The sequence below is a fragment of the Petromyzon marinus genome, chromosome 78, assembly GCF_048934315.1.
Source record: "Petromyzon marinus isolate PM22_M1 ecotype Great Lakes invasive population chromosome 78, UKy_Petmar_22M1.pri1.0, whole genome shotgun sequence".
NCBI lineage: Eukaryota > Metazoa > Chordata > Hyperoartia > Petromyzontiformes > Petromyzontidae > Petromyzon > Petromyzon marinus.
Genome location: NC_133744.1, coordinates 2,149,006 through 2,221,094, shown reverse-complemented (window position 1 = coordinate 2,221,094; position 72,089 = coordinate 2,149,006). Strand labels below are relative to the sequence as shown.

General features: G+C 45.6%; 2 protein-coding genes across 6 annotated transcripts in view; both read left to right on the top strand.

Annotated features, from left to right (window-relative positions):
* The window catches only part of LOC142907363 (uncharacterized), a 21,738-nt gene extending 18,300 nt beyond the window's left edge, over positions 1-3,438 (top strand). For both annotated transcript variants that reach the window (XR_012930984.1, XM_076056803.1), the window contains exon 6: positions 1,381-3,438. Coding sequence is in view for 1 of the 2 variants with exons in the window: in XM_076056803.1 (XP_075912918.1) it covers positions 1,381-1,517 (137 nt within the window). In the remaining variant the exon portion in view is untranslated. The remainder of the gene's footprint in view (positions 1-1,380) is intronic.
* Positions 3,439-26,334: 22,896 nt separating this feature from the next.
* Positions 26,335-53,467, top strand: LOC142905356 (uncharacterized). Of its 4 annotated transcripts, none has more exons than XM_076056800.1 (7): positions 26,335-26,406; positions 32,255-32,438; positions 35,277-35,473; positions 36,174-36,372; positions 37,266-37,414; positions 44,272-44,491; positions 51,318-53,467. In XM_076056800.1, exons 2-7 carry the CDS (start codon positions 32,372-32,374, stop codon positions 51,452-51,454), a joined length of 969 nt encoding a protein of 322 aa, XP_075912915.1. In that variant the 5' UTR covers positions 26,335-26,406; positions 32,255-32,371; the 3' UTR covers positions 51,455-53,467. The 4 variants fall into 4 exon arrangements, 3 of the variants coding, with proteins under 3 accessions (XP_075912915.1, XP_075912914.1, XP_075912913.1); XM_076056799.1 differs by having other exon boundaries at positions 26,342-26,406; positions 32,252-32,438; XM_076056798.1 differs by lacking the exon at positions 26,335-26,406 and having other exon boundaries at positions 31,780-32,438.
* Positions 53,468-72,089: the final 18,622 nt, after the last annotated feature.

Here is a 72,089-nt window from a genome sequence, read left to right as displayed (position 1 = left end):
TACATGAATATCTGTGCAAGGACAAATAAAACATTATCTGAGATATATATCTGATTGAGCAAAGCTATGTCGTACTGCAGAGAAGTGTTGATATGCTGAGTTAGGAAAGGATGCAGGACTGAGGAGTAACGTCATGAAGACAGGCAATGGTGTTCGAAACGGAGGACATTAAGAATGAAGTAATAATAGAAATCAGAAAGATTGTGAATGTCAAGGAATTTCTATACTTGGGCAGTCTACTGACAAAGGACAACCATTGCATGAAAGATAAAAAGCGAGGATCGCAAAGGCAAACCGAGTAATCGCTGGATTAAATAACATCTGGAGAAGCAAATCACTTCCAAGACTTACCTGATCATCTTAAGAACACAGGTGTTCAGTGCAGCTTTGTATGCCTGCAAGACTTGGATATTGCAAAGACTGACTGAGATAAGATACTGGTATTCAAAATGTAGTATAGAAGGATACTGCATCTAAAGTAGACCCAAAGAGTGACCAACGTAGACATAAGAAAAAGGTTGCTCATAGAAGACCTGATGGAGGCAGTGATGAGAAGGAACCTGGCACCATTTGGACACATATGAAGGATCGACAATAACAGGAAAATTAAAAGTGTGTTCAGAAAAATGGAAGGAACCTGAAAAAGAGTTAATAGAGAATGTAATGATGACATAACAGATTAGTGCCAGAAACATGTGCCACTACCTGAATATATTGGCACAAGCCTGAGGAAAGTGGAAATAAATGGCGAAATGTGCAGTGGAAAACGATGGACTAACTGCCCATCGATGATGATGGTGTCTAAGGTAATATTTGTTAGTAATTGATCTCACATGGAGTGTATGGAAGACATCAAGAATGTATCCCAGTGGAACTTCATAATTCAGAGTCATTTGTCTAAAATTAATACGGATACAGATTGGCATTGATGTGATGGATAATAGCTTAACCATTCCAAACCTCTTTTCCACTGTACAACTGAGCCAAACTTGGGCCATGCTGAGGCAGCCTGGCACAGCTCAGGAGGCACCAGGTCTTTTCAACTGCAGAATCTTGAGCCGTGTTACCAACATCGCATGCAATCATCTCGATGACCTCATGAAGCTGTTTGACTAAAACTGACTCGTATCATATGCAAGGAACACATCAATAACTTGCCAGTGGCCATGCGTGCCAGATTCGTATCTTCTTAAGGCCAGTGTAAGAATTGTTTGATATCAGCTCGGTACACGAAATAGCCAGAGGACAAACAATCAAAATTGAAGGGCCCTGCACTGAATGTCTCAGATGTCTGAGTCGGAAGGTGGTAACAGTGTAGTTGTTGGTGGGTTCCACAAGTGACCTCTAACCCTGATCCTTGATCCTCCCCTCCCTATGCAGGACTTCCAGGCTGCATCGTGTCTGCTGTGGCCTTGCTCTGTGTTTCTTTGTTCACTCTTGGTGCCTCCATCCTGGGGACATGGTGGTTTTTACGGCAGCAGCCGAATAAAGTGAAGGCCCAGGATTGTGTTGAGTGAACGGGGACAGCAACAAAGAGACACCAAGGAGTCTCGACACTCGGCTGTTGGAGACCACTGGCGCAAATCAAGAAAGATGAATCTGACATCATATCACCTTTAGGAAACATGATGGCCACGTACGTGAAAAAATGGCTGAGTTTAACTGAGAATAAATGCATTGCAAATGTTCATGAATCTTCTTTGGTTCTTTCGGTAAAGTCACGTAGAATGAGAATAAAATAATAAAATAATTATTCTCATTCTACGTGACTTTACCGAAAGAACCAAAGAAGATGAATCCTTGCAGTCACGAAAGCTTTAAATCGAAACGTTCCCTTATATGTTAGATCAATCAGTCTACGACGGATGCTGTGCTTGCACTTCACTGACTTGCAAAACTGCATCGAGTTCTATCACCTACCACATGTCGCTTACATTGATTTAAAGGCGGCTTTTGACTTTGAACCATTCACACTACAGTCCTCCAACATGTCCCCAACAATGCAAGAAAAATTGGACACTGATTCATGGCAGAAAACAAAAGTCTGGAACTTGGGCTTCGGACCTCCAGAAGTACCCTGCATAATGAACGGCAATGCCGCCAAAGCAGTGAAGGAATTTCTCCACCTATCATCTGCACATTAAAAGGCGATAGACGATGTGTACCTGATGTCATGCGCCGGATCGGACTGGCCTTAAGAATAATGAATGGTCTGAACCGCATCTGGTCCTAGAAATGTTTAAATCTCTGCAACAAATAGAGAGTTTACTAGTGCTGTGTTTTGTCGGTTTTGTTGTATGGTGCCCAGCCCTGGACAATGCTTCAAGCTCATTGGATCAGCTGCAGTCATTCCACATGCAATTCCAAAGACACTTTCTTGGCATCCGATGGTTCCACTTCGTCAGAGATGTCACCATTGTGTCTGCGACCAGTCTAATGACCTCATTGTGCACAAAGCCTGACACAAGCGCCATGGTGACGTCACCACCACTTAGTGGCGAATGGCGTTTGTTGTTGTTGGTGATTTAGATCTTTGTTTGAGGGAGACGGTTGTCACTTTTGATGCGCACTCCAGCAAATTGCGGATTTCAGTTGGCGGTTGACGTTCGAAGTGGACTGCGACCCTCAAAGGAATGGCATCGCCCTTGTGATAAGTGGCAGCATCCCCATGTGGTGAGGTTTAATAATGTGCCTGAAATAATACAGCATCTCGTACTCGCATGCTTTCTGGGTTGAACTGCCTGTTGCTGGATATGGTGTCCAATATTTCACTAATTTTCTGCAGAAGCTCCGACCACTTGGAGAGAAACGTGGATATCATGCCCAACAAAACAATGTACAGCTCAAAAACACATCACACATCTATACAGTACAATCGCGAAAACCTACCCAGTCATGTATAATTTATTTTAAATTTGAATATTCCTTCTACCAGTTTGGTTGTTGAATGACAAGATTCATCATTTGCACAGTTATGGAGGTAAATACTTTCGACCATTACCTTTGTTGATGACGGTTGCTGAGCACTATTAAAGGTGCAATAGTTATTACGTTTATTTAATTAAGAAAGGTTAATGTAAACATTTGGGAAAGGGTCAATGGGATGGCATTCCAAATTCGAGCAGTGCGTGGGGAGACGCAGAGAGGGAGATAAGTGTTGTGAACCTGCAGCGTGAGTGGAACAGATATGTGCTGTTTTCACAGGGATCATTAAATTTGTGAATCAAGCTTGGAGCTGGCCAGAGATAGCCACAATGGTGAATCTTTTCAGAAAAAAAAAACTTAGCCACTTGAAAATCCAAGTTGACAGCCATTTTTAAAGATGGCCATAAATTATGTATTTATTTGCGTAAAAGTGACCGAGTTGTCCAGTATTGGATGATTTAAGAGTCGATTTCTATGTTCATGATCATGCAATAAAATATTTCACAGTTTTTACCACTCACGACCAACGTAATGTACTCAAAGGGGGTACAACCAAAGCTGCGTCTGACCGCCTTTGTCTCTCCAGTGGCTATCATTGCATGCTCCAGCAGGTATTCACTTTAAGGCCGAGTCGACTTTAAGGCTGAGAAGACCTACATGCACGTGCTACACACACGCACCACCACCACATCAAGGGGCCCACCTCCATGAGTCGATTGACATTCCAAGGGGCAATCAAACAGGTTTGTCTCCACTCAAGGATGACCTCCGCAGGAAGGGAGTTTGATAGGGGTAAGTGACATCACGTGCCACGATATCTACAGAGCCAAGAAGCAAAGATGACCGAAGTCGGACCCGATGAATGCTCGAGGGGCATGAACGTGGAATGAGCTTTTGACGTCTCAGGTAAATAATTGAATAAGCTATCAATTCCTGTGAAACAGCGTACAAACATCGTGTTCGTCAGTCATGCATTGGCGACTGGGGAGAGCACTCCTAATTCGGCTAAGAGTGAGATTTGCAGAGGCAAAGGCTCTGAGTAGTTGAGAGTTGAGTTCTTGCTAAGGCAGACTAAGTATTGCTGAAATTTTCATTTTACGTTTTTTTTTCATATTTTGAGTCACTTGTGGAGTCAGGGACTTCGAGAAGTTGTATTGTAATAAGCTAGGAGTTGGAATTTTCATACAATACTGTGATGAGCTAAGACGCGTGAGAAGTGAAGTGGAGACGAGTTATTCACCACTATCAAGTATGCATGAAATATTGTCCAAGCTATCGGATGTAAAAGTTCTGTTGGTCGAGCCCAGTAACTGACATTGGATGAGGTCAAGAGGCTGAGAGCATGTTAGAGTGTGTGGACACGTGCAAGCCGCTGCACGTCGTGGGATCTCTTGAGGGTGAGCGACCAAAGGTGCTCGCGAACCAAGCCACTCCCAAGGCTGCTGAGAGGCAGCATGCTGGGCCAGCGTGGCCGCTGCATACTCCAGCTGCAGATCGAGCCTTGCGTGCAGACAATCTGTGAGCGTGCAGCGCAGCAGCTAACGGCTGACTGGCAGCGTGCTGACTCCAGAGTCGGGAGCGCACTCCAGCTGTGAACCACGCCTGACGTTCTACACATCTTTGTGGGACTGGAGGTATTTTCGGTAAGAGAGAAGACAGAAGATGGAACATTCACTTTACATTCACTTCGCATTTTTCAACTGTACCTTGTACAGGTTGTGGACCAAGAAGAATCTCAGCTTGCATGCATCACAAACCATAACAAACGAATTTTTGCGTTACCATGATTAATTAGCCGGGTTGTTTTTTCTTTATCACGTGATCGTGAGATCTGATCGTTGATACTTTCTAACCATTTGATACGCATTTGAGCATTAATTCCATACGAATATTGCCATCTTGAGGTGTTTGCCTATTGTTCTCTTTTAATAACGTGATCGTGAGATTTGACCGTGAATGCTTTTATAATCATTCAGTACGGATTTACGTATATTTTCATGTTTACTGTTGTTGCTGTTCTGATGATAAGTGTTTTTGGATATTAGAGTAAGTTTATATTAAAGTTCGTCAGACAAAGCAGGGTCCGCGTGCTCCTTTCCTCAGTCACGCATTGTCTCAATTGCGAAAATGTTATCCTGCGGTGAGATCTGAATCCTGAGTTCTGACATAATTACGTATAATTGATGAAGCGAGAATCAGTAAATGCGAAAGCGATAATCATTGAAATGATCACAATTGATAACACACACCCCTAGATAACGAGAGCCAATAATAATAACTTGTGATAACGTTATGCATAATCGCGTCCCAATTATATACATCAATATTAATCACTCATTCTTTTTTTTATAATTACAATCATTATTCATTACACTTAACAACACGCACACATTTTTAATAACACTCAACCACACACAACCACATTAATATTATACAATTAAACGAAAATGTAAACATATTTTTCATAATTTTAATTATTAAAAAAATATGTATTTTTTTTAATTTCACATATTTAACAGCACCACCCGATACACTGCAAATATCAGTGCTTTGCAACTCGGCGTGGAGTTTAGTGTCAGATAAGGTATTGTTTCTCAGCATGCAGTTACCGTCCCAAATGCTCCAGAATAAGCCGCCACAATAAGTAGTCGTCCCTGGATTTACAGGATGTGCCAGCAAGGCAAAGCCAAACCAAGGATGATGGGACGTCTTTTATCTGTATGGTGTGCAGTCAGTCAGTAGTGCACCAACCAGTAACCCAGTACCCCTCTAACTGGGGATGGTTACAGGAAGGTGAAATGTGGAGGATTGTCTGGGCTGTGCTTCCATCGAGTTCAAACAGTTTCCAAAAACTGACTTATCGATGCTCTAAGACAGAGTCATGGAAGATGCAAATGTTACCACTTGGGTCTGAGATGCACAGAACTATGCAGATGTGCCAGGGTGAGCTGGATTATAGTAAATCTGTTAAATTCACCAAAGTGGTGTATACATACGAGTAAAAACACAATTACATGGCTCGATTGATCTGTATTTAAAAATAGTATTTTCATGACGCTAAATTGAGGCCATGTTGGACTTTGTTAATTATTTAATAGTTAGCATTTTTTATTCATCAATTATATCACAAGCAGATATATAGACACTAAGATCAAAGTGATGAGATATCTGCCCAAAATGTATACAAAATTGACAGTTTGTAAAAAATATGGTAGCCATCTTGAAAAGACGGTGGCCATCTTTGGTTTTTAAGTGTCTTTTTTTAATGATCCCAGGAGAAAATACCATTTGAGTGAATGTTCATGTTATCTGCTCCACTATATGGTGGTTGAACACAATATATAAAGCGAATGAGACGATGTGTTAGACCAAGATATCAACATGTGTAGAGGGATCAATTAGTGAAGGTCATGGGAACAGTAACCATTGTAGTCAAGAGGCACGCCAGCACATGTGGGTTTGCGTTTATTACGCACACCATTTTTGAAAGAGACTCAATAAATGGTCCCTCACTCCTTTTTCCCCAACCCCGCCATTGAAATTATAATACCCTCCCCTTCCACTGTCATTCAGCACTTGGCCAATCGGGAGCTCTTGCCGCAAGATTTGAATTCCTCAAATCTCATTGCACTCAAATCTCATTGCAAACAATGTTATAAACCCCAGAGCACTTTTTGCTAAGATTGATCGGATGTTAAAGCCACCATCTCAGCCATCATCCTCCCAATCCAAAGATGAATGCGAGAAATTTCAGATTTTTTTTGGATAAAATGTACAACATCCAACTCCGACTTACCTCGTATTTTTCCCCTGCCCCTGTGCCAAAAAATTTCCCCGTCATTCCTGGTGATTTCGTTATCGGAATTTTCCGTGGTTGCCCCAACAACCATTTCTTATTTGGTCTCTCGGTCCCGACCCACCTTTTGCTCACTCGATCCCGTCCCTACCATATTAATCCAAGAACATTTACTCAGGCCATTTGGTTCCAACGTATTAATCAATCTCCGAGCTCTGGTGTGGTCACTTCCAAATTTCAAACTTGCAGCTATCACTCCTCCCCTGAAAAAATTGGAATTTACTCAGAGGTTCCGAATAATTAACGCCCAATCGCTAATCGACCCTTCATACTGTAGACACGATGGGTGAACATATCAACGGCGATGTCCCGACTATATACATATGTATTGCGGCCACTATACCTCGACAATGTCGACTTGGCCCTGCCATGCCCGCTGCAATTGCCCAGGGAAGTGTATGAACCCATCGCATTGTATATCGCTCCTTAGTGGCCCTACCTTTCGAGTTGTTCGCCATTGCCACTGTCTGCGCTTTGTGAAGTCGGTCGAATGGGATCTGTAAGGATGCCGGCCAATTGGACACTCCTGTTAGAGTCTAACCCAGCTGTGTTTCTATGGGAGGTTCAAGTTCCCTGCCATGCATGAGGTAGAAGGGAGAAAATGCCGTGGAGGCTTGTGGGGTCAGCCTATATGCTGCCATGGGATGGCATTTTTTTCGTCAAAAAATGTCATCCCATTTTGGTGAGGAGCTGCTCAGGAGGGCCTTTGTCAATCACATACCCGTGAAGGAACACATCAGTAATTGATGCTGCCGAATAGGGAGCGAATTGCCCGTGTCAATGTGTCATGCTGCCAAGGACGTGCGGCCTAATTCATACTGTCTCCTGGTGAATGCATCCGAGAATTTCAGGAGTAATTCTCTTAGTTTGTTATTTTGTGTTTCTGCCAACTCCTCATTTTCATCACACAGCCTGTCTCACCAATTTTCCTCAGCTGATGGAACATCGTTAGCGACTCCAGCTACCACCGTTTCCATTGGGTCCTCCGTTTTGAGAGCTATAGGCATCACTCATGTGCTAGCACCGTCCCCGTCTGAACAGCGATTGGATGCTCCCCAATATTCAATACTCGTCGGAACGGTTTTTGGTCCATTCTCTGAACCGTTTGCGCCCCTGCTAATGTCAACCTGTGGGTCGTTACATTTGTCGGAGGAATCACAAGTGGCAAAACGGCCTGCGTTGTGACTATTTGTTTTCGGTACTGCAACGTTAGCAACATTTGCACGCCTGAAGGTACACTCACGGACTCATTGACCAGCGCATTTACTGGCACCTCCTTCTCAGTACATTTTTCCACTCACTGACCCTCGTCCGTGAGTATTTGAGAGAAGGCAATTTTTTTTAAGAAATAGGTTCTCAACAGGGCATGGAACTAATATGGGTCCCGTCAAGGTGAGCTCCCCAATTATTTTCTTGTCTCGATTTGGACTATGATTTCCATGTTAACCCCATTCGCCACTACACAGAGCACCATTAGAGCACTGTGGTAGGCGAGGGGCAACTCGGCTTCCTCTCGCCTGCACTGCTGACATTTTCTCTTGGCGTTTGATGGCAGATCGAAGACCTCACCCATCTCGCAACAGGCCATTTGCAGCGAGGTCCTCCACTCTGCCAGTATCACCTTGAAGATGGCGAAGCCTCATCGTTCAAGGCCATTGGCAATACTTTAAGTGCTTCAGCCTCGGACCAGGCCTGATAAACAGCCTCAACCGTCGGATGAAGGCCCCCCCACACCTCCCACCATGAACTCCGTCACAGGCTCCAGCCGGCAAAGTCAGACAGCCATTCTCTCTCTCGCCACCAGTGCTGTCTCCAGCGATGGTGCCTTTGTCGTTGCCGCTGCTTCGGGTGTCCCTGTGTCCACAGTCCCCACAGCAGTCAGTCGGATGGCTCCAAACGCCGGTTCTCCCATCGGCATCACCGCCGCTCCTGCCCTCTTCATGCACCCCCCTTGTTGAGCGCATCGGGTTTGTACACCGTCATCCCTCATCGTGTTACGGCACGGGTGCGACAGACTTCGGCGTTGAACAGATGGCTGCGGTTCGCGGGGCAGTGGAACGTGTTGGCGCACCGTGTCGTGGCCCTGGCGGTGGGATCATCTGCGGTAGTTGGCCATGTTCAGGGGATAGAGTTCCGGGTGCTGATTGACACAGGAGCATCGGCTAGTATGATTCATGAGCTTATTTTTAAGTCTTTGCCGCTGATGGTCCTGTTGTCTTAGCCCGGTCAATAGTGTGTGTGTCACCGCGAATGGCGGGAGTTTGGGCATTATAGGCCAAATATTGGTGAAAGTCCGCGTTGGGGACATTGAGTTGACAGGGCTGGTGTTGGTTTCTAGGACATTGGCTGTGTCCCGGTCTTTTGGGCACCGATTTTCTTGGGAGGAGTCCCCTTAAGATTGCTGACGATAGGGGGAAAGGTCATAAATTGGGACAGCTGGGAAATCCTTGGTCTATAAAGGGTGAAGGACCTATTATCTTTGAAGAGGTGTGAATGAAATATGATATCCCCCACTCTCAGTTCTTCAGATACCTACAAATTATGGATGCAAGAGTGAAATATCCGGATAAGAACCTCGGGATTTTAACTCACTCAATTATTAGGTGGCTAGAGACTCTTAAACATACATAGAGTCTATCCGAGGCCTACTGGCTTCCAATAGAGGGGGACCCAGTCTTGAGACTGGCCACCAAGAAATTGTGGGAAAGATCTCTGCCCCAGGAAATCACACCGCACACTTGGGACAGGATATGGCGATTCTCGAAGGCTAGTCCAAGTGCTCATTCACTCCAAATAAGTAAAGATAAGTTCGTGCATGGGGCATACTTAACCAATGAGAGCAGGGTGAAATTCATGAAGATTTATTCAGACTGCCCCAGATGTCCTCCAGGCTAAGTGCAAAATGATCTCTGCCTTCTGGTATTTCCCGGATGTTGCAAAGCTTTACAGCGAGCCAACAAGGTTATATAATTACAGTTGGGCCACAGATTTGTCCCCAACAATAAAGGAAACCTCATGCGGATTAATGCCTCCCGCAGCCTCAGGACACTACACCTTCAATACCACCAAACCTTCAATACCATAGCTCAAACATATATTTTGACTAACTGGAAGAACCATGAACCATCCACCTAAAAACAATGAAACACCTGAGCCATAAGCTCAAGAGAAAGGAGGGGGGATTCAGGGCCAGATTTTCCTCATCAGACAACACCTGAAATAAGTGATCAGAATGAATGGTCGAGAGATAGGGAGCGAGGTTGAGGGGCATAACCACTACAAATTAGACGGAAAAAAATTCTCGTATAGGTCGCCTCATGTTTTCATTTTCTTTATGTCAAGTGTGTTTCGATTATATCCCTCTCTCCCCTTGTCATCCCTTCCCTTTTAATACTCGGTTTGGCTTATGTTGACGGTGTATATGTGCAACACAACTCGATGTATCGGGCCACACATTGCCTCAATAAAAATAATTATTATAAAAAACCAGAGGTCCAAGTACCAAACAACTTGCGCAAATAAAAAAATTTGCTTTGACCACAATTTTTCGTATTTCCGATAACAGTCATTTCACGGAAATTGTATTAGGCCCACTGAGCTTTGTAGCTATTTATCAAGTACAACGTGGACACAAATGATAGCTCAACGAAGTGGTTTATGACTTGGAAAGCTATATAAACTAAACGCATGTTTATAAATGTGGACGGAAAAACCGGAGGCACCGGAGAGAAATCCACGCGACCACAGAGAGAACATGTAAACCCGCATTTACAGCACGCGTCAGGGTAGGGATCCAATCCACGACCTCCTGTATACCAGGCGAGGTAGTTTAACAGCAGATGGCGCTGGAGTATTTTGCTGAAGCTGCCAAGGCACAGCAGCCGGTAGCCAGCACCACGCCAGGCTGCATTTGTCTCCCCAATTCTGCTGTTTACACCATGCACCAGCAACTCGATTGTGGTTGAGTCGACTTACAAAATGTATACCAATTATTTGGAATTGCGTTGGGAGTGGTTCAAAAGAACTAAGCAACGCAAATTTATACTTGACATGATTTGAGATTTCAGAGGACGTATAGATAACTGCATTATACTCGTCGGCATAATTCATGCTTTGTCTCCTCATTTGAATAAACATTGAAAACATGTTACAGTCAAATTTGATTTAAAGCTTTCGTGACTGCAGTAATTCATATTCTTAGATTTTTCGGTAAAGTCACGTTGAAGAGAAACAACAAAATAATAATATATATACAACAATAAAAAAATAAAAAATTCTCACGACGTTTCGACCATAACTCAAACGGTCATCTTCAGGTGTGTTGGTTTGCATAAATGTATTTTTAAACGGCGCCATCCAGACTGCCACTCTGCGCCCAACCTTATGGAAGAGGTACGTGGATGACACTTTTGTCATCTGGCCACATGGCCGGCCTGCTCTAGACCAATTCTTCGACCACATCAATTCCATACACCCAGCCATCAGATTTACCATGGAAGTCGAAATAGATGGCAAGATACCTTTTTTGGATGTCCTAATTAAAAAGAGACCTGATGGTTCAATGAGCCACTCTGTCTACAGGAAAGCTACCCATACGGATGCTTATCTGAAACCGGATTCCCACCACCATCCATCACAGAAGAATTCTCTCATCAAGACTCTGTATTATAGAGCCCAATGCATATCCGACCAGGAACACATAAGCAGTGAACTCAAGCACGTACACCAAGCTCTTAGGGCTAATGGTTACTCCGACTATACAATCCGCAAAGCTATCACTCAAACCATGAAGAAGAACCCTCTTGAGGAGCCTTTCAAAACCATCACTTTACCCTACATTGCTGGGATCACAAAAAAGATCTCCAAAATCTTGAATAAACACAAGATCCAGGTCCGTTTCAACACATTACATAAAATCCGTGATCTGGTTCCGTCTGTAAAATATGTGATTCCGGACATACAATACCCTGGTGTCTACAAACTAAGTTGCCTCTGTGGTAGTAGTTACATTGGAGAAACCAAACGCCATGTCTCGGACCGCATTCGTGAACACAAAGCAGACCTTAAACACGGTAGGACCAACACCTCGGCCGTAGCAGATCATTGTTCTAATTCAGTAGGCTCACATGCCATTGACTTTTCCAAGACAGAGGTTCTTTGTAAGCCATCTGGCTTCCATGAGAGATTCGTTCATGAGGCTATCCACATATACAAGCACAGAGACAATTTCAACCGAGAAGATGGATTCTATCTTAGCAATCATTGGAAAGATTTGATAAACCATTTCAGTTCTTAATTGATTGTTCACGCTTACAGTGGCTTTCAGACAGCATACATTATAAAAAATTTCGTCTCCCCCCTCCTCTTTTCAGAATATAGATGGACTAGTCCTGGGTAAACTGCCAAATCGTTGCGCGTGGCGCTAACGTTTTTTTTATTTAATAAATAAATAAATGCGCCGTTTACAAATAAATTTATGCAAACCAACACACCTGAAGATGACCGTTTGAGTTATGGTCGAAACGTCGTGAGAATTTTTTATTGTTTTATATATATTTTATTATTTTGTTGTTTCCCTTCAACGTGACTTTACCGAAAAAACTAAGAATATGTTACAGTCAATCAGCCCCTTTACATTTAAAACCAATATTATCGGCCAGCATATACTTAAGCAAACTAACTCCGGCACTGTATCTCTGTAATCCAACACTGCAGGGGCGAGGGTTGGTGGATCACACACAAATGTTGTGAAACTCTCTTCCAGTGGGCGTCGAGGAGGTGCCCGTACCCTGGCTCGTCAGGAGAGGGCAGTACATAAAAACAATTTACTCCACGTTTTCGTTTCTATTAAATGTGTTTCCCCCTCGCATGAGTGGGGTTTCGTCAGGTGCTCCGGTTTTCTACTGCGTACGTGTAAGCACTCAATAATTGGCTGATAGCAACTACACATATAGAGGATCGCAGAGCTTGGGGAATTGTTGGTACCACTTCATTGCGTGGCTGTCTGCTTGTTTGTGGTTACTGGCACCTCTGAATCGTCCTCTCTCTCTTCAAGAGGAGTGAGCGAATGCTGTGCGGCGCGTTACAAGTGGTAATTATTATTGTTACACCAATACTGCTGGATTACGAGATGTTAACAAGTGTACTAGATCGTGAACAAAATCTACACTCATGTGAATATACAGAATCTGCAGTGGTGTAAATATGTCTTAGGTTGGAACGTATTTTAAAAATAGTATCATGATTGGGATTGTTTATTGTTGTTGAATTATTTATGCTTACTGTTAACGTTAAGCCGAATTGAAGGATGTTTATGGGTCACTATCATTGTCGTTATTTTAAAACAGGACCACCCTAACATGTAACTAGATATACAAAAGCTGTGATACCACAGTCATGGGAATGTAATCTACAATCGACTCGTACAGCTGTATGAGATAAACGAGAGGGGTGAGGCCAAGCTTATTTGGGGGTGTCCTTTGAAAACCGAGAGGTTGAAATGCAACATGAGCCAGGCAGCAGGAAGTTTGAATTAATGCTGACCAGCTGGCTGGATGAAGGTGGCATTAATGCTGACCAGGGAGAAACGACGGAAGGAGGCGCTGGTGGGTTGTAGGAAATGGACGATGGAAACGTAAACAGATGACGAAGAACGCAGCTCGGGGGCTGCAGCCCAATGATTTTGCGGAGCCAGGTGAGGATGAGGCCTTTCTTGGGGGTGTGTGCATGCTCCTTTATTAAGGTGAGGTCTGTGTGTGTGCCCTGTTCTACGTTATCAGGTGGTCTACAAGAGAGGAGTGCAGCATGGACTCAACCCATAGGTGGGTCATTCCATGCCCAATCACCCAGATATCCGGATCCTTCTGGCATTACCACCACCAAGGAGGAATTAGTTCTACAATAATAGTCCGCATGCAATATTTCAGCTTAATGGGCCAATTATTTAAGTCAATAATTATCATTTAAACAGCGGAGGCCAATCTATATTCGAAGAATAACAGAAAACTCAACGCATTCGTCTTTAACAGTGTGGGTGTGGCCTTAACAGGAAGTATATAATAGGCGACGTTTCTGGAAATTACCCTTCTTCACAGCACATACATAGGCCAGAGAGACAATGGATAAGAAGAGCCGGAGACTCCACTTTTCACAATGGAGCTTGATGAGAGTTTAGCCAATTTGGTCGTGTATATTATTTCTTCTGGGAAGGGTGGTGGTGGGAGTCAGGTTTAGGCAGGCATCCGAAAGGTTGGCTTTCCCGTAGACAGTGTCCCAATTAGCCATCTGGTCTCCTTTCGATTAAAACATTCAATAATGGTAGCTTGCCATTCTTTTCCACCTCCATGGTGAATTTGATGGCTGGGTGTATGGAATTTATGTGGTTGAAGAATTGGTTCAGAGCTGGTCGGCCATGTGGCTAGATGACAGGACATGTCATCTAAGTACCTCTTCCACAAGGACAGACGTAGAGTGGATGCCTGGATGGTATCTGTATCAAATTTTTCCATGAAAACATTGGCTACAACTGGAGATAAGGGAGAACCCATTGGGGTACCTTCAACTTGTTTGTAGAAAGTTCCATTCCAGGTGAAGTAAGTGTTGGTGAGGCAGTGTCTCGCCAGGGCCGGTACATCAGCCTTCAGTCCTTGTTGTACCAAGTCCTCAATGATTGCAATGGTGTCAGGCGCAGGAACTTTGGTAAACAAAGAGACTACATCGAAACTAACGAGCAAATCACCTGGAGATAGTGAGATGTCCTTCATTAACGATACCAAGTGAGCTGAGTTAAGTACAGCTGAGGTGGTCTTGCTAGTGAATGGTTGTAAGGTCTCAGACAAACCCACTAGCTATCAACAAAGATTCGTTCATGAAGCCATCCACATATATAGACACAGACACAACTCTATTCGAGAAGATGGGTATAAACTGAGCAATCACTGGAAGGACGTTATCAACCAGTTTAATTCATAACTGCCTGTGATGTTCCCATCCTACCACCTTCCGATGTTAGTTGTTATTTTCGGCTCTCTGATTTTACATGAACAGGTTAAATTTCCCACACTAACACTCCCACCTCGCTCGCCGAGCTCGACGTCCTGCTCTGCGATCCGCCATTAACAAGCTAATCTCTTACATTAACATGCTCATCTCTCACATTAACATGCTCATCTCTCACATTAACATGCTCATCTCTCACATTAACATAGCCACCCGTGCAACTCATCGCGGACGCCACTCTCTGATCTTAAAATAACATGCTAATTTCTCACATGAACATCACTAAACCTGCCCACTTCATTTATGACCCTCGGACTACACCCCATAAAAACAGTCTAGCATTCAGCAGCTTTCCTCCTCTTTCCTCCTGATGACGATTGCTTGTGTTGTGATAGAAACTTCGTATTCTTGGATCTTTCGGTAAAGTCACGTAGAAGAGAAACAATAAAATAATAAAAATATGAAACAATAAAATTCTCACAACATTTGGACTGCAACACAAGCAATCATCATCAGGTGTGAAAACCACAACGATAATTTTTTAAAGAACCAAGAATATGAATCCCTGCAGTCACGAAAGCTTTAAATAAAAAAAATAAACTTCGTAGTTTTTTTATATTTTCTTTGAACCTATCGAGGCGACTTTACCAAAAGACCCAAAGAAATGAGTACCATTCTTCCGGTAGCTGGCACTAGATGCCGTAGTGACTCAATATACATCACTACACTAGTAACGAATTGGCATGTTCTGTTTACATGACAAACCTTACTTATTATCTATGTCGGGTGGTGGCGGGTTTAACGACACATTAATGTTTATGCGATCTCACCTAAAAAAACCTATATTATGGATGTCCGATGTTGATAAAATTCGTCGCTAAACACAGCTTAGCAGATCACTTAAAAGTCGGGTTTTGTCTCTACTGCGAGCAATCGGTTGCAGAGACGTTCACATATAAGGGATTTGGCCTCATTAACCCAGCTTTATGCTTGTGGTGAAGGCTGATTTCGTAATGGAAATCATTGTTGGAAATATATGGCTGATTTGCAGGAAAAAAATAGCATTCACAGGAAGGTCATGCTTTCAATAAAATGTATTTTGATACAAACAATTAGAATATAACCATTTCCAAAGTTAGGCCAAGTGGATAATTTAAGTACATTTTTTTTTACATTATCATCAGTTGATTTGGGATGGAATCTAATCAAAGGAATCAAAATATAGGATAACCGATTTGCATGGGGATGTATGCCCCAAAAAGTACATATTTGTATTTTCAGCATATGATAAACTGAAATTTGATTTCAGACTATTTTGACATGTCTTGTAAACATGTTGTTGGGAAGAAGGCATGTGTTTCATGTTGTCTATTAGTGTGTGTTGTGTTAGCAAGGCATGTGTTTCATGTTGTCTATTAGTGTGTGTTGTGTTAGTAAGGTATGTGTTTCATGTTGTGTATTAGTGTGTGATGTTATTAAAGCATGTGTTTCCTCTTGTGAATTAGCGTCTTCTGTGTTAGTAAGGCATACATTTCATGTTGTGTATCAGTGTGTGTTGTCTGTATGCCCGTCATACACATCAAAATCCCTGTAAGGATTTCAGACCCACAGGTTTTCAGAACTGCTGTGCTAGACTAACTCTTGGCAAGGGTTGCCACGTGCAACCCTACGTGTGGCATGTAAGGCCATGTCTCTACACTTCCAATTGCTCAACCTTCCTAAATCTGTTGCCGTGTGTGTACGAATTCAATGGTGTATTAAGTTTACATACACGAGGTTACATATCATTGAGTGTATGTGTAGTGGCATAGAATCAGTAATGTAGCAGCATAGCGCTGGCTGCTGGCGGGGAAGGGGATCTGCAGCTTACAGCAGCTTTGACGTCAGCAGTCCAGGTTATACACCAGAGGGGGATCTCGGGGAAAGGTCACAGAACCCGCTGGTAGGTTCTAGAAAGAGGGCGTGGCCGGGGGCGGAGCCAGTCCATTATGACAGTATAAGAAGGGCCCCTGTGCGGGACCTCAGGGCTGTCGTGGGATCCCCGTTGTGCTGCTGAAGTCTTCACCATTTGTCTCGTAATTATTCTCATCATTATTTTCGTCATCTTCACCATTCCTTCTTGTCATCATCTCCGTCTTCGCCATCTCGGGGCGTCACCAGTCAGGCAGCTTACCAACTGTCCTGACTAACGTCGCTGATCACAGACGGACTTATAAAGTGTTAACCCCGATGGTGCTGGTTAATAAAGAAAGTGCCTCCAACTTTTTTTCGTCTCCGAGTTAATCACTACATTTGGCGCCGGAAGGGTTTAAGTAAAACAATAAATTCGCCATGTCAAAGTCGGCCAAGAGAAAGAACCCACCAATAATGTCTTCTGGAGATGAGGACGACGGGGACGTGATCCCCTCGACAGCACGGAATCTGGGAATCCAGTGATGTGTCCCGAGGCGGAGATTCCTGCAGAGCGGCAAGAGGGACGTCGGCCCCTTGCAGCCACCGGTCGGAGAAGGATGGCGCAACCTCATTGGGCGTCTCGCAGGTCTGCTCTCCGTCGCAGCGGAGCTGGTCGGACAGCCCGGAGATGCTGCAGCACGGGGTCTGCAGCATCTGTGGGGGTGCCATCACTACAGAAGCACCTACCCACTGTCCGTGAATTCGTGTCCATGGAGAACGACCGGACGGCTTTCCAGCGCCGCTTCAACGCATCTTGCACCCAGGTCAGGTGGTCGGACGAGGAGTCGCTGCGAGCTTTGCCCAAAGCGCTGGACGACGACTCCCTGGCGGTGTTCGAGGCCATCCCCAAGGCTGACCGGGCAAAGCTGCCTCGGGCATGCGCTCAGATGGCTGCTATTTTTTACCCGCCGTCCAAAGTGCGTCGAAGGCATGAGGAGGCCGAGACGCCTCTCACCTTCTGCAGCGTGTTTGCTGGCCTTGGGCCACGTGACATACCAGTGGCTGGAGCAGACTGCGCTGGATTCCTTGGCGCTGCTGTCACTGGCCCAGGAGCTGGGGGTGTCTCTTCTTGTCGTCCCTGAAGGTGGCCCGCTGCATCCAGGCCCACGTTAACTTGCAACGGTGACCCAGGATGGCTGCCTGCGCGGAACTTCCGGAGGATGCAGAGGAGCTGGCGCTGCAGGAGCCGGAGTGGGACTTTACATCGTTCGTCCGAGGTCCACGCGGGAGGAAAATCGAGGGGCGACAACCGGAGTGGGAATGGCGAGAGGGGACCCCCCTTCCAGCATGGAGATCCATGTTCATCTGCTTTAAATGTGGCCGGCTGGGCCACATTGCTAGGGGGTGCCGCAACAGAACTGGATCGCTCAGCTCGCCTTCGACATCCTCCTCCCACTGATATCCGCTTCCTCGGGCCCGCAGGCAGGTCGCGATGCATCACACAACCGGTCGCAAATGTCAGTCCATGCATTCCCTTTTTGAGTGTCGGGTTCGCACACCATCATCCCTCATTGTGCTATGGCATGTGAGCAATGGACGTTGGCATTGAACGGGTGGCCTCAGGGCGCGGGTCTTTGAATCCATTGGCGCACAGTGTTGTGGTGGCGGCGATGGGGTTGTTCGCAGTAGTTGTGCATTTTCAGAAGACTGAGTTGAGGGTGCTGATCGACACAGGAGCGTTGGCTAGTATGATTTCTGAGATTATTTTTAAGTCTTTTCTCCCGAGGTCCTGTTGTCTTAGCCCGGTCAATAGTGTATCTGTCACGGCAATGGTGGGAGTTTGGGCATTATAAGTCAGATATTGGCGAAAGTCCGCATTGGGGACATTGAGTTGACAGGGCCAGTGTTGGTTTATATTAGATTGGCTGTGCCCTGCCTTTTGGGTACCGATTTACTCAGAAGGATGCCCCTTAAGATTATAGTTGATCAGGGTTGTATTGAATTTCCGTTGGGATGACGGTTGGCCTTTCTGAAGTCTCTGACTCAGTTAAAAAGGGCCAACACCGTGGATCAGGCCCTGGCGAAGTAAACTGTTCCTCCAGGCGCTCAGATGTTGGTGCCCTTACGTTTGCGAAAGCAACTTGATTGCACACATACCGTTGCAGGGGTCCTTTTAACCCATTCGAACAAGGCGATTTGGTGTCTCACGTTGGTGGGGGCCCAAACTATAGTAAGAGGGGACCAGGAGCCCTTTTTGCAAGTGCTGAACGTTGGGCTGGGGGCTGCGGTGGTCCAAACAGGTACTGTTTTTGCCCAAGCGATGGTCGCACACTGTAAGGAGACCCCCCGAGGGGGCTGCAGAGGTTGTTGTCGTGATGGAGCGTGGAGGCAATTCGGATGTGGCTTGGATGGACACGTTGTGTGGGAAAATTCAAAATTGTTCGAGGAGCAGCGGGACAAGTTGCGTGCCCTACTCCGAGGATACTTTTAGACAAGGGAAATTTGATATTGGCCACACATCACTATAGCAACATTGCATCGACATGGGTAACGCTGCCCTAATACAGCAAAATTCGAACAGGCTTAGTCCCAAGGAGAAGGACCACGTTTGCCAGGCAGTTGACGAAATGTAGGCCGGAGACATTATCTCCCCTTCCACTCGTCCGTGGGGGGAACCCATTGTCGTGGTTAAAAAGCGGGATTGGAGTCTGCGTTTTTGCGTTGACTTGCGTAAATTAAATAAAAATTCTGTGGCGGACGTGTACCTGCTTCCCTGGATGGATGACTCCTTAGACGCCTTCTTCACTCTTGACTGGTTGTCGGGGTTTTGGCAGTTGCCCTTGGATTAAGGGTCCAGACCTAAAACCGTATTCTGAACACCACAAAGGGTTCAATATTTATTTGAAGCTTTCGTGACTGCAGGAATCCATATCGCCCGCAGGATTCCATTACCTAACACCCAGAGACCCACCGCCAGCATCTCCGAAGTACGGAGAGGGGGTGACGGACCAATTGCCATCTTCTTCATCTTCCCGGGAGGGGCTGCGCCTATTAGTCCATTTGAGTATTGTCCCGGGGGTCCCCAGCACGTTAACTCCCATCCCAGCTGGGGGTCCAGCGGCGAGTAACAACTGAAGGTGTTTCGTTTCTATAACTTACCCTCAACAACTTCGATGTTGTTGAGGGTCCTCGCCTAGAATCCGTTATTCCTCTATATTAGCTTGTTTTGTGAGTGCATTTGTACAGTTCCCCTCTACACAGGTGATTGATGTCAGCCGGGATGGCTGTTTTTCACGGGGAGGGGGGGAGGTGGTGATGTAAGCGTTCGTCATCAGGAACAAAAACTCCTTTTTTCTCGTTTTTCTTCCTAATGACAAACGCTTGTGTTGCGATCAAAACGTCGTAGTTTTTGTTCTTTCTTGTTATTTTACCGAAAGACCCAAAAAATATCATCATTGTACAATTTTAACACTTTCCTTGTTAAGGGTCCAGTAAATCTGTATGAGAATCAGCATTTTCTTTGTACAGGATGATTCGGTGCCAGGTCCTTTGGGGAACATTGTCCATTTGAGCAAATGTATTCAAATGAATAAGCAAAGGAAAGGTTATGGGCCCAATTCATTTGGGGACATCTGGACATATAAACGGGTGTGCCAGCAGGGCAGAGGAGCTGGGGCAAAGGTCACGGAAGACCTCATCGCTAGTGGGTTCGAGAAGGGCAGCGAGGCCAGGGCAGAGCCAGGCCATGCCAAGTAGAATAAAAGCAACGGAGAGTGACAGCTCCAAGCTGCTGGTTCTGGGAGTGGACTCGTGTCGCTGTTGTCTTTGCTGCCTTCATCGCAGCCACCTTCATTCGATAATTTCATGGCCGGACACTTGTTGGCTATCTCAGTCGACGCCGTCGGTGCAACCCGGTTAGGGTTGTGTCTAGGCTGGGCTGTATGGCAACGAGAGCGGAGGAGGCGATCCTGTGTTGTGAACGGGCGAAGGGTGTTACACTAAAGAAGGTGCCTTCTGCAACTAACTCGTCTCCGACTTGTGCTACACTACACATACACACGAGTTTACGTATCATTGAGTATGTACAATTGAGTTTAAATACACGAGTTTACGTATAATTGAGTGTATGTAAAATTCAGTGTGCATACACATTCGTTTCTGTATCATTGAGTGTATGTACAATTCAGCTTACGTACACTTGAATTTACACATCATTGAGTGTATTACTATTGAGTTTACATACACATGCGTTTACGTATCATTGAGTGTATGTAGAATTGAGTTTACGAATCATTGAGTGTATGTAGAACTGAGTTTGAGTATCATTGTCTCACTCCCTATACCCCAGGCAGAGGTTTCCTGTTGCCTGCCCTGGATGTGTGAGACCCCCCCCCCTACTGTACGTACAGTGCATACAGTAAGTAGATCACACCTGTTCTGCGTGGTCAGAACCACGAAGCCAGCGGAGCTTTAACGGGAAATTACCGTCTCACGACTAAAATAGTTCCATGCTCATAACCACAGAGCCACTGCACACACACACACATCCAGTTAATTAATTACTGAATGTTCCATGAGTCTTGAGAAGAGTAATATTTGCCTACTTTGAGATATGGTTCAGAGGGCACGGACATTGACTAAGCAAATGTAACAATAAGTTGCTGGGCATTATAGCGAGAAGACAGAAAGAGAAAGACACGGATTCGGGAACATTCGCGTGTCAGAGACGTTGCAATTGACTGTGAAGAAAAGTGGCTGTGCTTGGGCACTGGCCCAAGACTAACGACTGAGTGGTAGCCAGAGGAAGAAAGGTGCCCAAGAGTAAGTCCATCGTTCAGATGGCGTGATGAAGTAAATTAAAACAGATTCATTGTTTTTCATCCGGGAGGATGGGGTGGAGGATGCCCCGTAACATTCATGAACCCCACATTTATCCCAATTTAAAGAGCTACTACCTTAGACGTCTTGATTAGAAGCGTTTGTGACTGCAGCAATCCATTCTCTTTGGTTCTTTCGGTAAAGTCACGTAGGTATAAAATAAATCACGACGTTTTGGGCGCAACACAAGCGTCCATCATCAGGTGGTCTGCTGCTGAGGCAGACTGTTTTAAAGGGTTAGAAATGGGTGTAGCTCAAGGGTTATAAAGAAGTGGCCAGGGCAAGTGATGTTAACGTGGGAAATTAGCGTGTAACTGTAGAAAAGAAGGGGAAGAAGAGCGGACTCGTCGACGAGTGAGTGCAACCCAACGGGTGTAATCCAAAGTGTGCCTGTGAGTATGAGTGTGCAATCCAAAAGACAATTTGAGCATGAGAGTGCAATCCAAAGGCAAGAGAGTGCAATGCAACGGACTGTGAGCATGAGAGATCTATGAGAGAGGCATAGAGAGAGAGACAGACAAAGAGTCGAAATAACAGCTGACATAGGCAGGTAGGATGGAAACATCACAGTCAGTTAAGACTTTACCTGGTTAATAACGTCCTTCCAATGATTATTTATAGCATAGGAATGAGTTCCGACTGATCGACCTTCCAGCATTTACAATCAGCGGGCAAGTGCCACACCCGTGTGGCTGCATCACTGCGTCGTAGCTGCTATTAGAGAAAGGTCGTCATTAATTAGCAATACATGAGACAAACTCAGCGTGCGCTGTGTATGGGGTGTGTAGATAGGGGAACACGTGGATTGCAGGTCATACGCATCATTCAGGACACATAGGGTTATTGTTGTTATACAACAATCATAATGATCACATTCGGGTATTATTGTAAAGGGTGTTCTAAAAGTCAGAAGACATAGCGTTGTTATTATTATACAGGGTGTCCTCAAAGTCAGAAGATTTGAAATAACCGCAACTTTTCTTTTTCAAATTTTCTTTCCGTGGTTTTCACACCTGATGATGATTGCTTGTGTTGCAGTCGAAACGTCGTGATAATGTTATTGTTTTATATTTTTATTATTTTATTGTTTCCCTTCTATGTGACTTTACCGAAAGAACCAAGAATATGAATCCCTGCAGTCACGAAAGCTTTAAATAAAAAAAAATGTTTAAGTGTCGGTCTCTATAAGTATGGGTCTCTATGGGTTTCTCTGGGTCTCTATGCGTGTGAAGTATGTGGCTGCTGCATTACATTCCCAGTTAACGATGCTGACAGGTCACTTCCTTGAGCCGTTATAACTTCTCGCCAGATCACTTCTGAAATTAAAAAAACCTAATAAGTCAGTGGGCTTTACCTGGTAAATAAAATAATTTTTACTACGGGTTTTCTATGGTTTCATATGAGTCGCTGGATCTCTATGGGTATCTTTGAGTCCTTGTGGGTCTCTATTGTACTCTATGAGTCTGTAGAATTTATAAAAAAATGATATTTGCTAAAAATTCCCACAACATAAGCTGTTTCGTTAAGTTGCTATCATTTGTGGCCAGGTCTCTTCTGACACAAAGAGCTCATAACACAGTGGACCTTACACCTGGTAAAATAAAAATAAGTTTATAGTTTTAGTTGCTCCCCTGTCAAAGCAATCCGTCGATACGACAGGCTGCAGGTTTTATCTTAATGAGTGACGTGATTTGTTTTGAAAGCGTAAAGCCGATTGTGTTTTTAGAAGTTAAATTATGGCAGAGCAGTTGGAAAAGGGAGTGTCAAGTTCTTTTAAATAAATATTCCGCACATACTTGCGATGCAAATTTGTGGGTTATAGGAGCGCCACGGCGTGACAACAACATTGGCGCACGCTATGGCAACCATACACCATTCTATAGCTGCCCATACACCATTCTACAGCTGCCCATACACCATTCTACAGCTGCCCATACACCATTCTACAGCTGCCCATACACCATTCTACAGCTGCCCATACACCATTCTACAGCTGCCCATACACCATTCTACAGCTGCCCATACACCATTCTACAGCTGCCCATACACCATTCTACAGCTGCCCATACACCATTCTACAGCTGCCCATACACCATTCTACAGCTGCCCATACACCATTCCACAGCTGCCCATACACCATTCTACAGCTGCCCATACACCATTCCACAGCTGCCCATACACCATTCTACAGCTGCCCATACACCATTCCACAGCTGCCCCTCTGCGTGTGAGTGAGTGCCCATGTGTGAGAGGCATCAACTTACACAAATACCCCTCCACATAACCTTAACCACATTTGGGGCAAATGCTGTCAATGAGTAGCACTCGCTCACGGTCAACACCAGTGATGATGGTCTAAACTGGTCCTGGGTCTCTCCTAGGTCGTCTCAGCCTCAAATGAGTTCCTTGGTGTGAAGTATAAACATCGCCACCAGGGAGACAAAGGCGGTCGGGCGTAGTGCTGTTCACCCCCCCCCCCCCCCCCCCGTGTGCTGTGCCGGCCTTCACAGGCACTGCTACTCGCGAACAACACTTGCCCGAACAGTCTGTTCAGCCTCTACGTGGAACATTTGTATTTGAGAATCTGTGTGAAACCAACAGACTTACACAGATACCCATATACTAACCTAGTGACCCATATACAGTGAGGGAAAAACGTATTTGATCCCCTGCTGATTTTATACGTTTGCCCACTGACAAAGAAATTATCAGTCTATCATTTTAATGGTAGGTTTATTTGAACAGTGAGAGACAGAATAACAACAACAAAATCCAGAAAAAGGCATGTCAAAAATGTTATAAATTGATTTGCATTATAATGAGGGAAATAAGTATTTCACCCCTCTGCAAAACATGACTTAGTACTTGGTGTTAAAACCCTTGTTGGCAATCACAGAGGTCAGACGTTTCTTGTAGTTGGCCACCAGGCTTGCACACATCTCAGGAGGGATTTTGTCCCACTCCTCTTTGCAGATCTTCTCCAAGTCATTAAGGTTTCGAGGCTGACGTTTGGCAACTCGAACCTTCAGCTCCCTCCACAGATTTTTTTATGGGATTAAGGTCTGGAGACTGGCTAGGCCACTCCAGCACCTTAATGTGCTTCTTCTTGAGCCACTCCTTTGTTGCATTGGCCATATGTTTTGGGTCATTGTCATGCTGGAATACCCATCCACGACCCATTTTCAATGCCCTGGCTGAGGGAAGGAGGTTCTCACCCAAGATTTGACGGTACATGGCCCCGTCCATCGTCCCTTTGATGTGGTGAAGTTGTCCTGTCCCCTTAGCAGAAAAACACCCCAAAAGCATAATGTTTCCACCTCCATGTTTGACCGTGGGGATGGTGTTCTTGGGGTCATAGGCAGCATTCCTCCTCCTCAAAACACGGCGAGTTGAGTTGATGCCAAAGAGCTCCATTTTGGTCTCATCTGACCACAACACTTTCACCCAGTTGTCCTCTGAATCATTTAGATGTTTATTGGCAAACTTCAGACGGGCATGTATATGTGCTTTCTTGAGCAGGGGGACCTTGCGGGCGCTGCAGGATTTCAGTCCTTCACGGCGTAGTGTGTTACCAATTTTTTTCTTGGTGACTATGGTCCCAGCTGCCTTGAGATCATTGACAAGATCCTCCCGTGTAGTTCTGGGCTGATTCCTCACCGTTCTCATGATCATTGCAACTCCACGAGGTGGGATCTTGCATGAAGCCCCAGGCCGAGGGAGACTGACAGTTATTTTGTGTTTCTTCCATTTGCGAATAATCGCACCAACTGTTGTCACCTTATCACCAAGCTGCTTGGCAATGGTCTTGTAGCCCATTTCAGCCTTGTGTAGGTCTACAATCTTGTCCCTGACATCCTTGGAGAGCTCTATGGTCTTGGCCATGGTGGAGAGTTTGGAATCTGATTGATTGATTGCTTCTGTGGACAGGTGCCTTTTATACAGGTAACAAGCTCAGATTAGGAGCACTCTCTTTAAGAGTGTGCTCCTAATCTCAGCTCGTTATCTGTTTAAAAGACACCTGGGAGCCATAAATCTTTCTGATTGAGAGGGGGTCAAATACTTATTTCCCTCATTAAAATGCAAATGAATTTATACTTTTTTTGACTTGCTTTTTTCTCGATTTTTGTTGTTGTTATTCTGTCTCTCACTGTTCAAATAAACCTACCATTAAAATTATAGACTGATCATTTCTTTGTCAGTGGACAAACGTACACAATTAGCAGGGGATCAAATACTTTTTTCCCTCACTATATGGACGAACCAGTTAATGTGCACCTGGTCCAAGCACGCCGGTAATTATCGCCGATTGATTACCTCTGACAAATGAAGGGACAAAAGCTTCATGGAGAAATATGGGACCCTAGTAGAGACGCCTTGTGCAATTCGACAAATCGTGTAAGCTAAACATGAATTATACAGTTGGAGACTGCTTCCTTCAGTCTCATCACCACCACTTCGCTATTTCTCTTCTCCTTTTCACAGTGGCTCAAGTTAGCTGACTTAAAGCCATGCTTTTTTTGTTAATGTTTTTAGTACAATAAAATGCAAGCCCGACATACCCCACTGAAAAGTTCCGGCAACAGGTCACAAAATCCGCAGTCTTCCATTCTCGCACGACGGAATCACACGAAATTGGAAGAAAAGAAGGGGAATAGGGTGCGCGCTGACCCAGCAAAGTAGCGACCTCGCGTTAGAGGGAACAATGACATGTAAATGGGGAGGGGAAACTGGGGGGTGGGGTGGATGTGGGGGTTGGAGAATAACAACCAGCTGGAGGGGGAAGGGGGGGAAGAGTGAAAAAATGGGAGGGAGGGGAGACCGAGAACAGCCCTAAGAAGCAAGATAACCTGCATGCGGTGAGTGGGCTTCTGAGCCGGCCCCCCACCACTCCTCACTCTGCCTTCCCATTTGAACCCTGAGGGGCTCTGCTTCTCTTTTTCTCATTCCCCAACTCTCGACCTCCTCGTCCCTTTTGCTCATTTTAGACTCTGGAGGAAAGGAGACAACGTGGCTTTGAACTCCCATTCCCTCCCTTTACGCTTGTGGCTTCAGTTATCCAGGCGCGTCTGTGCTAGGAGGGTAATATGCCGCTTGCCATGATGGGAGGTTCCAAATAACCAGAATAGTCTTTCTGGCTATTCAAGGTTTAGAGTATACCAATGTATACCATGCTGGTATCTCGTCAAGGCGTCGGGTTTCAGGCCCCCAAGGGTCTCTTCTAACCTCTCCCGACGGGGAGAGGTTAATGCTGCGTGTCCTCAAAAATAGCCCCGCAATTTATTGATAAAGTTTCGCAACATTTGGGCATAGCTAAAAAGAATGGAGGTAAGTTTGCGCAGTGCCTCAGGAGGATATCTTGGACAGTCTGGGGAAACCTCCATGAATGGTGCTCTCTTTGCATGAGTCAGGTGTGCACGATGCATACCTTTATATTGAATGAGCCTGAGTGGTAGTGCTCTTGGGCCTCATCTTGGGGCTTGCCAAATCTGTATCCATACCCATGGCATGATCTCATACGGCACGGACCTGCTCTGAAGTTCGTTTTTTTTCATCCCCACCACTTGTGATAGCAACAGTCTATGAGAAAATGAGGGGCTCATTGTATGTTTGTTGAGCGACCTTCGCACCGTACGTAGCCAACCGCGCTCATCGGAGGTTGCTGCGAATGATTTGACAATGGCTTCATGACCACCACCACCAGGCCACTGCCACGAGCACCACCAGCACAAAATATCCCCCATGTAGCCTCCGCATACTGTTGGGGCAAGTGCTGTTCGCGACTAGCACCTATGAAGGCCGGCATGGCACACTCGGAGTGGGTAACCACCACCATGCCCACCCGCGTTTGTCTCCCCCGAGATATTTACACGCTGCATTATATAATCAAATTACATAGCTCCAGTGGCTTCCGAATATCGGAAGAGCGTTCCAGATGGCCGCATAAGGGCATCTGAAAGCAATGGTTAGCCAAAAGCTGCTCCTGCGAAGACTGGAGTTCGCATGATGGTTTATGCTACTTGACGAGATCAGCAAGGTATTGTGGTTCAATTGTGGCAAGCACTTTGTATGTAATGAGTGCACTTCTGCCAGGCTAGGTGCAACGTTGAGGGGCTACACGTGACTTGTGCTCTCCACCTTAAGAAAATACCTGAAGGACTTTGGTGACAAATTAAAAAGGTCAGATTAATCGGATCCAAAAATGTACTGGGACATCCCGATGTGGAGATGCTGTGACGTTCTGTACTGTAGCACTCACACCGGTATCATGCCATGGCTGAGTACTAATTCCCAGTTTGAATCTCCAGCTCAAACGCAACAAGTGAGAATGTCCATTTGAAATCGGCAATGAGAATCGTAACCAACACACCAAAATTAATCCTGTGACCTTGGATGCCTGTCCTCTCCCATATGACAAACCTGGACAAAGAACTCCCCACCCAAACGAGCCTGACGTACACCAAGGTACCGTACCTGAAATTAAGAGCCACTGCAACACTGGCGATCAGAATCGAAGACTGGCAGAGGAACGACCGAGATAATTCAAACATCATCCCCAATCAGCGCCTCGTCGTGTGTCCCCCCACCATTCAGACACGAGGAAGCTCACTGCAAGTGAGTAACCTGACAGAATCAGAATATTTAGACTGGAGGAAAAATCCGATAAGTTATGAAGCTCTTTTTCACAAATGTCGAGTAGTGGCACGGGGTCAGAGAGTTACAACAACAAACATTAGCGAAAAAAGCGATAGGAGTGTAAAGTATTAGAAAAGTAAGCAATTCACTTACAAATAAATAAACGAAATCTTCGCTATTTTTATCTTGCCAGGTAAAGCCCACTGAGCTAGTAGTTATTTTGCAGACGCTACCTGACCCAAATAATTGCTCGCGGAAATGGCCACGGCAGGTGCAATGACCTTTTCCACAAATGGAAAATAAGCGATTCTGATGCCCCGCAAAAAAAGTGGAAAACATTGTGTGTGGTGTGTCTCTGCGTGAGTTTGTTGTTCTTTGTGTTTCTATGGATCTCTGGTGGGTCTCTGTGAGGCTATGGGTCTCTGTGTGAATCTAATTATTCCTGAGTCAATTGATCTTTTGTGAGCATATGGGTCTTTGTTGTGAGTCTATGCGTGAGTTTGTGAGTATCTTTTGTGAACGAATGTCCACTGTGTGCATTCTCCGATTGCATGAGTGGTATTCGTGCTTACAGTACTCTGTCGACAACAGCTGGACTAACAATTTAGACATCGATTCATAGTTGTTGCTGAAATCGCATCTCACAGCGGTGGCGAGACATTAACTATCTTGCCTGGTAAGCAGGAGGTTGTGCGTTCGATCCCGACCCTGATGTCTGTATATTTGCGGTTTGCATGTTCACCTCGTGGTCGCGTGGATTTTTCTCCGGATCCTCCGTCATTTCCCTCTACATTTAAAAGCATGCGTTTAGATCCGGCGTTCTTAACCTGGGGTGCACGAGATGCCCTTTCTGAGGTTGTGAGACATGCCGGATTGTTTAAGAAGGTAAATAATCGAAAACAAAAATTCAGCACGGGCACATAAGTACAACTGCTTTGTTTCATCAAGCCCATGTATTTATTAACATTATACATGTTTTATCGATTGAGAACGAAAGGGTTAAGGCTGCAGTAAAGGTTAAGAACCACTGTATTCGATTACTAGGCTGATGTAACTATCCACATGAGCGATTAAGTTGAGCTTTTTCATTCATAGCCACGTCACTTCTGAAAAACAGCTATATAGCTCAGTGGACCGTACCTGGTTTAGATCAAAAGATGAAAGAATAGTGAAGAGTATATGGCCCCATTCAACATCGGCTGTAAATTATTCTTATCAAATGACCATTTTTTTACAAATACAAGCACAGCTATTTTGTTAACCCGCTGCTGTAATAGAGTCTCGCCACTCCATGCGGGCCATGGGGGATATTTTTCCATACTTCACCACGTTAGTTATGGTGATGGACTTAACCGGAGGCTCTTTTAGTTCGCTTGTCAACCCTTAACGCTGTAGCGTACTGCGGAGTTGGTGAATTGTGTGTGGGGAAATTGCTGCTGGCTCAGCACGGGAGCTTGTGGGTTCTTATCGTGACTCCCGGCACAGCTGCACATGAAACCACTAACTCAAATATGTATATATGTACACACATAATTTATTAATTAATTGCGCTTACAGCATTAGTTTCTTATTTATAGTGGCGCATGCACAATGGTCTCCCACAGCCTCATCACCGCCAGCTTAGTCCATGAGTCCAATTCAGATATTTCACTTGGCGGTTCCACTTGAGGTGTCATCTCTTTCGTAGCTTCCATATCTTTTCGTGGTCAACAACGTAGTGGGATTATCAAGTTATTCACTCGTTGTCAATAACGATGAAGTTGTGATTACCGTTTTGCCTTAGAGGGATTATCAAGTAATTCACTCCTATCGGCTACTCAGGCAGTAAGTTGATGGTATTGCATTGACAGTTGACAATCACAACTTACAAAAAAAACAACACATTCGTCAATAACATTGCCTTAAAATTAAATATGGATGAGAGTTGATTTATATGGAAATGGACTTTCTTCATAGTATTGTGCATAACTATATGTGACCAGAGAGATGGAGTTGATAATTAGAGTTGGAAACTGCACTTTGCACCATGCGGACCGATGGTAATCGCATTTCAAACTTATTTTGTAATCACCCGTGTTTAAACAGGAGCACGAATAGTTACCTAATAGTAGCCGTCACTGAGTTCGACAAAAACCTTCAATAATCAAAATGTGTTTCTAAATACTCATTTATATTCAATAAAATATAATAAAATGTTACTAACACATTGCATTGTGGGAAGTTTTGTTGCTGTGAGCAGGGGTCGCTGTAGATCCCCAGGGTGTAATTACAAACTTCTGAAGACCGTCATTTTGCTTGCACTGCTCCTATCCCATGGATTTCAGCATCCTCATGAACTCAGGAACTGAGTGACCATCCACAGTTTCAAAATATAACTCAAAATCGTTCCTGCTCAGCCTGGCATCTACAGATGAAGATTAAGAACATAGTGTCACAACTGTGTATGGTATGAGATTAGTATTATCGCTTTAATTGCGCGGTTTGAAAGTTATATTAGAGAAGAATATTTTCAGTACACAGGCTTTATAGTTTAGGAGCCTTTAAATAAATGCAGGCAGACCTGGCTTAGCGCGATCCCATGTTTCATCATGCGGGGGTCCTCGGCTTACGAATGGGTTACGTTGCTTCGACCATCCGTAAGTCGATTTGCTCGTATCTCGGAACTCAATATTCAATTGTAAATACGGGAAGTGTATTGGATGTGTTCTGGTTCAACAAAAAAGGGAAGCCGAATTAAACTCGTAAGAACAAATGTGTATTAAAAATCTGTATCGTAAATACATTTAAATTATGTAACGTGAAAAGAGAAATATCTGTTGTATTTTCACTTACCATAAGTCCTGATGCTGGCTTGCTTGTCGGAAGGCGCGTTTCACGCGGGATTACATCTCGAAGAAGATCTCTCCGTCGAAGAAAAAAAGTTCCACGGTTCGGTTCGTAAGTGCGACCGGACATTTGCAAGTGCAGATGTTCAGAAGTCGGATGTTCGTATCTCGAGGACAGCCTAAAGTGCTCTGTCCTGGATACATTCATCGCCCATTCTCTTCCCTCCCCTACCTTTACCAACTCCCGATGCACCCCGCTATCGTGACCACCTCCGCTTCCATATCCGCTACGTGTAAGGCTACACGAGGAATATTTTGAGTTTTCCATTTCGCTGGCTAGGAGATGTTAACTACCTCGCCTGGTATGCAGGAGTTCATTGATCCGTTCCCGACTCTGACGCCTGTATATCTGGAGTTTGCACATTCTCCCAATGGTCGCGTGGATTTTTCTCCGTGGCTTCCGGCGTTTCCCTCCACATGTATAAACATGTGTTTAGAGTATTTGGCAGCTATATGATACGCCACTTCGTTGAGTATTATTTGTGGCCAGGTCGCTTTTGAAAAAAGAGCTATATATCTCAGTGGGCCTTACCTGGTAAAATAAATACAAAAATTTGTTTATATGTTGGGGTGGAGCGGTGGCACAGTGGTTAGCACACTGCACAACAAATTCAGTTATGTACTGTGTGTATTGTTACCACAGCAATTCACAGCGTGTTCGGAAACTAACTCTCCTCTAGGTGGACTCAACCCTAAAATTGCGCACATTTTGGTAACATTTCTGCAATGTACAACGCTTGTGTCTTTCCGGTATATTAGTTGTAGGTGGCGTAGCCATTACCACACACGCCCGACCACCTTTGTCTCACTCCCATTGCTTTAGAACGGTGCTAACAACCCACGCCATCGTCAGCGCACCACGTGATAAGGATTTCAGGCCGAGCTGATCTATGCGAGCTGCCGAACAGATGTTGCAATTCCGCAATTTCCTGAGCGGAATGCAGCGAGCATTAAGTCTGAGTTCCCCTTCGTGGTTACGGAGTGGAGCTGAGACTCGCAGAGGAGCTCACAGACGGGAGCGTCGCTCCGCATAATAGGAGCTCGCAAACTCCAGACAGACCCCTCCCTGCGCCACAAAATTGGGAATTATCAGTTACACTGGAACTGCGCATTTATGGGACGCCAATTTGTTTAACGAACCGAAAAGTATCACTGCTGTTGGTGGTGGTGGCTTATATTTCAGTAGCAATCGATCCGCATTGGAGTTCCACGGCTCGCCTCCACGAGTGGAGAATTGCTACCGATTAAGATTACAAGCCAGAGGAAGCGTCGTCACGTTTTAATCGGTGACGGAACAGCTGCGATGGCCGTGGATTTAACGACCTCTGTGCCAGCAACCATCATCATCATCATCGCCGTGGTGATTTCAGGTAAACACCTATCTATATCACGCTTTGCCTCGTTTTGTGTTGTTATAGGTGGCGATTACACAGAGGTCTGTATGTGTGCCCGAGTGTTGAAATGTCTGCACCGGTTTAAAACATTCAGTCTGGCCTTCCTACGATAAATTATGGGTTTAATCAGACTGAATTATGTGTGCATCTAAATCCTTTAAAGATCTGGACAAAGTCCCATCAGTGAGCTCCTCCGGCAGGAAAGGCTGCATTGGCTGGGTCATGTAGCCCGCATTCCCAGCCACTGCATGCCCAAGAAGCTTCTGTTTAGCCGGGTAGAAGGGGCTAAACGGGCGTGGCACGGTTTGGAGAAGGATGTGGACCTAATTTGACTGGCTGATGACTGGTACCAGCAGTGTCAAGATCGGCCTCTGTGGAAGAGGTTCGTAAAATAAACTGCTGGGAAACTGGAAGCAGTCGCCCTCCAGCAACAATGGAGGGCACAGGAGCGACGCTCACAACAATGAGTGGAGCGCCGGGCGACTAAAACACAGCAAGTTGGCACAGTAGGGCGCACAGGTGGTGTATCTAACAATGCATCTCAGTCAGCCAACCCATGGCACCTGCTGGGTCTGTTCTGTGACCTTCCGAACCTTCGACACTTCCCGTTGCCTCAAAATGCACCTGGACTGGCACAGGAGCCGTGGTGACGCCACCGCCACTTAATAGAAAATGCTGGGTATTGTTATTATTAGGTCGACTCGCCGTCAAATGAGTACCTGGTGTGGTGTGCAGTAAACATCGCCACTGGAGAGACAAAGGCGACCACGCATGGTTTTGACCACCCACTCCCTCGTGTGCCGTGCCGGCCGTCATAGTTGCTCGTGGACAGCGCTTGCCCCAACAGTCTGTTGTTGGGTACACGGGGATCTTTGTATTGTCTTTGTGTTTGTGTGCCGCTGTCTAGCATGTGTTTTTTTAGATTCACTGCCGTTTGACTAATGCCCTTTACTTAACCTCCTGAGTTAATTGAGATTATCTTGTAACTGGCGGCCTTTATTTAACCAAGTGAGAGCCCGTTGCGATTCACTATCTTGTTATGGACGTCCTTTGTACAACCTCGTGTGAGTCCATCGAAATTATCCGACTGTGCTGACTGACGTCCTTCATTTCACCAAGTGAGAGCCAATAGAGATGCAATATCTCAAATGATGTCCTTTATTTAACCCAATCTCATCTGCAATACATGCCTACCACTTTCTCTTCTGGATTTCTGCATCGCCTCCTGTCTTTCCACAAGGTTCCAGGCATCCATCTAAGACACCTGCACTCAAATGGTAGCAACTCCTCTTCGAGCATCTGAGTTCGGGGCTGGCTTTGTGCAGGGCCGGGTTAAGGTTCTTGTCGACCCTAGGCACTTCTTTTTCTTAGGCCTTCAGTGATAATTTTCTACAGTTGGTACTGCTGCCCAATGTCACTACTACCGCCGCTGTCACTCCCTTTATTGTGCGAAAAACACCATTTGAAGATGTTGTTGCCAATTTTGCAAAAAAAATCTCAAAGTTAATCTTTGGTATTATTCTATTTCACCTTATGAAAAAAAATTGGCACTGACATAACTCTCCTCTTTATATATACATGGTGCCTATCATTGATTTTTTTTAAATGTATTTATTCAAGAAGCTATCTTGGTTACAGTTTTTTATCATACAAACAAAAACATGGTACATTTTTGTTGTTGGTCATTTAGGTTTGTGTATGCCCTAGGCAGAGTGCCCACTGCTTACTGTGCGTGTTGGATAATACGGCCTTGGCTCTGTGTTGCACACCGTAACACAGAGAGCACTGCTGCCTCACATACCAGCACTTCATGGTGTCCCTCCCCCCCACTTGCTGAGTGCTACAATTCTGCTGGCGGAAACAGTGTGGCCAACAGTGCACGGGACAGAAGCACGCAGAAGATGGGTTCATCAAAATGGGTTTGGATTAATTTAATCAAATAATGTTTCCGTTCATAATAAAGGTTTTTTGGGTTAGATCGCGTTTATTTATAAATGTGTCGTAACCCTCCACCACCCGACACGGTCAATCAGCAAAAAAAAAGTGTCACGTTGACAAAAGACAAATAATTCACTACTTTAGCCCCACCGGTGTGTTGAAGAGTGAATCCACAACATTTACAGTTTGAGTTGTACGACGTTTCGCTGGTAAATACATCCAGCATCATCGGGCAATTTGCCAGAATGGTAAAGCCCTCGCTTGCTCCCGGTTTTATAGAGAGCAGCAGCAGGGTGACGTCATCATTTAACTCATATCAGGTGCAGTGATTAGAGGCGGAGGGGGGGGTGTTGTAATTATATAATCGATTAGTAATCAGTCAATGGTTATGATTTGTAATGAGTTGTAGATTAGTAATTAGTTGTAATGTGTGTTAGTGATTATATGCTATGTTAGTAATCCGTTAATTAGTATGTGTTTCCCCTATAAGGAATTGTAATGTGCATTCATATTCTTAGCTCCCTCGGCAAAGCCACGCCGAAGTGAAACAACAAAACAACAAACATATATATTCTATTATTCTATTTCTTCCCCCCAACGCGACTCCACCGAAACAGCCAAGAACATGAATTACTGCAGTCACGAAAGCTTTAAATCAAAATGGAATGTGTATTATTTAATAATACGTTTCCAGGCCGCAATAAGCCTGTAGCTGTCAGAGCGAATAAAGTTATTATTATTCCTCTCAATTTCAAGCCTACGTGTTAAAATGTTTCTGTTGCTGTGATGCCACAAAAAAAGGGTGGCAGGATGCTGGCTGATGATGGCTGATCATGCCCCATGTTTCATCGCTCGCCTTCTCCTCTGCTGCTGCAGGAGTCATTGCTGCTGATGATGAGAAGATGAAAACCGTGTGTGAGAAGCAGCTCTCTCATTGCTCCAAGGGGTATAACGTGTGCGGAGTTGAGGGGGAAGATCTGTTGGTCAGATGTCAACTGCCTGCAAACACGAGCCTCCCAGATTTGATACTCGTGCAACTAATGCAGTTACCTCCAGCAGCTGCAAAAACCATAGTGGGTCTCTCTTCACCTGTTGCTCTGTGTTCCTGTTTATGAGTAGCGTGAGTACTGCATGTGCATAGCAACTAGGTTTGCTGTGGTATCATTTTTCATAACACTATGAGTTAGTTATACCATTCTACGATAGCAGTTTGCCGACTTTGCAATAGCCTGATCTCATACGTTTACATGGCTCTAGTTGTATCCCGTGCAAACAATACAAATGAGCACTGGGGAGATATGCTGTTGATTAACCTTTTCAGTAAAAACATCTTGATTATAATGATCAGCTTTGATTGTGAGGAGATTACATATCCTTCAAAAAGATCTGGACACAGTCCCATCATCAGTGAGCTCCTCCAACAGGCTTGGCTGCGTTTGCTGAGCCTGCATGTTCAGCCACTGCATTGCCAATCAGTTGTATTTGTTGTTTTCCCACCACAGTGGCGAGAGGGAGGTGGTGGAGAGCACTCAGCAGTCACGCTGGATCTGTCTCCATGCCGACTTCTTGACTCATTTTAGCCACGACCCCACCTGCACTGTGACCACGCCCCCCCCCCCACCTGACGATGTGTCCCCACCAATGGTAGAGATTGGCGGTTATCAGAGATAACAGACCGGGAACCACTGGGGGTGCCAAGGGTGAATTGTGCCCCTGTTTTTTAAAAGCCTAAAAATTGATGGTGTCTCTCTCGTCTCTCCCCAACCCTTCCAGGTTGGCTTCTACTACAGCCCTGATTCAAGTGCTAAATCAACCAACTTGGCCTTTGAGTTCACCGGTCTTGAAATGAACTTTGCGGTGCTTGTCGCCCGGAATGCAAACGCAACACAGGGTGGAGACTACAGCTGTGTAGTGGTTAGCACCAGAAACAATAGCGATATAGAAACACATTTTCAAGTTAAGCTCTACAAAGGTACGCTCAGATTTACAGATGCACTGAATATTCGATCAAAGTGAATGTTTGACTTTTTCTAAAACGTTCAGTTTTGGCTGCATCACGGGAATCTTGCACTGAAGCTTACTCCCACTTGCATTCCAGCATATGAACAGAAGAGGGTGTTTTCATCAAATATTATTCCTTTCTAGGTCTCTCTTTCGCTGTATTTATGTGCTGGTGCCTAGGTCTTCCCTATGCATTCATATCTGCCTGTCTATCTCTAGCTCTATGTTTTGTATCTTTCTCTATATCTGTCTGTATCAAAGAGCATTCGCATATAAATTCTACAATGTTTTGAAATGCAATCGGCATGAATAATACTATATACATATAACGTCTGTTGCTCTTGCATGTGTATTGCAGCACAAGTCGGAGACGAGGTAGTTCAGGAGGCAACATCTTTTATTGTAACACCTTTCCGGCCATTCACACACAGGATCGCCTCTTTTCTTGCTCACGTTGCCGAACAGCCCGGCCTAGACACAACCCTAACAGCGTTGCATCAACGGAGTCGACTGAGACAGCCAACAGCTGTCCGGCCACGGAATTATCGAGTGAAGGCGGCAGCGACGAAGGCGGCGAAGACAACAGCGACGGCGAGACGAGTCCACTACCAGAACCGGCAGCCTGAAGCTCTTGCTCTCTGCTGCTTTTATTATACTCTGGAACCCACTAGCGGGTTCCAAGGGCTTCCCGATGAGGTCTTCCGTGACCCTTTCCCTCGTTCCTCTGCCCTGCCAGCACACCCGTGTATATGCTCGACGGCGTGTGCACTATCTGTCCACCGCAGTTGCCGTTGCTTGACAGCAATCGGCACTATGTCACTACACGTGTATAACATTTATCTCTTCCTTTTTGTTTCTGTTCAGCTCTGTCTGTGTCTATAGTGAAAGATGTCTCAGCTGATGAGCGAGGTGATGTCACTCTGTGGTGCAACATCACACAACCGGAGCGTGAGGAGTACATTTGTGGTGTCATGTGGATGCTCCCCTCTACATCGGTGACCGTGAGCCTCAACGTGAGTGTCACAAATGAAATGGATATTTAGACTGTCACAAATAGGTATAACTATGTGTATGTGTTAACAGTAAGTCACAGATATTGCAGTTTTATACATTTAAACAGTGCTTCAGTTTGGGTCTTTTCTAGAACTCTATCCCCTCCCATAACCCAAATCCTGGCCTAACTTCACTGGGTTCATATCCACAAGCATGTTGACTACAAGATCATAGTCCTTGAATTTAAATTCATCCATGGCCTTGCCTTTCCTTTGTACCTCTGCAAAGTTCTCCACCCCCATGTCTCAACAGCCACCCCCATTTCTTTAAAAAATTACGCTTCCACATGCACACCCACGCACACCGCGGCCACACTAACAAAATAAGTCTGTGAGTGCGCTCACACCTGCGCGATTACCTCACGCGGGTAAACATAGCGATCCTGTGATTACCACCCCGTGTTCACTCTCGCCGCATGTTCCCCCACCGCTACCCAGGTCTCAGCTTGCACACGCAGTCGCTCCACACAGAAATCGCAGACACCACACCACCTATGCTCTGTGCTAACTTTTATTCTCGGTGCAAAACCACAATCCCTTAAAGTAAGCTACCCAGTTGGCACTACCCAGGGGGAGTATCTTGCGAGAAAAACCTAGCCTCCTGCTGTCTATGCTCCCACTCACTCAAGCATCCTATCACGCACCTCATAGCTGTACTCACGGCATTAAACGGACGCTGTGAGAGGCGGAGAGGAGAGGACGAGAAAGTATTGCCTAACACTGCCTCGTAGTGGCATTCGCTGGCGTCATGCAGACGCTGCGAGCGGCTGAAGAAGGCAAAATGGCAGGGAAGTCTTGACGGCCAAGATGTTGAAGATCAACTGTTCGAATGGCCCCCGGGCTCCCCTTTTGACTCCCTTGACTTCAAAAACCTGGGGTCGCGTCGCACCGTGCGGCCAATCATGCGCCTACCCGTGGTTACTGCTTGGGTTGTTCCTTTTTTTGTTTTGCCCTTACATGGATCGCCGTGGCCGGTGCTCCTGCGATCCATTGTCAATACACGGGTGTGAATTTGGTATAGGGGTCAGCGGGGGAGGGTCGTGGCACTGCGCTCCGCTGATCTCATTGTTTGCCTTTCTCGTCTTTTCCACCCCAGCTTCTTCCGATATCGTGAATGACTTATCGCGGCTGGCCAGTAAACCTTTTTGTGCCCAGACACTGTTAAGACAACTCAGGGGCACCGCGATGTACATTGTCCCGCGAGGCTCGGCCAATTCCCTGGCACCGGGAACCCTATGGACCCTTTGGATTAAAACCCGGTGTGCCAAGCTATCCCACGCAAGGACACTACATGTGTGCGCTGCGTGTGTGTATTCAGTGTGGGGGCCAGGAGGGGCTCGCGATGCTTGCAGAGTGGCTTTGAGGCCGTGGCAACACATAGCCGCCCAAGGTGCCCGTCCCCGTCGTGGTCTGACTGGAGCACCTCACCTGGGTCGGTCCAACCAGGTAGCGCCGCAGAGTCCGTGGGACCCGCCCGGCTCCTTTCGCTGGTGTCGCGGGTGGTAGCTCAGCTTCGCGAGGCCCCAGCGGCGGTCTCCGTCTCTATGACAGAGGCTTCTCCTGCACTTCGGCGTCACCTGGGTGGGTAAAAAACTCAGGGGCAGAGGGGTTTAGGTGTCACCGCGCCCGTCGCCTCCTTGCTGGGCCAGAGCCCGCTGGGAACTTGGGCCCAGCGGGGCCCATGTATGGCTTGAAGCTGTCGGGTATGGGGGGCTTGGGGGGTCTGGGGGGTTCGGGGGGTTCGGGGTTTTGAGGCACCCGAGAGGCGGGCACCTCTCCGGCAGGGGCCGCCCTCCAGGGTTTCAATCGGCGGATGTTAACCACCGTCTCTCGACCCCTCTCCCTGTATTGAATCAGCACCATCCAGAGGGAGATCTGCCGCACGACGGTCCAGGGTCCTCACCAGTAGGTTGTCAGCTTCCCCCCCACCTGTCCGGCCCCTACACACGGGATATGCAGCCACACCTTAGAGCCTGCTAAGTAGAAGGGAGGCTCCACACAGGGGACGGGCACCCTGCTCTTGCCGCTGGTCAGTGGCCTCCCCCTGCTGGTAGGCCTAGCTACGGGCCACGTGCATCAAGTGCTCCACGGGCTGGCTCCTCTCCTCTGGTTGTGGTGGTGGAACGCCAAACAACAGGTGTGTAGGCAGGCGAGACTCACGACCAAAATCATTAGGAACAGGGTCTGCCCAGTAGAAGTGTGTACCGTGGTGGTATAGGCAAACACGGTATAGGGGAGGTGTTCATCCTAATCCTGCTGATTGGCGGCCGCCATACATTTGAGCTTTCCAGCCGAGGACTGGTTCATGCGCTCCATCATACCATTCGCCTGGGGGTGTTATGCTGTGGTTCGGTCCTTCTGGATTACGAACTCCCATTACAGCACCTGAAATAGCTCTGCCACGAACTTACTTCCCTGGTCTGTAATGACTCGTTCGGGAATCCCATGTTTGAGCACGTAATGCTCAATAAATGCCTGGGCGACCACAAGGGCCATCTTATCGGGGATGGCCACTGCCACTGGGTAGCGCATAAAATACTCCACAGCCACGAGAATGTACCGGTTGCCTCGGTGGGACCACAGGAACGGCCCCTGTAGGTCGACCCCAATCAACTGGTTCGCCTGGCTGACGCGGAACGGCCTCAGGGGTACCTGATGCCACGCCGGTTTCTGCCCACACTGTTGACAAATGCGGTAGCCCTGTACCTAGGCGGCCACGTCTTGGTTCAGTTTGGGGCAGAGATACTGGCGATGCAGGGTCTCCCGAGTGCGCTGTTCCCTGCCATGAACCCCAAGTGTGGCCGCACCTAGGCGGGAACACAGATGCACCCCAGCTGCCCGGCTTTGGCTAGTTCCTGCACCACCCCATCCTTCACACACAACCGGGAGTACAACCCACTCCAGGTGGCGTTTTCCCGCAGTGCCGCCTCAACCACTTCCAGGTCCTGATCCCGCTGTTGTGCCTGTCGTAGCTGCTCATTGTCCAGGCTGGAGAATGCGCATCCGACCTCCTCTTTTATCCGGCCGGGTTGGTCAGAGCATCCCGTCTGGCCCAGACGGGATGCTCTGACCCAGAAATGACCTCATCTCCGTCAGGTTCCTCGGCCACAGGCATTCCACTAGGGAACTTACCTTTTCTAGGTCGGTACACACCCCTGCCACGCTGACACGGTGTCCAAGGTACCCCTCCTTGCACTGTGCAAAATCAAACTTATGCGGTTTGAGCTTGAGATGGGCTGCTCGCAGTCGTTGGAACACATCCCACAACCTGGACCAGTATTCGGGCAGGGACCTACTTAACACTATAATATAGATAAATCAGGCACTGTTCCCACTGTGAGCCCCACATCACCAACTCCATCAACCGCTGGAACGTCGCAGGTGCATTAGTGAGTCCGAATGGAAGCACACAGAACTCAAACAGTTCCATCTGGGTGGTAAACGCGGTCCTCGGCCGATCCTCCTCTGCCATCTCCACCTGCTAGTACCTGGATGCCAGATCTAGGGTGGAGACATACCGTACCCCCGCGAGGCTGTCAAAGGTATCATCGATGTGGGGGATGGGGAAGGCATTGCCGAGGGTAACCGCGTTCAGCATCCTATAATCAACACAGAACCATGTCGACCCATCCTTTTTCGTCACCTGCACATCCGGGGCAGACCAGGGGCTCAATTAGGGCTGGATTATGTTATCGAGGAGCATATCTGCGACTGCCTCCTTCATCTGGGCCCGTTCGGGCACGCCCACTCGGTAGCTGGGGAGTTTAATGGGTCAGGCCGCACCTGTGTCAATTTGGTGCTTGACGAGGTCCATCCGGCCAACATCCGAATTGTGCTCACTAAACACGTCGGCGTACTCCCGCAGTAACTCCCACAGCTGATCGGCCTCCACCTTTGATAAATCCGCCCACGGCACCTGTAGCTTGTCAAGCAGGGAGACCACCTCAGCTCGGGGGGTCGGGCCAACCCGGCATGCCAGGTCCTGGTTGTCCTTGGGGCAGCAGGGGTCCTCAGCCCAGAGTGCCCCATCAGCAGATTGTGACCACACCTGTGTCTGCTAATGCATTTTTTACCCATAATTTACCACCGCGGTACATAATATAATTTATCTAGTGGTGTTTTTAACTTGACAAGAAGATGATAACCTGCTCACGGTTTTCCCTGCCACATGCGAGAGCACAAGGAATGTCATTAAATTGGTGGCCAAATGCCCCACAAGGCATCCCGGCTTCAAAATCAGCTTTAGAAATGGTCCTTTTCATAAGAAAAGTAATGTGAATATCGGCCCATCGCTGAGAATCATGCAGCTGAACTTTGAGGGCCTCTCTAGTGCGAAATGCGATTATATCGCAAAGATTCTCATGATTCAAGACATCGACATCCTGATGCTGGGGAAAAAAACCCTATCTGGAACGAGAGTGCCCCGTTTGAAAATAAGTGAATATGCCCACATGACTGCAAGCCACTATCCGAAACATGGCCCAGGTCACAGCCAACAACTCGCCCCACTACATCGCCATCAAGATCAATGCCATAACTGTGGTTAACGTCTAAAAGCCTCCAGGTGTTGAATCGCCATGTCCGATGCTACCACCACCAAGTCACCCGACCAATCACGTTGGCGACTTCAAGAGCTACCAAACATTATGGGGCTACAGCGCCAATGATAAAGCAGTTGAGCAACAAACATCATGGGCAGCAGCAGAAGGCCACCACCTGCTCTGTGACGCAAAAGACAGTGGCACGTTCAAGTCAGCACACTAGGAAAAAATGTTACATGCCTGATCCATGTTTTGTGTCGCGGGATCATAATGGTAATGCTATGCCGGGAAAAAGAACCACCTCTGGCAACTTTACAAATAGCGAACTTAGGCTGCTGTATTCGTCAATATTGACCTTCACATCTCACTGATCCGCCCTGCATGGCCGAGTTACATCATGGCATTGGAAGAATTTGTTGGAGTTATTCCTTCACTTGGAACGTGGCTAAGATCATAGCCATTCTTAAACTCAGCAAGGATGCATCGCAGATCACAAACTACCACCCTATCTCCCCCCTCAGCGTCGGCTACAAGCGAATGGAGCAGCTCCTGCTCCAAAGGCTAAATCCTATGCTTGACAACATAACCCCTAAGGAACAAGCCGGATTCTGAACCGGCAAAAATTGCTTCAACCAGGTGCTAGCTTAAACAAGTTACATTGAGATCGGTTTTGAGCACTAGCTCAAAACAGGAACAGCATTCATCAACCTCACCTCAGCATATGATATGGTGTGGTGGAAGGGTCTCATGCTGAAGCTCGCGACAGCCTTGCCTTGCCACCCAACTATCAGACTCATCACTGAAATGCTGAGCGACCGATGGTTCACCATTCACCTTTGTGAGGCTGCCAGCAGCCCACTAAATTTGAACAATGGACTGTTGTGGGAATCTGTTCTTGCTCCAGTGTGGTTCAATCTCTACACCGACGAGATTCAAGCGACATCCTCCCGTAAGTTCAAATACGTGGACGACATCGCATTGGCAACCAAAGCCGGGCAATAGAGGACACTGGAAAAGTTATCTAATAAGATCTCAAGATCTTCGAAGCACATTTCACAAATTGGTGCCTAATATAAAATGCTTCCAAGAGGGTCGTCTCCGTCTTCCATCTGAACAACAGGCAAGCCACGAAAACATTAAAAATCAACTTCTGCATAACACCACTAACACACAACCACCACCCCAGGTACTCTAGACCGGACGCTCAACTACGAGCACCACCTTGAACAAGCCAGAATGAAAACAAAAGTATGAGTATTTTTTTTCCAGAAACTCACGGGAACAACATGGGGAAGCTACGCCCCACACGTTAAGATATCAATGCAGCTTCCAGTCCACTCTACAGCAGTGGACTTGTGCTGCAGTGTAGGGTGCCAGCCCTCACACAAACTTCGTCGATCTTGAAATCAACACTGCACTTAGTATCATCAGCGGCACCTTCAAATCCACTCCACTCTCGTGGCTTGTCAGGCTGGCGGACATCGCTCCAGCTAACATCCACCATGATGCCGCAACGATTCAGGGAGTACAACAATCTCGTGGAAAACTTCGCCTACTAAGACATAAAGGTACCCCCACGCCCTAGGCTTAAATCCAGGAAGCCATTCTGGATACGCACCTACTCTCTGGCAACCGAATATAAAGACACCGGGTGGGTGGCTATGAACGTGGCAAATACAACATTTCATTGAGGACCCGACCGTCGAAGTAAATCACGCTGAACCGCGTTCGGGCCCAGCGCATGAGATGTGCGGCATACGCGTTGTTCTATAAAAGGAAAATCAAAGAGTCACCAAACTGCGACTGTGGTGAAGCCCAAACGATCAAACGCATCACCGCTGATGGTATTGCTGCAATCCATACAGCTTCTAGTGCCGCCTTGGATTAGTGACTTTCTTACCTTACTCTCTATTTTGCACTCCAATCGTGTTTTGTGTATTGTGTTTGTTGTAACTTGCTGACCCGCCCATACTGGACACCTGTGAAAAATAACTCCATAGCTCATCGGATTCCTCCCGTAGTATAAAGATGCTAATTCTGATATAACCACTCCTGAAACTCATATCTGGGCTTGCCTGAATAAAAAAAGTCAAGGGAAACCATGCTAAGACATCGAACTGAATACCCGAAAAAATCCGTTTATATTGTGGAATGCTGAAACCCAGTAACCCTCTTAGAGGGATTTAGCTGAACTACATTCCTGTAAAGATTATGTTGCGATGCTAATGGATTATTAATATGCATGTGTGCTGTTCATTTGGAATGCACGAATTCAAGGACTCACAAGTCTCTAGCGGAGTGCATCAACTGGGCCACGTGATGTACGAGGGACACTTGGACCTTAGGCATGGCTCCAGCTATGTGACACTCTATAACGTTACACGAGCACACGGTGGAAATTACTCCTGTGTTGTCAACACCAGCGGCTCGAGAGGAAGCGCCACTGGACGTCTTTGGATTACTCCACCCAGCACTACCGAAAGAACCAAAGAGTATGGTAAGAAGCCATTAACACGGCTTCCAAATGATAGAAATCAAACTTAATAGAAGTTAGTGGTGCAACTCTTGCGCAATACTATTGCTTCTACTTTTTTATCGCATGTGGTCAAGCAATTCACTGTGGGTACCTTAATTGCTTTTCACTCTCTGTGCTATACACACATTTTGTTTGCCCCTGTCATCGGAAATGCACAAGCATTGAGGCATCGGGGCTCATCGCATAATTACAGGCCAGAAACGGCAGTAGAAATTCCAGAGCATCACGGAAGAGAGTCTATTTTATAGGATAACCATTGGCGATTCGCCCACAAAGTAGTACTCAATTTATCGTTACCAAATCTGAAAATATAACTATATTGATATTTTTCCAGATGAAATAATTATTGCTCAAAGATGCCCGAATATTTTATTTTTGTGATCGATTTGTAAATTGGTCACGTTCAGGAAAGAGAGAGCAGAGGGTATTTCCAAACATCCCTCCAAGCCTATACAGTACCGTGCTAATGAGTAACGATGTAGGAAGGAGGGATTTGTAATGTTGTACGATCTGAAAAAAAGCATTGATTCAAATCTGTTGAAATATGACGTCACTGTGAGTTATGGCACTAACATGGCGTCACGTCGGTTCATTTCCCTCAAACGGTGGTGTCAGTTACGTTTGGGTGACATCATGTACTCCCCGTTGTCGTGTGGATTTGTCTCCAGTCCCCCGGTTTTTCCCTCCACATTAAAATACAACGTCACACGTTTAGAGTGCTTGTCCGCTGATATCAATGTCCACGTGATAAGCCATTTCGTGTAGCTATCGTTTGTGGCCAGGTCGCTTCTGAAAAAGAGCTACATAGCTCAGTGGGCCTTACCTAGATGCGTGATGCTGATTTTAAATGTGGAGGGAAAACAATCGGAGGACCCGGAGAAAAGTCCAGGCGACCACGGGGAGAGATAGAGACACACATACTCCAAATATACAGCAGGCATCATCAGGGTCGGGATAGAACCCACGACCTCCTGTATATAAGGCAATGGAGATAACATACAGTGAGGGAAAAAAGTATTTAATCCCCTGCTGATTTTGTACGTTTGCCCACTGACAAAGAAATGATCAGTCCATAATTTTAATGGTAGGTTTATTTGAACAGTGAGAGACAGAATAACAACAACAAAATCCAGAAAAACGCAAGTCAAAAATGTTATCAATTGATTTGCATTTTAATGAGGGAAATAAGTAATTAACCCCCTCTCAATCATTAAGATTTCTGGCTCCCAGGTGCCTTTTATACAGGTAACAAGCTGAGGTTAGGAGCACACTCTTAAAGGGAGTGCTCCTACTCTTAACTTGTTACCTGTATAAAAGGCACCTGTCCACAAAAGCAATCAATCAATCAGATTCCAAACTCTCGACCATGGCCAAGACCAAAGAGCTCTCCAAGGATGTCAGGGACAAGATTGTAGACCTACACAAGGCTGGAATGAGCTACAAGACCATTGCCAAGCAGCTTGGTGAGACGGTGACAACAGTTGGTGCGATTATTCGCAAATGGAAGAAACACAAAAGAACTATCAATCTCCCTCGGCTCCATGCAAGATCTCACCTCGTGGAGTTGCAATGATCATGAGAACGGTGTGGAATCAGCCCAGAACTACACGGGAGGATCTTGTCAATGATCTCAAGGCAGCTGGGACCATAGTCACCAAGAAAACAATTGGTAACACACTACGCCGTGAAGGACTGAAATCCTGCAGCGCCCGCAAGGTCCCCCTGCTCAAGAAAGCACATATACATGCCCGTCTGAAGTTTGCCAATGAACATCTGAATGATTCAGAAGACAACTGGGTGAAAGTGTTGTGGTCAGATGAGACCAAAATGGAGCTCTTTGGCATCAACTCAACTCGTCGTGTTTGGAGGAGGAGGAGGAATGCTGCCTATGACCCCAAGAACACCATCCCCACCATAAAATATGGAGGTGGAAACATTATGCTTTGGGGGTGTTTTTCTGCTAAGGGGACAGGACAACTTGACCGCATCAAAGGGACGATGGACGGGGCCATGTACCGTCAAATCTTGGGTGAGAACCTCCTTCCCTCAGCCAGGGCATTGAAAATGGGTCGTGGATGGGTATTCCAGCATGACAATGACCCAAAACACATGGCCAAGGCAACAAAGGAGTGGCTCAAGAAGAAGCACATTAAGGTCCTGGAGTGGCCTAGCCAGTCTCCAGACCTTAATCCCATAGAAAATGTGTGGAGGGAGCTGAAGGTTCGAGTTGCCAAACGTCAGCCACGAAACCTTAATGACATGGAGAAGATCTGCAAAGAGGAGTGGGACAAAATCCCTCCTGAGATGTGTGCAAACCTGGTGGCCAACTACAAGAAACGTCTGACCTCTGTGATTGCCAACAAGGGTTTTGCCACCAAGTACTAAGTCATGTTTTGCAGAGGGGTCAAATACTTATTTCCCTCATTAAAATGCAAATCAATTGATAACATTTTTGACATGCGTTTTTTCTGGATTTTGTTGTTGTTATTCTGTCTCTCACTGTTCAAATAAACCTACCATTAAAATTATAGACTGATAATTTTTTTGTCAGTGGGCAAACGTACAAAATCAGCAGGGGATCAAATACTTTTTTTCCCTCACTGTATGCTAGTGGCACCCCACACATTCAAATTCCATTCGGGAATTTGATCATCTCTTTATGTTCACTAATTTAATAATAAAATAACTAGATTTAAATAGCATTATTCATACACATTTCGTCTTAAAACGGCTTAGAAAATGTCGCACAGTTTCCACACACAAGTGCAGGAAACCAAAGTAATCCACTTGCTATACCACTGTACCCTTGCAAGTCAAGACATTGCGATTGCGATGCCCACGGATAACGATGGAGTTTCACGAATTTGCGTGATTTACCAACTGCCATAGGGCCGCGTTACAGGCATCAGAATCTGTATTTATACTACCGGAGCAGTCCAATGAGCTATGAAGATCTTTTTCACAGATGTCCAGTAGGGGGCACGGGGTAAGAACGTTACAACAACAAACAGTACAAAAACACGACAGTAGTGCAAAGTAAAAGAAGGGTAAACAAATCACAAATACAACTAAACCATCCCCATACTACCAGGCAAAGCCCATTGCGGTATTCACTTATTTTTCAGAAAAAAGTGGCTTATCATGTGGAAATTTACAGCAGAAAAATAATCACGCAGTCATAATAGGAACTCAACTGATCGTCCTAAGGGGAGAATGCTAAAAATCCCACCATAGAAACATGGAATTTCCACCACTGCAATGGAACGGAGTAACATGCATCGCTCGCTTGAGCTGGGATGCACGGAGACTGTGAGCCAGTTTAACACGTAGGCTTTCGCGACCAATATCATCCATATTACAGTTATTTTGAGTTATATCTCGTAATTATATACAAATGTGTCGTTAAACCCGCCACCACCCGACACAACTTGAATCTGGCTGTTGCCTGGTTATGCTAGTTGCCTAATTCCCCGCGGCTTGGCTTGGGTGGGTACTTTGAACTGCTCATAGAGAGTAGTGGGTGTCTTCTCCCAGATATTCTAGCTCATGCTATGTTAACGTTTAATGATGTAGGGAGTATATCTGACATATCAGACAACATTATCGAGGTAAATACTATCAATCTTGGCTTGCATATTTTTGACAGCTCAGATATATGAAAGGGTGCTCATAATTAGGCCGTGAAAAAAAGACAAACGACATCCAATGCACTTCACGACCACAGGATACCACCTCTGCCGTCACATGGGTTAACAAGGTCCGCATCCCCAATCGAGCAACCGGGATTGGGTCAAACAACTTGCTACTGTAATGTAGCAGCAGCTATGACACCGTTAGAAAACAAAGCAACCAGAACAACGAATATTCTGAGAATGGCGAATGAGATCACAGTAAGAACATGGAATGTGAGAACACAAATTCACACTGGTAGAATTTGCTTAAAAACATAAGATGCTCATATGCAATACGAAGAATTGCAAAAAGACTGCAGAGAATGGACATGCAGGGCAACGCATGGAAAAAAATTGGAATATGATTGATCTGATAATGATCGACAGATGTTGGAAAACATCAGTTCGCCTCTCCAGGACATTCCAAGGAGCTGATGTGTCTTTGAACCATAGCTTGGTACTATGCAACTTACGACTAAAACTAAAACGTATATCCAGAATACAATAAGAGAAGGAGAGGAACATAGAGTCACTCGAACGAGGAGACAAAGAGGAAATATGAAGAAGACATCGAGTAGAATCAGGAGAGCAGAAATAGAACACATTAGCATAGACAGCATGGCATTAGCACGAATGAAGAGAGTGGAGCAAGCTGTTGTAGTAGTAAAACCCAATAATATAGATATCTGAGAAAAACTTGGAACTGCCACAGGAAAAGAGCAAATATGAGGCTAAAGATAAAGGAATAGGACGACTAAGTACAAAAAACTATGCATTGAAGGACATAAGCAAGAAATGAAAAAGAAGAATAGCTGGGAAAGCAATGTAGCGACTTTGAATACGATGCTGGAAAACAAAAGACCAGGGAGGTCTACAAACTCGTCAAGAGCACAAATAGGAAGTGGTAACCAAGACAAACAGCGATAAAAGACGGCAAAACCTTGATGGACAAATAAGAAACAAAAAATAACTCGTCTGAATATTTCAACGATTTGTATAGGGAAGCGGATGAAGAGAATAGAGTTGCTGGATGAACTAGGAAATATATCCTCACCACTCGAGATGAAGAAAACGGTGAAATATTGAATGAAGAAATTAAAAATGCAAGGAAACATCGGAAGAAAAACAAATGTCTCGGAGCGAATGGCATGAGCCGAAAAATGATAAAAGCTAGAGGGAAGGACTTGTAAAATAAATCCACGAGCTATGCAAGCAAGTTTAGAGAGAAAGAAAAATACCAGAAGAGTGGACAAAATCCATACTTGTGATGATACCCAAGAAAGGAAATGTCATTGATTGTAAATATTACAGAACCAACCCACTAATAAGCCACATGGAGAAGGTACTAATGAGAATACTATTGCATTGATTAAAAGCACAGGCTGAAGAATATTTAGTGGATAAACATGCATGGTTTAGGAAATATAGGAACACAATACATCAAATCGTGATGTTAATGCTAATAGCAGAAAAATAATAGGCTGGTTTACAAAAGTTTCATAGATTTCCGGAAAGCATTCGATTCGACTAAAGAAGACGCAATGTGGTCAACATTAAGATCATACGGAGGACAGAAAAGGTCTGACAGATTCTGCAGAATATGGGTGAAAGTTCAAAGTCAGAATTTAAGTTTGGACAGCAAAAAGGAGACTGGTTCCCAACAAAAAGTATGAAACAGGGAGACCCACTATCACCAAACAACGTCGTCATGTACTCGGAAAGAGTGATGGATACCATACATGAATATCTGTGCAAGGACAAATAAAACATTATCTGAGATATATATCTGATTGAGCAAAGCTATGTCGTACTGCAGAGAAGTGTTGATATGCTGAGTTAGGAAAGGATGCAGGACTGAGGAGTAATGTCATGAAGACAGGCAATGGTGTTCGAAACGGAGGACATTAAGAATGAAGTAATAATAGAAATCAGAAAGATTGTGAATGTCAAGGAATTTCTATACTTGGGCAGTCTACTGACAAAGGACAACCATTGCATGAAAGATAAAAAGCGAGGATCGCAAAGGCAAACCGAGTAATCGCTGGATTAAATAACATCTGGAGAAGCAAATCACTTCCAAGACTTACCTGATCATCTTAAGAACACAGGTGTTCAGTGCAGCTTTGTATGCCTGCAAGACTTGGATATTGCAAAGACTGACTGAGATAAGATACTGGTATTCAAAATGTAGTATAGAAGGATACTGCATCTAAAGTAGACCCAAAGAGTGACCAACGTAGACATAAGAAAAAGGTTGCTCATAGAAGACCTGATGGAGGCAGTGATGAGAAGGAACCTGGCACCATTTGGACACATATGAAGGATCGACAATAACAGGAAAATTAAAAGTGTGTTCAGAAAAATGGAAGGAACCTGAAAAAGAGTTAATAGAGAATGTAATGATGACATAACAGATTAGTGCCAGAAACATGTGCCACTACCTGAACATATTGGCACAAGCCTGAGGAAAGTGGAAATAAATGGCGAAATGTGCAGTGGAAAACGATGGACTAACTGCCCATCGATGATGATGGTGTCTAAGGTAATATTTGTTAGTAATTGATCTCACATGGAGTGTATGGAAGACATCAAGAATGTATCCCAGTGGAACTTCATAATTCAGAGTCATTTGTCTAAAATTAATACGGATACAGATTGGCATTGATGTGATGGATAATAGCTTAACCATTCCAAACCTCTTTTCCACTGTACAACTGAGCCAAACTTGGGCCATGCTGAGGCAGCCTGGCACAGCTCAGGAGGCACCAGGTCTTTTCAACTGCAGAATCTTGAGCCGTGTTACCAACATCGCATGCAATCATCTCGATGACCTCATGAAGCTGTTTGACTAAAACTGACTCGTATCATATGCAAGGAACACATCAATAACTTGCCAGTGGCCATGCGTGCCAGATTCGTATCTTCTTAAGGCCAGTGTAAGAATTGTTTGATATCAGCTCGGTACACGAAATAGCCAGAGGACAAACAATCAAAATTGAAGGGCCCTGCACTGAATGTCTCAGATGTCTGAGTCGGAAGGTGGTAACAGTGTAGTTGTTGGTGGGTTCCACAAGTGACCTCTAACCCTGATCCTTGATCCTCCCCTCCCTATGCAGGACTTCCAGGCTGCATCGTGTCTGCTGTGGCCTTGCTCTGTGTTTCTTTGTTCACCCTTGGTGCCTCCATCCTGGGGACACGGTGGTTTTTACGGCAGCAGCCGAATAAAGTGAAGGCCCAGGATTGTGTTGAGTGAACGGGGACAGCAACAAAGAGACACCAAGGAGTCTCGACACTCGGCTGTTGGAGACCACTGGCGCAAATCAAGAAAGATGAATCTGACATCATATCACCTTTAGGAAACATGATGGCCACGTACGTGAAAAAATGGCTGAGTTAAACTGAGAATAAATGCATTGCAAATGTTCATGAATCTTCTTTGGTTCTTTCGGTAAAGTCACGTAGAATGAGAATAAAATAATAAAATAATTATTCTCATTCTACGTGACTTTACCGAAAGAACCAAAGGAGATGAATCCTTGCAGTCACGAAAGCATTAAATCGAAACGTTCCCTTATATGTTAGATCAATCAGTCTACGACGGATGCTGTGCTTGCACTTCACTGACTTGCAAAACTGCATCGAGTTCTATCACCTACCACATGTCGCTTACATTGATTTGAAGGCGGCTTTTGACTCTGAACCATTCACACTACAGTCCTCCAACATGTCCCCAACAATGCAAGAAAAATTGGACACTGATTCATGGCAGAAAACAAAAGTCTGGAACTTGGGCTTCGGACCCCCAGAAGTACCCTGCATAATGAACGGCAATGCCGCCAAAGCAGTGAAGGAATTTCTCTACCTATCATCTGCACATTAAAAGGCGATAGACGATGTGGACCTGATGTCATGCGCCGGATCGGACTGGCCTTCAGACTAATGAATGGTCTGAACCGCATCTGGTCCTAGAAATGTTTAAATCTCTGCAACAAATAGAGAGTTTACTAGTGCTGTGTTTTGTCGGTTTTGTTGTATGGTGCCCGGCCCTGGACAATGCTTCAAGCTGATTGGATCAGCTGCAGTCATTCCACATGCAATTCCAAAGACACTTTCTTGGCATCCGATGGTTCCACTTCGTCAGAGATGTCACCATTGTGTCTGCGACCAGTCTAATGACCTCATTGTGCACACAGCCTGACACAAGCGCCATGGTGACGTCACCACCACTTAGTGGCGAATGGCGTTTGTTGTTGTTGGTGATTTAGATCTTTGTTTGAGGGAGACGGTTGTCCATTTTGATGCGCACTCCAGCAAATTGCGGATCTCAGTTGGCGGTTGACGTTCGAAGTGGACTGCGACCCTCAAAGGAATGGCATCGCCCTTGTGATAAGTGGCAGCGTCCCCATGTGGTGAGATTAAATAATGTGCCTGAAATAATACAGCATCTCGCTCTCGCATGCTTTCTGGGTTGAACTGCCTGTTGCTGGATATGGTGTCCAATGTTTCACTAATTTTCTGCAGAAGCTCCGACCACTTGGAGAGAAACGTGGATATCATGCCCAACAAAACACTGTACAGCCCAAAAACACATCACACATCTATACAGTACAATCGCCAAAACCTACCCAGTTTATTTTAAATTTGAATATTCCTTCTACCAGTTTTGTTCTTGAATGACAAGATTCATCATTTGCACAGTTATGGAGGTAAATACTTTCGACCATTACCTTTGTTGATGACGGTTGCTGAGCACTATTAAAGGTGCAATAGTTATTACGTTTATTTAATTAAGGAATGTTAATGTAAACATTTGGGAAAGGGTCAATGGGATGGCATTCCAAATTCGAGCAGTGCGTGGGGAGACGCAGAGAGGGAGATAAGTGTTGTGAACCTGCAGCGTGAGTGGAACAGATATGTGCTGTTTTCACAGGGATCGTTAAATTAGTGAATCAAGCTTGGAGCTGGCCAGAGATAGCCACAATCGTGAATCTTTTCAGAAAAAAAAACTTAGCCACTTGAAAATCCAAGTTGACAGCCATTTTTCAAGATGGCCGTAAATTATTTATTTGTTTGCGTAAAAGTGACCGAGTTGTCCAGTATTGGATGATTTAAGAGTCGATTTCTATGTTCATGATCATGCAATAAAATATTTCACAGTTTTTACCACTCATCAGATAGGTTGTATGCATACTTTTTTGGACAACGTGATGATGTGCATACAAGTGAATGCCAACATCTTTTCCAAAAAAATAAATATTAAATGTGATATTGCCTATTTGTGGATTCAGTGCGTCCTGAGCGTAAAAAAAAACACCGCATACGAATATTCTTAAACATCATGGAATTAAACGTTAATTTGATGATAGGATGTACCGTTATATGACAGTACAGCTTAGAGTCAAAAGGTGTCATATGACTATGTTACATGTCCTCATTAACAATTACTGTCATGACACACGGTCTGGATTAAGCATGTGAAACAAAATAATAATAATAATGAACAGGTTTAAGGGTTGAACTTAAGGATCATTCAGGACCACAATAGGTATTTTTAGATCTATATTATAATTGTAAATTGTTACGCGACCAACGTAATGTACTCAAAGGGGGTACAACCAAAGCTGCGTCTGACCGCCTTTGTCTCTCCAGTGGCTATCATTGCATGCTCCAGCAGGTATTCACTTTAAGGCCGAGTCGACTTTAAGGCTGAGAAGACCTACATACACGTGCTACACACGCACCACCACCAACCACATCAAGGGGCCCACCTCCATGAGTCGATTGACATTCCAAGGGGCAATCAAACAGGTTTGTCTCCACTCAAGGATGACCTCCGCAGGAAGGGAGTTTGATAGGGGTCAGTGACATCACGTGCCACGATGTCTACAGAGCCATGAAGCAAAGATGACCGAAGTCGGACCCGATGAATGCTCGAGGGGCATGAAAGTGGAATGAGCTTTTGACGTCTCAGGTAAATAATTGAATAAGCTATCAATTCCTATGAAACAGCGTACAAACATCGTGTTCGTCAGTCATGCATTGGCGACTGGGGAGAGCACTCCTAATTCGGCTAAGAGTGAGATTTGCAGAGGCAAAGGCTCTGAGTAGTTGAGAGTTGAGTTCTTGCTAAGGCAGACTAAGTATTGCTGAAATTTTTATTTTACGTTTTTTTTCATATTTTGAGTCACTTGTGGAGTCAGGGACTTCGAGAAGTTGTATTGTAATAAGCTAGGAGGTGGAATTTTCATACAATACTGTGATGAGCTAAGACACGTGAGAAGTGAAGTGGAGACGAGTTATTCACCACTATCAAGTATGCATGAAATATTGTCCAAGCTATCGGATGTAAAAGTTCTGTTGGTCGAGCCCAGTTACTGACATTGGATGAGGTCAAGAGGCTGAGAGCATGTTAGAGTGTGTGGACACGTGCAAGCCGCTGCACGGCGTGGGATCTCTTGAGGGTGAGCGACCAAAGGTGCTCGCGAACCAAGCCACTCCCAAGGCTGCTGACAGGCAGCATGCTGGGCCAGCGTGGCCGCTGCATGCTCCAGCTGCAGATCGAGCCTGGCGTGCAGACAATCTGTGAGCGTGCAGCGCAGCAGCTAACGGCTGACTGACAGCCTCCAGAGTCGGGAGCGCACTCCAGCTGTGAACCACGCCTGACGTTCTACACATCTTTGTGGGACTGGAGGTATTTTCGGTAAGAGAGAAGACAGAAGATGGAACATTCACTTTACATTCACTTCGCATTTTTCAACTGTACCTTGTACAGGTTGTGGACCAAGAAGAATCTTAGCTTGCATGCATCACAAACCATAACAAACGAATTTTTACGTTACCATGATTAATTATCCGGGTTGTTTTTTCTTCATCACGTGATCGTGAGATCCGATCGTTGATACTTTCTAACCATTTGATACGCATTTGAGCATTAATTCCATACGAATATTGCCATCTTGAGGTGTTTGCCTATTGTTTTCTTTTAATAACGTGATCGTGAGATTTGACCGTGGATGCTTTTATAATCATTCAGTACGGATTTACGTATATTTTCATGTTTACTGTTGTTGCTGTTCTGATGATAAGTGTTTTTGGATATTAGAGTAAGTTTATATTAAAGTTCGTCAGACAAAGCAGGGTCCAAGTGCTCCTTTCCTCAGTCACGCATTGTCTCAATTGCGAAAATGTTATCCTGCGGTGAGATCTGAATCCTGAGATCTGACATAATTACGTATAATTGATGAAGCGAGAATCAGTAAATGCGAAAGCGATAATCATTGAAATGATCACAATTGATAACACACCCCTAGATAACGAGAGCCAATAATAACAATAATAACTTGTGATAACGTTATGCATAATCGCGTCCCAATTATATACATCAATATTAATCACTCATTCTTTTTTTATAATTACAATCATTATTCATTACACTTAACAACACGCACACATTTTTAATAACACTCAACCACACACAACCACATTAATATTATACAATTAAACGAAAATGTAAACATATTTTTCATAATTTTAATGATAAAAAAGATATGTATTTTTTTTATTTCACAATATATTTAACAGCACCACCCGATACACTGCAAATATCGGTGCTTTGCAACTCGGCGTGGAGTTTAGTGTCAGATAAGGTATTGTTTCTCAGCATGCAGTTACCGTCCCAAATGCTCCAGAATAAGCCGCCACAATAAGTAGTCGTCCCTGAATTTACAGGATGTGCCAGCAAGGCAAAGCCAAACCAAGGATGATGGGACGTCTTTTATCTGGATGGTGTGCAGTCAGTCAGTAGTGCACCAACCAGTAACCCAGTACCCCTCTAACTGGGGATGGTTACAGGAAGGTGAAATGTGGAGGATTGTCTGGGCTGTGCTTCCATCGATTTCAAACAGTTTCCAAAAACTGACTTATCGATGCTCTAAGACAGAGTCATGGAAGATGCAAATGTTACCACTTGGGTCTGAGATGCACAGAACTATGCAGATGTGCCAGGATGAGCTGGATTATAGTAAATCTGTTAAATTCACCAAACTGGTGTATACATACGAGTAAAAACACAATTACATGGCTCGATTGATCTGTATTTAAAAATAGTATTTTCATGACGCTAAATTGAGGCCATGTTGGACTTTGTTAATTATTTAATAGTTAGCATTTTTTTATTCATCAATTATATCACAAGCAGATATATAGACACTAAGATCAAAGTGATGAGATATCTGCCCAAAATGTATACAAAATTGACAGTTTGTAAAAAATATGGTAGCCATCTTGAAAAGACGGTGGCCATCTTTGTTTTTTAAGTGTCTTTTTTAATGATCCCAGGAGAAAATACCATTTTAGTGAATGTTCATGTTATCTGCTCCACTATAAAAAGCGAATGAGACGATGTGTTAGACCGAGATATCAACATGTGTAGAGGGATCAATTAGTGAAGGTCATGGGAACAGTAACCATTGTAGTCAAGAGGCACGCCAGCACATGTGGGTTTGTGTTTATTACGCACACCGTCTACGCCATTTTTGAAAGAGACTCAATAAATGGTCCCTCACTCCTTTTTCCCCAACCCCGCCATTGAAATTATAATACCCTCCCCTTCCACTGTCATTCAGTACTTGGCCAATCGGGAGCTCTTGCCGCAAGATTTGAATTCCTCAAATCTCATTGCACTCAAATCTCATTGCAAATAATGTTATAAACCCCAGAGCACTTTTTGCTACGATTGATCGGATGTTAAAGCCACCATCTCAGCCATCATCCTCCAAATCAAAAGATGAATGCGAGAAATTTCAGATTTTTTGGGGATAAAATGTACAACATCCAACTCCGACTTACCTCGTATTTTTCCCCTGCCCCTGTGCCAAAAAATTTCCCCCGTCATTCCTGGTGACTTCGTTATCGGAATTTTCCGTGGTTGCCCCAACAACCATTTCTTATTTGGTCTCTCGGTCCCGACCCACCTTTTGCTCACTCGATCCCGTCCCTACCAAATTAATCCAAGAACATTTACTCTGGCCATTTGGTTCCAACGTATTAATCAATCTCCGAGCTCTGGTGTGGTCACTTCCAAATTTCAAACTTGCAGCTATCACTCCTCCCCTGAAAAAATTGGAATTTACTCAGAACTTCCGAATAATTAACGCCCAATCGCTAATCGACCCTTCATACTGTAGGCGCGATGGGTGAACATAGCAACGGCGATGTCCCGACTATATACATATGTATTGCGGCCACTATACCTCGACAATGTCAACTTGGCCCTGCCATGCCCGCTGCAATTGCCCAGGGAAGTGTATGAACCCATCGCATTGTATATCGCTCCTTAGTGGCCCTACCTTTCGAGTTGTTTGCCATTGCCACTGTCTGCTCTTTGTGGAGTCGGTCGAATGGGATCTGTAAGGATGCCGGCCAATTGGACACTCCTGTTAGAGTCTAACCCAGCTGTGTTTCTATGGGAGGTTCAAGTTCCCTGCCATGCATGAGGTAGAAGGGAGAAAATGCCGTGGAGGCTTGTGGGGTCAGCCTATATGCTGCCATGGGATGACATTTTTTTCGTCAAAAAATGTCATCCCAGTTTGGTGAGGAGCTGCTCAGGAGGGCCTTTGTCAATCACATCAGTGATTGATGCTGCCGAATAGGGAGCGAATTTCCCGTGTCAATGTGTTATGCTGCCAAGGACGTGCGGCCTAATTCATACTGTCTCCTGGTGAATACATACGAGAATTGCAGGAGTAATTCTCTTAGTTTGTTATTTTGTGTTTCTGCCAACTCCTCATTTTCATCACACAGCCTGTCTCACCAATTTTCCTCAGCTGATGGAACATCGTTAGCGACTCCAGCTACCACCGTTTCCATTGGGTCCTCCGTTTTGAGAGCTATAGGCATCACTCATGTGCTAGCACCGTCCCCGTCTGAACAGCGATTGGATGCTCCCCAATATTCAATACTCGTCGGAACGGTTTTTGGTCCATTCTCTAAACCGTTTGCGCCCCTGCTAATGTCAACCTGTGGGTCGTCACATTTGTCGGAGGAATCACAAGTGGCAAAACGGCCTGCGTTGTGACTATTTGTTTTCGGTACTGCAACGTTAGCAACATTTGCACGCCTGAAGGTACACTCACGGACTCATTGACCAGCGCATTTACTGGCACCTCCTTCTCAGTACATTTTTCCACTCACTGACCCTCGTCCGTGAGTATTTGAGAGAAGGCAATTTTTTTTAAGAAATCGGTTCTCAACAGGGCATGGAACCCCCTGACGTGTTTGAAACTAATATGGGTCCCGTCAAGGTGAGCTCCCCAATTATTTTCCTGTCTCGATTTGGACTATGATTTCCATGTTAACCCCATTCGCCACTACACAGAGCACCATTAGAGCACTGTGGTAGGCGAGGGGCAACTCGGCTTCCTCTCGCCTGCACTGCTGACATTTTCTCTTGGCGTTTGATGGCAGATCGAAGACCTCACCCATCTCGCAACAGGCCATTTGCAGCGAGGTCCTCCACTCTGCCAGTATCACCTTGAAGATGGCGAAGCCTCTCTCTCGCCACCAGTGCTGTCTCCAGCGATGGTGCCTTTGTCGTTGCCGCTGCTTCGGGTGTCCCTGTGTCCACAGTCCCCACAGCAGTCAGTCGGATGGCTCCAAACGCCGGTTCTCCCATCGGCATCACCGCCGCTCCTGCCCTCTTCATGCATCCCCCTTGTTGAGCGCATCGGGTTTGTACACCGTCATCCCTCATCGTGTTACGGCACGGGTGCGACAGACTTCGGCGTTAAACAGATGGCTGCGGTTCGCGGGGGCAGTGGAACGTGTTGGCGCACCGTGTCGTGGCGCTGGCGGTGGGGTCATCTGCGGTAGTTGGCCATGTTCAGGGGATCGAGTTCCGGGTGCTGATTGACACAGGAGCATCGGCTAGTATGATTCATGAGCTTATTTTTAAGTCTTTGCCGCTGATGGTCCTGTTGTCTTAGCCCGGTCAATAGTGTGTGTGTCACCGCGAATGGCGGGAGTTTGGGCATTATAGGCCAAATATTGGTGAAAGTCCGCGTTGGGGACATTGAGTTGACAGGGCTGGTGTTGGTTTCTAGGACATTGGCTGTGTCCCGGTCTTTTGGGCACCGATTTTCTTGGGAGGAGTCCCCTTAGGATTGCTGACGATAGGGGGAAAGGTCATAAATTGGGACAGCTGGGGAATTCCTTGGTCTATAAAGGGTGAAGGACCTATTATCTTTGAAGAGGTGTGAATGAAATATGATATCCCCCACTCTCAGTTCTTCAGATACCTACAAATTATGGATGCAAGAGTGAAATATCCGGATAAGAACCTCGGGATTTTAACTCACTCAATTATTAGGTGGCTAGAGACTCTTAAACATACATAGAGTCTATCCGAGGCCTACTGGCTTCCAATAGAGGGGGACCCAGTCTTGAGACTGGCCACCAAGAAATTGTGGGAAAGGTCTCTGCCCCAGGAAATCACACCGCACACTTGGGACAGGATATGGCGATTCTCGAAGGCTAGTCCAAGTGCTCATTCACTCCAAATAAGTAAAGATAAGTTCGTGCATGGGGCATACTTAACCAATGAGAGCAGGGTGAAATTCATGAAGATTTATTCAGACTGCCCCAGATGTCCTCCAGGCTAAGTGCAAAATGATCTCTGCCTTCTGGTATTTCCCGGATGTTGCAAAGCTTTACAGCGAGCCAACAAGGTTATATAATTACAGTTGGGCCACAGATTTGTCCCCAACAATAAAGGAAACCTCATGCGGATTAATGCCTCCCGCAGCCTCAGGACACTACACCTTCAATACCACCAAACCTTCAATACCATAGCTCAAAAATATATTTTGACTAACTGGAAGAACCATGAACCATCCACCTAAAAACAATGAAACACCTGAGCCATAAGCTCAAGAGAAAGGAGGGGGGATTCAGGGCCAGATTTTCCTCATCAGACAACACCTGAAATAAGTGATCAGAATGAATGGTCGAGAGATAGGGAGCGAGGTTGAGGGGCATAACCACTACAAATTAGACGGAAAAAAATTCTCGTATAGGTCGCCTCATGTTTTCATTTTCTTTATGTCAAGTGTGTTTCGATTATATCCCTCTCTCCCCTTGTCATCCTCTTTTCAGGATATAGATGGACTAGTCCTGGGTAAACTGCCAAATCGTTGCGCGTGGCGCTAACGTTTTTTTTTATTTAATAAATAAATAAATGCGCCGTTTACAAATAAATTTATGCAAACCAACACACCTGAAGATGACCGTTTGAGTTATGGTCGAAACGTCGTGAGAATTTTTTATTGTTTTATATATATTTTATTATTTTGTTGTTTCCCTTCAACGTGACTTTACCGAAAAAACTAAGAATATGTTGCAGTCAATCAGCCCCTTTACATTTAAAACCAATATTATCGGCCAGCATATACTTAAGCAAACTAACTCCGGCACTGTATCTCTGTAATCCAACACTGCAGGGGCGAGGGTTGGTGGATCACACACAAATGTTGTGAAACTCTCTTCCAGTGGGCGTCGAGGAGGTGCCCGTACCCTGGCTCGTCAGGAGAGGGCAGTACATCAAAACAATTTACTCCACGTTTTCGTTTCTATTAAATGTGTTTCCCCCTCGCATGAGTGGGGTTTCGGCAGGTGCTCCGGTTTTCTACTGCGTACGTGTAAGCACTCATTAATTGGCTGATAGCAACTACACATATAGAGGATCGCAGAGCTTGGGGAATTGTTGGTACCACTTCATTGCGTGGCTGTCTGCTTGTTTGTGGTTACTGGCACCTCTGAATCGTTCTCTCTCTCTTCAAGAGGAGTGAGCGAATGCTGTGCGGCGCGTTACAAGTGGTAATTATTATTGTTACACCAATACTGCTGGATTACGAGATGTTAACAAGTGTACTAGATCGTGAACAAAATCTACACTCATGTGAATATACAGAATCTGCAGTGGTGTAAATATGTCTTAGGTTGGAACGTATTTTAAAAATAGTATCATGATTGGGATTGTTTATTGTTGTTGAATTATTTATGCTTACTGTTAACGTTTAGCCGAATTGAAGGATGTTTATGGGTCACTATCATTGTCGTTATTTTAAAACAGGACCACCCTAACATGTAACTAGATATACAAAAGCTGTGATACCACAGTCATGGGAATGTAATCTACAATCGACTCGTACAGCTGTATGAGATAAACGAGAGGGGTGAGGCCAAGCTTCTTTGGGGGTGTCCTTTGAAAACCGAGAGGTTGAAATGCAACATGAGCCAGGCAGCAGGAAGATTGAATTAATGCTGACCAGCTGGCTGGATGAAGGTGGCATTAATGCTGACCAGGGAGAAACGACGGAAGGAGGCGCTGGTGGGTTGTAGGAAATGGACGATGGAAACGTAAACAGATGACGAAGAACGCAGCTCGGGGGCTGCAGCCCAATGATTTTGCGGAGCCAGGTGAGGATGAGGCCTTTCTTGAGGGTGTGTGCATGCTCCTTTATTAAGGTGAGGTCTGTGTGTGTGCCCTGTTCTACGTTATCAGGTGGTCTACAAGAGAGGAGTGCAGCATGGACTCAACCCATAGGTGGGTCATTCCATTCCCAATCACCCAGATATCCGGATCCTTCTGGCATTACCACCACCAAAGAGGAATTAGTTCTACAATAATAGTCCGCATGCAATATTTCAGCTTAATAGGCCAATTATTTAGTCAATAATTATCATATTCTTAGTTCTTTCCCTTCAACGTGACTTTACCGAAAGAACTAAGAATATGAAATACTGCAGTCACGAAAGCTTTAAATCAAAATTCAATAATTATCATTTAAACAACGGTGGCCAATCTAAATTCGAAGAATAACAGAAAACTCAACGCATTCGTCTTTAACAGTGTGGGTGTGGCTTTAACAGGAAGTATATAATAGGCGACGTTTCTGGAAATTACCCTTCTTCACAGCACATACATAGGCCAGAGAGACAATGGATAAGAAGAGCCGGAGACTCCACTTTTCACAATGGGGCTAGATGAGAGTTTAGCCAATTTGGTCGTGTATATTATTTCTTCTGGGAAGGATGGTGGTGGGAGTCAGGTTTAGGCAGGCATCCGTATGGTTGGCTTTCCTGTAGACAGGGTTCCAATGAGCCATCTGGTCTCCTTTCGATTAAAACATTAAATATTGGTAGCTTGCCATCCTTTTCCACCTCCATGGTGAATTTGATGGCTGGGTGTATGGAATTTATGTGGTTGAAGAATTGGTTCAGAGCTGGTCGGCCATGTGGCTAGATGACAGACATGTCATCTAAGTACCTCTTCCACAAGGACAGACGTAGAGTGGATGCCTGGATGGTATCTGCATAAAAATTTTCCATGAAAACATTGGCTACAACTGGAGATAAGGGAGAACCCATTGGGGTACCTTCAACTTGTTTGTAGAAAGTTCCATTCCAGGTGAAGTAAGTGTTGGTGAGGCAGTGTCTCGCCAGGGCCGGTACATCAGCCTTCAGTCCTTGTTGTACCAAGTCCTCAAATATTGCAATGGTGTCAGGCGCAGGAACTTTGGTAAACAAAGAGACTACATCGAAACTAACGAGTAAATCACCTGGAGATAGTGAGATGTCCTTCATTAACGATACCAAGTGAGCTGAGTTAAGTACAGCTAAGGTGGTCTTGCTAGTGAATGGTTGTAAGGTCTCAGACAAACCCACTGGCTATCAACAAAGATTCGTTCATGAAGCCATCCACATATATAGACACAGACACAACTCTATTCGAGAAGATGGGTATAAACTGAGCAATCACTGGAAGGACGTTATCAACAAGTTTAATTCATAACTGCCTGTGATGTTCCCATCCTACCACCTTCCGATGTTAGTTGTTATTTTCGGTTCTCTGATTTTACATGAACAGGTTAAATTTCCCACACTAACACTGCCACCTCGTTCGCCGAGCTCGACGTCCTGCTCTGCGATACGCCATTAACAAGCTAATCTCTCACATTAACATGCTCATCTCTCACATTAACATGCTCATCTCTCACGTTAACATATCCACCGGTGCAACTCATCGCAGACGCCACTCTCTGATCTGAAAATAACATGCTAATTTCTCAAATGAACATCACTAAACCCGCCCACTTCATTTATGACCCTCGGACTACACCCCATAAAAACAGTCTAGCATTCAGGAGCTTTCCTCCTCTCTCCTCCTGATGACGATTGCTTGTGTTGTGATAGAAACTTCGTATTCTTGGATCTTTCGGTAAAGTCACGTAGAAGAGAAACAATAAAATAATAAAAATATGAAACAATAAAATTCTCACAACATTTGGACTGCAACACAAGCAATCATCATCAGGTGTGAAAACCACAACGATAATTTTTTAAAGAACCAAGAATATGAATCCCTGCAGTCACGAAAGCTTTAAATCAAAAAATAAACTTCGTAGTTTTTTTATATTTTCTTTGAACCTATCCAGGCGACTTTACCAAAAGACCCAAAGAAATGAGTACCATTCTTCCGGTAGCTGGCACTAGATGCCGTAGTGACTCAATATACATCACTACACTAGTAACGAATTGGCATGTTCTGTTTACATGACAAACCTTACTTATTATCTATGTCGGGTGGTGGCGGGTTTAACGACACATTAATGTTTATGCGATCTCACCTAAAAAACCTATATTATGGATGTCCGATGTTGATAAAATTCGTCGCTAAACACAGCTTAGCAGATCACTTAAAAGTCGGGTTTTGTCTCTACTGCGAGCAATCGGTTGCAGAGACGTTCACATGTAAGGGATTTGGCCTCATTAACCCAGCTTTATGCTTGTGGTGAAGGCTGATTTCGTAATGGAAATCATTGTTGGAAATATATGGCTGATTTGCAGGAAAAAAATAGCATTCACAGGAAGGTCATGCTTTCAATAAAATGTATTTTGATACAAACAATTAGAATATAACCATTTCCAAAGTTAGGCCAAGTGGATAATTTAAGTACATTTTTTTTTACATTATCATCAGTTGATTTGGGATGGAATCTAATCAAAGGAATCAAAATATAGGATAACCGATTTGCATGGGGATGTATGCCCCAAAAAGTACAGATTTGTATTTTCAGCATATGATAAACTGAAATTTGATTTCAGACTCTATTTTGACGTGTCTTGTCAACATGTTGTTGTGAAGAAGGCATGTGTTTCATGTTGTCTATTAGTGTATGTTGTGTTAGTAAGGCATGTGTTTCATGTTGTGAATTAGTGTATGTTGTGTTAGTAAGGCATGTGTTTCATGTTGTCTATTAGTGTGTGTTGTGTTAGTAAGGTATGTGTTTCATGTTGTGTATTAGTGTGTGATGTTATTAAATCATGTGTTTCCTCTTGTGAATTAGCGTGTTCTGTGTTAGTAAGGCATGTATTTCATGTTGTGTATCAGTGTGTGTTGTCTGTATGCCCGTCGTACACATCAAATCCCTGTAAGGATTTCAGACCCACAGGTTTTCAGAACTGCTGTGCTAGACTAACTCTTGGCAAGGGTTGCCATGTGCAACCCTACGTGTGGCATGTAAGGCCATGTCTCCACACTTCCAATTGCTCAACCTTCCTAAATATGTTGCCGTGTGTGTACGAATTCAATGGTGTATTAAGTTTACATACACGAGGTTACATATCATTGAGTGTATGTGTAGTGGCATAGAATCAGTAATGTAGCAGCATAGCGCTGGCTGCTGGCGGGGAAGGGGATCTGCAGCTTACAGCAGCTTTGACGTCAGCAGTCCAGGTTATACACCAGAGGGGGATCTCGGGGAAAGGTCACAGAACCCGCTGGTAGGTTCTAGAAAGGGGGCGTGGCCGGGGGCGGAGCCAGTCCATTATGACAGTATAAGAAGGGCCCCTGTGCGGGACCTCAGGGCTGTCGTGGGATCCCCGTAGTGCTGCTGAAGTCTTCACCATTTGTCTCGTAATTATTCTCATTATTATTTTTGTCGTCTTCACCATTCCTTCTTGTCATCGTCTCCGTCTTCACCATCTCGGGGCATCACCAGTCAGGCAGCTTACCAACAGTCCTGACTAACGTCGCTGATCACAGACGGACTTATTATAAAGTATTAACCCCGATGGTGCTGGTTAATAAAGAAAGTGCCTCCAACTTTTTTTCGTCTCCGAGTTAATCACTACATTTGGCGCCGGAAGTGTTTAAGTAAAACAATAAATTCGCCATGTCAAAGTCGGCCAAGAGAAAGAACCCACCAATAATGTCTTCTGGAGATGAGGACGACGGGGACGAGATCCCCTCGACAGCACGGAATCTGGGAATCCAGTGAAGTGTCCCGAGGCGGAGATTCCTGCAGAGCGGCAAGAGGGACGTCGGCCCTTTGCAGCCGCCGGTCGGAGAAGGATGGCGCAACCTCATTGGGCGTCTCGCGGGTCTGCTCTCCGTCGCAGCGGAGCTGGTCGGACAGCCCGGAGATGCTGCAGCACGGGGGCTGCAGCATCTGTGGGGGTGCCATCACTACAGAAGCACCTACCTACTGTCCGTGAGTTCGTGGCCATGGAGGGCGACTGGACGGCTTTCCAGCGCCGCTTCAACGCATCTTGCACCCAGGTCAGGTGGTCGGACGAGGAGTCGCTGCGAGCTTTGCCCACAGCGCTGGACGACGACTCCCTGGCGGTGTTCGAGGCCATCCCCAAGGCTGACCGGGCAAAGCTGCCTCGGGCATGCACTCAGATGGCTGCTATTTTTTACCCGCCGTCCAAAGTGCGTCGAAGGCATGAGGAGGCCGAGACGCCTCTCACCTTCTGCAGCGTGTTTGCCGGCCTTGGGCCACGTGGCATACCAGTGGCTGGAGCAGACTGCGCTGGATTCCTTGGCGCTGCTGTCGCTGGCCCAGGAGCTGGGGGTGTCTCTTCTTGTCGTCCCTGAAGGTGGCCCGCTGCATCCAGGCCCACGTTAACTTGCAACGGTGACCCAGGATGGCTGCCTGCGCGGAACTTCTGGAGGATGCAGAGGAGCTGGCGCTGCAGGAGCCGGAGTGGGACTGTACATCGTTCGTCCGAGGTCCACGCGGGAGGAAAATCGAGGGGCGACAACCGGAGTGGGAATGGCGAGAGGGGACCCCCCTTCCAGCATGGAGATCCATGTTCATCTGCTTTAAATGTGGCCAGCTGGGCCACATTGCTAGGGGGTGCCGCACCAGAACTGGATCGCTCAGCTCGCCTTCGACATCCTCCTCCCACTGATATCCGCTTCCTCGGGCCCGCAGGCAGGTCGCAATGCATCACACAACCGGCCGCAAATGTCAGTCCATGCATCCCTTTTTTGAGTGTCGGGTTCGCACACCATCATCCCTCATTGTGCTATGGCATGTGAGCAACGGACGTTGGCATTGAACGGGTGGCCTCAGGGAGCAGGGCTTTGAATCCGTTGGCACACAGTGTTGTGGTGGCGGCGATGGGGTTGTTCGCAGTAGTTGTGCATTTTCAGGGGACTGAGTTGAGGGTGCTGATCGACACGGGAGCGTTGGCTAGTATGATTTCTGAGATTATTTTTAAGTCTTTTCTGCCGAGGTCCTGTTGTCTTAGCCCAGTCAATAGTGCATCTGTCACGGCAATGGTGGGAGTTTGGGCATTATAGGAGGAGCAGCGGGGCAAGTTGCGTGCCCTACTCCGAGGATATTTTTAGACAAGGGAAATTTGATATTGGCCACACATCACTATAGCAACATTGCATCGACATGGATAACGCTGCCCTAATACAGCAAAATTCGAACAGGCTTAGTCCCAAGGAGAAGGACCACATTTGCCAGGCAGTTGACGAAATGTAGGCCAGAGACATTATCTCCCCATCCACTCGTCCGTGGGGGGCACCCATTGTCGTGGTTAAAAAGCGGGATTGGAGTCTGCGTTTTTGCGTTGACTTGCGTAAATTAAATAAAAATTATGTGGCGGACGTGTACCCGCTTCCCTGGATGGATGACTCCTTAGACGCCTTCTCCACCCTCGACTGGTTGTCGGGGTTTTGGCAGTTGCCCTTGGATTAAGGGTCCAGACCTAAAACCGTATTCTGAACACCACAAGGGTTCAAAATTTATTTGAAGCTTTCGTGACTGCAGGAATCCATATCGCCCGCAGGATTCCATCACCTAACACCCGGAGACCCACCGCCAGCATCTCCGAAGTACGGAGAGGGGATGACGGGCCAGTTGCCATCTTCTTCATCTTCCTGGTAGGGGCTGTGCCTATTAGTCCATTTGCGTATTGTCCCGGGGGTCCCCAGTACATTAATTCCCGTCCCAGCTGATGGTCCAGTGGCGAGAAACAACTGAAAGCGTTTCGTTTCGATAACTCACCCTTTTTCCATTGTTCACTTCCTTGTGGTTGGACTTCGTTGTTGTTGAGGGTCCTCGCCTAGAGTCCGTTATTCCTCCATATTAGCTTGTTTTGTGAGTGCATTTGTACAGTTCCCCTCTACACAGGTGATTGATGTCAGCCGGGATGGCTGTTTTTCACGGGGGGGGGGAGGGGGGGAGGTGGTGATGTAAGCGTTCGTCATCAGGAACAAAAACTATTTTTTCTCGTTTTTCTTCCTAATGACAAACGCTTGTGTTGCGATGAAAATGTCGTAGTTTTTGTTCTTTCTTCTTATTTTACCGAAAGACCCAAAAAATATCATCATTGTACAATTTTAACACTTTCCTTGTTAAGGGTCCAGTAAATCTGTACGAGAATCAGCATTTTCTTTGTACAGGATGATTCAGCGCCAGGTCCTTTGGGGAACATTGTCCATTTGAGCAAATGTATTCAAATGAATAAGCAAAGGAAAGGTTATGGGCCCAATTCATTGGGGGACATCTGGACATATAAACGGGTGTGCCAGCAGGGCAGAGGAGCTGGGGCAAAGGTCACGGAAGACCTCATCGCTAGTGGGTTCGAGAAGGGCGGCAAGGCCAGGGCAGAGCCAGGCCATGCCAAGTATAATAAAAGCAGCGGAGAGCGAGAGCTCCAGGCTGCCGGTTCTGGGAGTGGACTCGTTTCACCATCGCTGTCATCATGGCCGCCTTCGTCGCGGCCGCCTTCACTCGATAATTGCACAGCCGGACATTTGTTGGCTGTCTTCGTGGATGCCATCGGTACAACACAGTTAGGGTTGTGTCTAGGCTGGGCTGTATGGCAACGAGAATGAAGGAGGCGATCCTCTGTGTGTGGAATGGCCAAAGGGTGATACAATAATGAAGGTGCATCCTGCAACTACCTCGACTTGTGCTACACTACATTTGGTGTCAGAAGTGGGGTTCCACAGTGACCGCGAAGAGGAACTCACATATAGCGTCATTGGGATGAGGACGCTTCATTCCTCCGACAGCCCCGGGACCCGGGACCCTGGTTATGATGCCCGTTGGCTGTGGAGCAACAGGAGAGTCGCCGCAGATCAGCGCGAAAGCCACTGCACATCAACGCAGAGCAGCTACGTATGTGCTGGGAGAGCGGCTTCGCATCCACGGGGAGAGCGGCTACACATCGGTGGGGAGAGCGGCTTCGCATTGTGGGGAAAACAGCTACACATCTGCGGGGAGAGCAGCTACACATCTGCAGGGAGAGCGGCTACACATCTGCGGGGAGAACGGCTGTGCATTGATGGAAGAGCAGCTGTGCATCGGCAGGAGAGCGGCGTGATTTTCCGTGGTCGCGCACCGACCATGTGGCATGACGGAGGACCGCCGTGTCGAGAGGGGCGCAGGACGTCGCGAAGGGCACGCTGTGGTCACGGAGTGAAATCACGCGGAGACCCCGGCTGGAGCTTCTGTTGGAGCGGGAGCAGAGGAGCCTGGACAGGCGACCATGCATATGGTGGGCGCCATTTTTCCCCTGTAGGACCTACCGTGGCCAGCGGGTGCCATTTTGAGGCGAGCGCCGGAATGTGTGGAAAAGGCGCAGAGTTCGGCGGCACAGCAAGGGGCCGCTTTTGACCTGCCCCGGCAGGCCCACACAAGATTCCTACAGAGAGAGCAAGGGGAGGCCGAGACACCCTACACTTTCCAGGAGGCGCTGCTGGTGCTGGGACGGGAGGCATACCCGCACTTGGGTGAATGGGCACTTGACGTTGGGGTGGAGGTGCTGGCGTGGGAATTGAAGATTGCCCTGCCCTCCACCCCTGGCGCAGAGATCTCGTCCTTAACCGTGGCTCGAAAAATGTAAGCCTACGAGGACCACCAATATCGGTCAAGGATGGAGTCTGGGCCATGGCAGATGCAGGACATGATGGCTGCGACTCGTGTCACTGTCGTCTTTGCTGCCTTCATCGCAGCCACCTTCATTCGATAATTGCATGGCCGGACACTTGTTGGCTATCTCAGTCGACGCCGTCGGTGCAACCCGGTTAGGGTTGTGTCTAGGCTGGGCTGTATGGCAACGAGAGCGGAGGAGGCGATCCTGTGTTGTGAACGGGCGAAGGGTGTTACACTAAAGAAGGTGCCTTCTGCAACTAACTCGTCTCCGACTTGTGCTACACTACACATACACACGAGTTTACGTATCATTGAGTATGTACAATTGAGTTTAAATACCCGAGTTTACGTATAATTGAGTGTATGTAAAATTTAGTGTGCATACACATTCGTTTCTGTATCATTGAGTGTATGTACAATTCAGCTTACGTACACTTGAATTTACACATCATTGAGTGTATTACATTTGAGTTTACATACACATGCGTTTACGTATCATTGAGTGTATGTAGAATTGAGTTTGAGTATCATTGTCTCACTCCCTATACCCCAGGCAGAGGTTTCCTGTTGCCTGCCCTGGATGTGTGAGACCCCCCCCCCCTACTGTACGTACAGTGCATACAGTAAGTAGATCACACCTGTTCTGCGTGGTCAGAACCACGAAGCCAGCGGAGCTTTAACGGGAAATTACCGTCTCACGACTAAAATAGTTCCATGCTCATAACCACAGAGCCACTGCACACACACACACACGCATCCAGTTAATTAATTACTGAATGTTCCATGAGTCTTGAGAAGAGTAATATTTGCCTACTTTGAGATATGGTTCAGAGAGCACGGACATTGACTAAGCAAATGTAACAATAAGTTGCTGGGCATTGTAGCGAGAAGAGAGAAAGAGAAAGACACGGATTCGGGAACATTCGCATGTCAGAGACGTTGCAATTGACTGTGAATAAAAGTGGCTGTGCTTGGGCACTGGCCCAAGACTAACGACTGAGTGGTAGCCAGAGGAAGAAAGGTGCCCAAGAGTAAGTCCATCGTTCAGATGGCGTGATGAAGTAAATTAAAACAGATTAATTGTTTTTCATCCGGGAGGATGGGGAGGGGGATGCCCCGTAACATTCATGAACACCACATTTATCCCAATTTAAAGAGCTACTACCTTAGACATCTTGATTAGAAGCTTTTGTGACTGCAGGAATCCATTCTCTTTCGTTCTTTCGGTAAAGTCACGTAGGTATAAAATAAATCACGACGTTTTGGGCGCAACACAAGCGTCCATCATCAGGTGGTCTGCTGCTGAGGCAGACTGTTTTAAAAGGTTAGAAATGGGTGTAGCTCAAGGGTTATAAAGAAGTGGCCAGGGCAAGTGATGTTAACGTGGGAAATTAGCATGTAACTGTAGAAAAGAAGGGGAAGAAGAGCGGACTCGTCGACGAGTGAGTGCAACCCAACGGGTGTAATCCAAAGTGTGCCTGTGAGTATGAGTGTGCAATCCAAAAGACAATTTGAGCATGAGAGTACAATCCAAAGGCAAGAGAGTGCAATGCAACGGACTGTGAGCATGAGAGATCTATGAGAGAGGCATAGAGAGAGAGAGACAGACAAAGAGTCGAAATAACAGCTGACATAGGCAGGTAGGATGGAAACATCACAGTCAGTTAAGACTTTACCTGGTTAATAACGTCCTTCCAATGATTATTTCTAGCATAGGAATGAGTTCCGACTGATCGACCTTCCAGCATTTACAATCAGCGGGCAAGTGCCACACCCGTGTGGCTGCATCACTGCGTCGTAGCTGCTATTAGAGAAAGGTCGTCATTAATTAGCAATACATGAGACAAACTCAGCGTGCGCTGTGTATGGGGTGTGTAGATAGGGGAACACGTGGATTGCAGGTCATACGCATCATTCAGGACACATAGGGTTATTGTTGTTATACAACAATCATAATGATCACATTCGGGTATTATTATAAAGGGTGGTCTAAAAGTCAGGAGACATAGCGTTGTTATTATTATACAGGGTGTCCTCAAAGTCAGAAAACAAAGAGTTATTATTTTACAGGGTGGTGAAATATTAGGATACAGGGTTATTATTACTACACGGGTCTAGTAGCTCATTGGGCTTTAGCTGGTACATAAAATAATATTCTTGGTTCTTTCAGTAAAGTCACATAGAAGGGAAACAATAAAATAATAATATAAAACAATAAAATTATCACGACGTTTCGACTGCAACAGAAGCAATCATCATCAGGTGTGAAAACCACACAAAGGAAATTTGAAATAACCGCCACTTTTCTTTTTCAAATTTTCTTTCCGTGGTTTTCACACCTGATGATGATGATTGCTTGTGTTGCAGTCGAAACGTCGTGATAATGTTATTGTTTTATATTTTTATTATTTTATTGTTTCCCTTCTATGTGACTTTACCGAAAGAACCAAGAATATGAATCCCTGCAGTCACGAAAGCTTTAAATAAAAAAAAATGTTTAAGTGTCGGTCTCTATAAGTATGGGTCTCTATGGGTTTCTCTGGGTCTCTATGCGTGTGAAGTATGTGGCTGCTGCATTACATTCCCACTTAACGATGCTGACAGGCCACTTCCTTGAGCCGTTATAACTTCTTGCCAGATCACTTCTGAAAA

Bases quoted from the DNA above. Each gene is read 5' to 3' on its own strand.
- LOC142905356 (XM_076056800.1), top strand. From the start codon at position 32,372: ATGGCCGTGGATTTAACGACCTCTGTGCCAGCAACCATCATCATCATC. The intron at 35,474-36,173 runs GTGGGTCTCTCT...CAACCCTTCCAG, and splicing joins CAGCAGCTGCAAAAACCATA to GTTGGCTTCTACTACAGCCC. The intron at 36,373-37,265 runs GTACGCTCAGAT...GTTTCTGTTCAG, and splicing joins TCAAGTTAAGCTCTACAAAG to CTCTGTCTGTGTCTATAGTG.